General features: G+C 40.3%; 1 protein-coding gene and 1 long non-coding RNA gene across 2 annotated transcripts; both read left to right on the top strand.

Moving 5' to 3' along the window:
* On the top strand, nucleotides 24,686-29,289 carry LOC109826169 (cytochrome b561 and DOMON domain-containing protein At3g25290-like). Its single transcript, XM_020393161.1, has 3 exons — nucleotides 24,686-24,974; nucleotides 27,503-27,757; nucleotides 28,729-29,289. The coding sequence occupies exons 1-3, from the start codon at nucleotides 24,771-24,773 to the stop codon at nucleotides 29,008-29,010; spliced, it is 741 nt and encodes a 246-aa protein (XP_020248750.1). The 5' UTR covers nucleotides 24,686-24,770; the 3' UTR covers nucleotides 29,011-29,289.
* LOC109825914 lies at nucleotides 29,823-35,276 on the top strand. Its single transcript, XR_002243124.1, has 2 exons — nucleotides 29,823-30,239; nucleotides 34,840-35,276. It is a non-coding gene; the product is annotated as an uncharacterized LOC109825914 (long non-coding RNA).

Below are 72,089 nucleotides of genomic sequence, written 5' to 3'. Positions count from 1 at the left end.
ATCCAACGGCTGGGATTCATCACCCCAAGCGATCGAGCGGTCCGAACGCCCTGCGACGCTTCGAACTCGACGCCATTAAAGGCTACTCTCGAGACCCCAAACCGACAGATCGGATTGGGCACGAGAGGCGAAGCGACCGGTCGCTTCACCATAAATAAGCATTAATGCGCCTGCAGAAACAAATTCGTCAATCAATTGAGTTTCACCAGCAATTCGAATTTGTCAGGAACCGAGTTTCACCATTTTAGCGAACTCACCATCGCCCTGGTTTCGCCGATTGCATAAACTCATCGGAGCTGAGTTTGGCTTCGAAAGTAGACTCGTTGTCGCACAAAGGACTTCGCCCGCGGGACGAGATCGTCTGCAATTACAGAGCAAAACACTGGAAAGCGACGTATCCAAAGGATATACGCACAATGAGCGGGCACAAACCTCATTGATACTTTAAGACAGTACATTTGAACAAAGTTATGGTTTTTTGCAACTGCAAAAGTCATAATGTTACGTTCAAAGAAGCCAAACATGCACCCAGTGTTTAAGACAATACATTTGAACAAAGTTATGACTTCATAAACAAACAAGTCATAAGCAAAATGTCTTAACACAAATCATAAAACAAAGGTCTCAGTCGAATACGCTAAAAGTAGAGATCTGTTCTTTGATTGCCTCCACCCGGCTCGCGTGGTCTTCCCGAGCTTTACCTTCGGCAGCCTTCCGAATTCGGTCTTCGCGGCTCGACCTGGTGGCAGCATCCGCCTGGCGCAAGGCTTGCAGGCGTTGAGTTTCCGCCTCAGCATTCTTACTGACCTTAACGACGTCGGACTGGAGTCCCTTCCACTTCGTCTCCGCTTGTCCCAATTCGGCCCTCAGGCGAGCCATGGTACGGTTGAGGTCAATAATTTGCTCCTCTAGTGAATGTTGTTGACCCGCCCAAAAGTTAGCGACAGACTCCAAATCAGCTATTTCTTTAGAGCGGATCTCCTGCTCCAGGGCGTCCTGATGCCTGACATAAGCCAGGCAAGACTCCATGTTGGCTTCCGGACCTTCCCGTAACAAGGTCTCTAACTCTATCATGCGGGGCTCCAAGAGACGGAGTTCACGCACCCAACGGGTAGCAAGCCAATTTTCAACCGATCGCCGCAAATCAGCCACGCGACTATCATGCGGGGCTCCAAGAGACGGAGTTCACGCACCCAACGGGTAGCAAGCCAATTTTCAACCGATCGCCGCAAATCAGCCACGCGATCATAGAGGGACTGCCTAAAGCTGTCGAAACTGCCCATGCCAAGTTCGACAAGGGAAATCACCTGCCTCACAGCGCTCTCGAACTCTTCGATGCGAGCCTGCCAGGACAAGGACTCGATCGGAACAGGCCGTTGGCCCGGAGCAAGCGCCGTAATGGGCAGAATTTCGAGGCAAGGTTCGGCTCCCGGTTGAGGAGCGGGATCTGAGGCAGCGGGGGTCGCAGGACCCTCAGACTCGTCGTCCGAAATTAAGATAGGCTCGGCCGCATATTCCTCAGCGACCGGCTCTTCCCCTCGATCTGTAAAACGCGACAATAACACAGAAAGGAGTCAATGGAAGAATACCTACTAAGTTCACGCAAAAATAGAACGTCGTCCGAAATCAGAATGGGATCGGCCGCATGCTCCTCGGCAGCCGGCGCCTCCTCTCGACCTGTAAGACGCAACAAGCGATACAGGGAACAGTTGGGGGAGGAACACCTACTAAACTTACACAAGTTGAAGCAAGGAGATACCTTCAGCAGCACCCGAAGAACCAGATTCTTTCCTTTTCTTGGAAACAACCCTCTTCACCTTCGGCGCCATTGGGGGTATGAGGAAGAAGAAAGTCGGGTCCACTCCGGGGAGACCTGTAGATCCTCTTAACAGAGGATAGGGGCATTAAATACCTAAGAGTCCTAGGCGGTTACTCGAGACTCGATTAGACCGTTCAAGGCTGGAACAGTTGAAGGGTAAGGCCGAACAGATCGGATCTTATCTGGACGGACGAGATCTAACGGTTCGTGACCACGATCTGCAACGACGGCCCGAATCGGGCGCGAGAGACGAAGAGGCCCACTACTTCGCATTAAATGCGAAACGGCTAGCCCACGTCCCCTTAACTGACGTACACGTGGATTAACACGCGGCCCACTGAAATCGGAACCCGATCAGAGCCAGGCTTCGCCGTTAGCTCCTGCGAATCCGCCCGCGAACAAAATTCGCCCGCAGTTGAAGTAGACTTGCAGCCGAAATTCGCCAACAAGAATTCCTCTATAGTTGAGGTTCTCTTACGACCAAATTCTGACCAATGCATGATTACGAAAATGGAGCACACACGTAAATGACAATAAGCCAAGAAACAAAAGGGACAATTTCATTCATGAGAAAGAAGTCCTATTACAAGCAGAAAACTAAAGGCGAACTACAGGGATTTCAACTTCAGTTCCGCCTCACGAATTTCTTCAGCATGGCGAAGCTCAAGCCTCCTCAGGACCTCTCGACGAATATCTTCCTCCGTGCAGGAGATCAAGTCCTGAATAACCTCCCTGACATCCTTGAGAGCTCGATCCTTCTCTGCAACGGAGCCAGCAGTCAATCGCCGGCGAGACTTTACGCCCTCCAACTCCTTTGCCACGTGATCGCGAGCCTTCTCTTGAACGGCCAGGGCGGCCTGTGCTTCGGCTACAACCTGTTTCAGCCTCTCTACTTCGAAGGAAAGTCGGGAGAACTGATTATCGACCGTTTCTTCCTCGCGGGCCACTTGTGCATCCTCGGCTCTGACCTGCTCCGACTCTGCCGACAGTTTTAACTCTAGCGTCATGTTCTCGTTCAGGCGGCGATCACGATCTGCCATAGCTACTCGAACTTCGCGGGAGGTGAGATCAACAAGAGTGGAACTCTCCGCACGAAGAGCGAGCAGCTGCCGAACAGCCCCCTCCACTTCATTCAGACGCTGAAAATAGGGCCTCGCCGCGGTAGCGCCGAGCCTCTTACGCAAGAAGGACGCATCGTGTTCTAGAACTTCCTTAAATTCCTCGAAGGGGCAGTTCTCCTCCAAGACCAGCCGGGTGCAGTGGGCCAAAGTATCTTCGAAATTGGCCAGAGCTCGCTCCACCTGTGTCTTTCGCCATCGTTCTAAAGGAGAGAGGGCGGCCTCCTCCGCCGTGGATGAAATCACGGTCGAAGTACCTATAGCCATAACTGTGGGGGTGGTAATGGGCACCACCTGAGCCGGTGCGACCAATGACGCCCTCGGTGCGGTGGTCACAACGTCAACGGCCGCCGCCGACGAAGAAATGGTCACCTGCAGAGTAGGAGCCTCCCGTTGAAGCGGAGACTCTCGCGCCGATGAACGACCCCCAGCCGACGCTTCCGCAGGAGCAGGAGATCCCCCTATTTGGCCAGGCGCGTCCTCAAGAGCCAAATCCTCTTCCTCGCTGGACAATGCCTCGTGAACCGAGACATTGTCATCCTCCTCAGATTCGCCCGTCTCCCCAGGTGAGCGATTCGCCCAAAAGTGAGGATCCTCCTCACCTGCGACTTCACGGGTAGAATCAACTACAAATACACGAAAGGAGGTTAATAGAGACCCCTCGAAAGGGACCCTACTAACGGTCGGGTACGGAAGGAAAAGTAATGCTAGAACACACGCTTACCTGAGCCGGTAGGCCCCTCCTCGTCTCCAGCCTCCCCTTCTTCGTCGGAAGGAATGGAGATCACCTTCTCCATCGCGCCTGCATAGGTCCAATACCAATGTCAAAGGGTATGAGATCATCGTTGTGATCAAAGACGCTGTTGCAAAAATTACCTCCTGAAGCGGACGCAGAAGCCGCTGGAACTCCCGTCGGTGGCCTCACGCCAGATTGCGGAGGAGCGTCTTTCGAAGTCGCCAGGACCGCCCCCGATGCAGCAGAAGAGGCGGGCAGCGCGGCTCCAGACGTCGCCGCTCCGACCTTCCGCCGCTCGGATGGTCTCTGCTGTCTCATCACCACGGGCCTTCTTAGCCACCCCCGCTCGGGAACTCTCGGCCATTGCCTCCCGCTGACGCTTCGAGAGAAGCGAGCTACTCGGAGACAGAAGCGGCGTCCCCATTCGGACTCTGGACCGGACTTGGGCGCCCGGATTCTCTTGGTTCACCAGGGGCATCCGGCGAAGGGCCGGGGGAAGGAACTCGAACCTCGGGAACCTCGGATTCGTCTAAGCCAGCGTCAAAACCCTCAGTATCCTCAACTGGATCCTCCGAGAACAACTCCCTAGCAGTTTGATGGCCCCTTCGCCTCGAAGAACGGAGAGAGCCCCTGACAGGACGATTGCGTTCCACCAGACATGAGTTCTGGAACCAGAAATTGGCAGGATTAGCACTAGCGCCCCGATACCAGCGGCAGTATAAGAGCGTGTGGTGTAAATCGCGGTCCTTCGCGGGCAACTCAAAGCGAGCCTGGGTACCTCCAGCATGGGTCCAGAACCATCCCCGAGCTCCGTCAACCAGTCCTCCTTCGAAGTGTAGGCGGGGGTTGGCATTGCCCACATACAATTGATCATACCCAAACTGGCGGGCAAACCTGCAGGGGATGTATGGCTCGAGATAGTATGTAGGGCCCGTTCTCAGAATGTGATACCCCGGTCGGATGTTCACCAACCAGCGAAAGGCACCACGAGTAAGGACCGTGTAGTGATCCGCCGTCGGCGCATCCCTGAGAGATTCTCCATATCCACCCCCGCTGAAATAAGGAAAAAAGCGGTGAAAGTTGTAATGCCCAAAGTAAGAAAGCGTCTTCCTTGCATCAGGGATGTCCTTGCATTTCCAGGAGCACCGCTCCAAGCGCTGGACGAAGGGGACAAATCTATCGCCCTGAAGCATCGCCGGGACGCTCATCAAACATTCGCAGTGGTATACGAACCACGCCATCAAGTAGGTGTACGATAGCCCCACCCTAGGATTGGGAGTTTTGATAACTGCTCCTTCCCCCTCGTCGAGAACCGACACACGGCAGAATTGGGCCGTCAGAGTGCGGAGCCCCCGGTGAATGCACGCTATCGTCGCCGATACCAGGGAATAAGACTTCCCGTGAGCTAGGCAAACCGCCGGATACACGACCTCCACAGGAAGAGCCTCAAAGGAGTGAGTGGGGATTACGCACCTCTTCAGCCATAACATGAGGTACCCCGCGAGCAGCGCTTTCCCCGAAATGAGAAATTTCGCCTGATGATGGAATGAGTGAAGGACCGTACCAGACTTAAATCCGCCCTCGTCGCGGTCAAGAGTCATGGTGCTTCCTTCTTTAGCTGTCCTCGCCTCCACTTCGGGCTGGTCGCACGCGCCTAACGGGAGAGCGGGAATCCCCTTGACATCGTTCCCTGGGAACAGATAATCAGCCCAATTCTTGTGGCTGATCCCCGGGGTCTTCTTCTTCTTCCCCTTATGATCCGAGGCCCCTAAGGTACTGAGGCATATGTGGTAGTGGCAGAGTAACTCCCACAGAGTTTCAACCGCCAAAGGGGAATGGCCCGACAGCTGATTGATCTCATCTTGATCGGGGACGTACTCCTCGTAAGGAAAGTCTCCCAGAGGCAACCCCGACACGTCGTACATCTCGTGAGGGGTGATGCCAAGCTCACCATTGGGGGTGAAGAATGTGCCGCTTTCCGCGCAATACAGTTCCAGGATGCTATGGAACTGAGAAGCGTTAATCCGCAGACCATGTCGAGTGGCCTCGATGGCCACGTACAGCTCTGTACCCTTGAGGTCAGCGTTTTCGGCCAGAACATAGTCGGTGATCTTGGACCACCACGTGTCGCTGCCAGGTGCAGAATAGACCCACCCCGGGGCTCGAAAATCCTTCGGGGGAAAGCTCCCACCAACTCGGAAGAAGCGGTGACGGAAGGTCTCCGCCACCGCTGTCGACTCCCCCACGGGCGGTTCAGCGGACATTAAGCCAGGGCGCAGGCCCGTCACGCGCTTGCATGAACTCTCCACTCCATACCCAGCCCTAGAGCCCGTAAAGATGCCACAAGTGACCCCGTCCTGAGTGGGGGTCAAATCCCAGTTGATCGTCCGAGGAATCACGAGGGATCGCAGCTCAACAATCGAAAACCCTCTCGACATACTGGGGAGGTAGTAATGAGTCCCCTCTACCGTGCGGAACCACCGGCTCTCTTTGAGCAACAGGGCGGAAGGGTCGGTCATGGAGTCGCCGAACAGAAATTGAGGTTTCGGCAGCTCTGCCCTGGCCTCATCTGTCAGCGCCGCATTGGTCGTCAGCTCGCGCAGGGTCAAGTGATGACCATCCGTGACCCTCTGTACCAGACCATGCAGCTTATCAGCAGTGAACAAGGGTACTGGAGCCAACGAGGGAAAACGAGAAGGGGCCGTGTAGCTCTTAGCCCCGACGTGGCCAACGGCCACACCCTCCGGGAAAGCCTCATCAGGGAAGGTCGCTGCAACAAGAAATAGAAAGTCAATTGAGACAAAATCCGCTGTAGAGGTGAAATCGCCCATCGAACATAGGAAGGCGAAATCGCCTATCGAAAGGGGGAACCCACTTCGAACGAGGTCTGTCCCTACGGACTACACTCCCCTCTAATGGAAAGGGCCGAACTCGCCTTACGAAAAGGGGGTTCGTCTCCTCCCCACTGGAGGATTCGCCTGCGGGGACAGTACTCATCCTCTAAAGGCAAAATAGGGCAAACTTTGCCCCAAATCGGGGAAATAAGCAACACTCATCTCCCTAAATCCGACGCCTAAGGCCTGCAAGGGATCGCCCAACGAATCCATCAACGTACCTGGGCACGACTCCAGAGCACCAGCAGGCATGCCGGCAGAGAGACGGTCGGAGTAACGTCCGGGACCTGCACCCCTCACTTTGCACCTCTTAGATTTCGGAGCCATTGTAAGAGGAAGCGGGAATTCTTTCCTTGGATGTTCCCTTTCGAGATTTGAAAGCACGGTAAATCCCAATGGAGGAAAACGGCTGATTTAGAAGGGCGGAGTTGCCCACGTGACCACGACTGCCCTCGAAAGGCGAAAACCCTAACGAACACACCCTCCGGAAAAGCCTCATTGGAAAAGATCGCTGCAAGAAAAGAATAAAAAAAAAAGAGTCAATTGAGACAAAATTCGCTGTAGAGGCAAAATCGCCCATCTAACAGGAAAGGGCCGAACTCGCCTTACGAAAAGAGAGTTCGCCTCCTTCCCGCTAAAGGATTCGCCCGCGGAGACAATAATCATCCTCTAAAGGCAAATAGGGCAAGCTTTGCCCCAAATCGGGGAAGCTACCAAGCATAATGGGTAACACTCATCTCCCTAAAATCTGACGCCTAGGACCTACAAGAGATCGTTCAACGAACCCATCAACATACCTGGGCGCGACTCCAGAGCACCGGCAGGCATGCCGGCGGAGAGACAGTCGGAGTAACGTCCGGGGCCTGCGCCCCTCACTTTGCACCTCTTAGATTTCGGAGCCATTGTAGGATGAAGCGGGAATTCTTTCCTTGGAGGTTCCTTTCAAGATTTGAGGGCACGGTAACTCCCGATGGAGGAAAACGGCTGATTTAAAGGGGGAGAGTTGTCCACGTGGCCACGACTGCCCTCGAAAGGCGAAAACCCTAACGGACAGGAGACGTGGCCACGATCAAATTCGACGGCCCAGATCACCCTCGGTATATCGAAGGAAACGAGGTTGGCGGTTACATCCGACGGTTGAATTCGAAAACCACGGCCACGATGCGTCGCGGGGCGAAACACACGAAAATCGTGTTGTCAAGTCACGATGGCCACTACCCGATGAGACCGCGCCGTCTTAGCTGGGAAGCACAAAGCCCTATCGGCAGACACGTGGCTCATCTCCCGTCAGATCTAGGCAGCGTTTCGCCTGCAAATACTTGGCATGACCCCGCGACTTACACGAAACTTGGCTCCCCAAAGACTAATTTCGCCTTGACGATTCACTCGCCACTAAAGGTAAAATTACGAACGAAGCCAGTGGAGCGACCTCGCCTAAACGGTTAAAACCCACGCCTCAGACGGCTAAGGGTTAGAGCAGAAATCTTAGCACTAAGCCTAAGAGAAACTGTTCAACAACTCATCATACTGAGGGGAATAGTATGGCTAGCCCGATTCAAACGGTAATCGGTAAAGGCACATCAAACCCGTTGATAGCTGAGGATTTGCTAAAAATCCTAAAAGAAATCAAGTGCGCTTACTTCGCCGGAAATTTCTTCATTCAAAGTATTCCAGACCACACGCGAGCCGGTTTAGGTCTGAAAACTTTGAAGGGGGTCTTGTAGGCGGTAAAAGATACCTCTATAGGCTTACAGGAAATTCGCCTACGAGAGGAGCTCGCACGCTCAGTTCTCTGGCATGGGCCTAAGTCACGTAGACGTCAGATAGGCTCGATGCTAGGTTCGCCTAACGGTCGGCTCGCTAGCATGAGTTAAGATCGATCAGGATGGCGGAAGTTCGCCTTTCACCCAACTCGCCTGCCCGAGTTCAGGGTCGAATCCACCAGCAAACCCCAAGATCATCAGTACAGCTGGGTATCCGCTACCCCACGTGCTGAGATGGGCCTTCCTATCCCTCTCGACCCGAAGGGAGAGGGCACAGTACCCCAAGACCGTCAAACGGCCGCTTGCAGTACGTACAGCATGAAGGACTGGACAGGTGTCGAGTCAACCTGAGCATTCATAAATGCGACTCGCCTCAGTTGTCTGAGTCAAGAGCTAGATCCGCCGGCACTCAGCAAGTTGGCTAGACCCACTCGAGCACTGTGCACCTACTTCACCGCCTCTGCTGACCGGAAAGGAGAAAACGCTGTGCCCAAAGCACGCCGAGCGGTCACGCACAGTACGAGTGATCCGACAGACACCTCATCAACCTGCGAACTCATAAATGCAGTTCATTAATGCTGGTCAAGTCCACTCGGATAGCAGACGGTTGTTGCCTCATATACAAGGATGTGCCTTCCCATTTTAGGTGACAGGACATAAAGCATAATCCCTCGAATGACCATTCATGGTATCGAGGAACAGCTGAACGTCTCTGAAGAAGATGTGGTCACATCCCATAATTCAAGGAGGAGTCAAGCTGTCCCTCTTTCATTTAAAAGCCCCTTCCAGCACACTGGAGGAGAGGTCGCAAACTTAGAGAAAAGAGTTGAGACCAAGCTGTTTGCAGATCCTTGCATTACAGCACCACCGCCTAGTTCCGAGCTCCGATCGCCGAAGAACTAAGCAGACCCGAACTCTAATAACCCGAGCTTCTACTGCGTACTGAAGCTCCCCAGCAACCTCATTCGAACGGTCCAAGGGAAGCAGACTCGACACGAGCATCGAGCGAAGCATCCTGTAGCCACCTAAAGTCCCCACACAAAACAAAGAAGGCTTTCCCTCTGCTTCTGTTGTAAACATTTAATTTGTTAGTTTGTAATAAGCCTTCTTATTAATACAAACAAACACTCCCTGTTTTCGGGAAATCAAGTTTTCACCCTACAGCCGTTCTGTTGCGGCGTCCCTGGAGTAGTCCTCTCCAAATGAATCCCGTTCAAATTACAAAACTTCTTGAACTCCTCCAGCTCATATTCTCCCCCATTGTCTGATCTTGGACACTTTACTTTCAGATTTGTTTCATTTTCCATCATGGCTTTTCACTTTTTGAATATGTTGAACACCTCTGACTTGTGCTTCATGAAGTATACCCACACATTCCTCGGGTGATCATCGATAAAGGTGACGTAGTATGTCAAACCGCCAAGAGAAGACATGCTAGATGGATCCCATACATCTGTATAAACAAGCTCTAGCTTGTGAGATTTAGGTGATCTTCCACCATTCAGAAAACTAACTCTCTTCTGCTTCCCGAAGATGCAGTCTTCACAAACACCAACTTCCACCGAATCAATGCTGGTTAGCTTTCCTTCTGAATGTAGAATCTTTATACCATTCTCACTCATGTGTCCTAGCCTATTGTGCCACAGATCTGCACTCTCTTTGCTTGCTATAATTGCGAGGGTGCCACTCGCATGTGAAGTTAGGTAGAGGGTACCAGTCTTGTTGCCACAAGCAACCACCATTCTACCGTTGGAGATTTTCCAAGAATCTCTGGTGAATTTGTAACATAGCCTTCTGCTCTAAGTTAGCCAACCGAAATAAGATTCCTCTTTAGCTTCAGTACGTGTCTGACATTTTCCAGAGACCACTTGGAGCCCTTCAACTGTATTTGTACATTGTTAATCACATTTTTATTATAATTTTATACCCTCATTATATATTTTATATGAATAAATATGCTACTAATAATTATTTTTATCTTTTAATTACAGGTTAATGAAGAATAAATCTCAAACTCCCATCTCTCAATAAAAACTCATTGATTAAATGAAGAAATGAAGCAAAGAATCCCATTGAAAAATCAATTTCCAAATTATCCAAAAGCCAAGCTAAGAAGAAGAATTAAAGCCCAAGAAATGCCAAAGCCCAAAGCCAAAACCAAAACAAATGCATGCTAAGAAGAAGAATTAAAGCCCAAGAAATGCCAAAGCCCAAAGCCAAAACCAAAACAAATGCATGAAGAAATCAAGAATTATCCAAAAGCCCAAGTTGCCAAAAGCCCAACACACAAGGAGGAAGCTCGGACAGAAATTGGAGAGGGCTTGACATCGATGCCAGCATCGATGCCCGTATCAATGCCAGCATCGATACGCCTATCGATGCTGGCATCGATACCATTGTAGGAAATTGGAGAGGGTTTGACATCGATGCCAACATCGATGGGGGCATCGATGCTAGCATCGATGCCCGTATCGATGCCAGCATCGATACGCCTATCGATGCCGGTATCAATATCATCGTACAGTCAGTTACGAATTAAGGCCTGTAATTTGTTTTTTTAGATAAGATTTTAATCCAATGGCTCTCATTCACTGATGTTTACTATAAATAGGGGTAGAAAGTGAGGGGTTAGGGAGTAAAAAATTTTGTAACTCTATTTGGAGAGGAGGGCTACTCTTAATTGAGAAGGCCTTCTAAATTTGTAACTTTTGTTACAGTTAATAAAAATAATTTTTTCTCCACTTTAAATCTTCTTCTCTTTGTTGGATGATGATGATAGAGATGAAGAAAAGTTTGAAGGTTTACTTTTTTTTTATTTCTCTATTTTATTTATTTTTAGTAATTTCTTTATTATTGCTTATTAGTTAGATTTACATTCATGCTTGTAGTGTAGATTTATTTTTTTATCTTTTTATTTATTTTTACACTTTAATTTGTAGAGTAGATTTATTTTCATGCATTTAATTTTTGCAATTTATTTTGTAGTTTAGATTTTAATTCTTTGTAGTTAGATTTATTTTTTTGTTCATAGTTTAGATTTTTCTTTTCTTTTTTATTTTTGTAATTAGTTCTTTTTCTTCTTGCTTTTATTTCTTAAGATGTAAAATTAATTCTTATAGGAATCTTAGAATTGTATGAAACTAGTCTAATTTCCTTTATATTATATGAATTATTCTCTTACACTTAAAATAATCATGTTTAGGATAATCAACTAGAGAACTAATTGGTAGAAGAAGAATTTGATAATTTATGCTTATCTTAAATGGTTTGATAGGTTATGCTTATGAATTCTAGGATTACTATCTTGTTGTTGTTCTTATCATGATTTTTATTTTGATTTAGATGATAATTTGATAGGTTATACTTTCTTTAAATAGTTTGATAGTCTATGCTTAATAAATCTAAGTTAAAATATGATAAAAAGAGAATAGTTTGTATTTTATAATTGAGATTAGCTAGTGGATTTAATTCTAGATCTCCCATATCTTTAATTGAATTCTCCATCGTTTGTTTTCTTGATTTTTTCTCTTGTTATTCTTGCTTTTTATTCTATTCTTTGATTCTTACTTCTCTTCGCTCAAATTCAATTTATTGTTACTTGCATATATTCAAAACAATCACTCATCATATCTCTCTCCATAATCACACTTATTTTTTAATCCTATTTTTGTCACGCACAAAACATAAGAACCAATTCTAATAATCTCTTAAAATCACCTTCCACGTGAGATCGATAACTTTTTATACTATAACTTGATCAATTGTGCACTTACAATTTTGGTATATAATTATGCCGCATCACACATCACCTCTTCCAATAACACTACAGGGTTTATTATCCCTAAATATACTTTCCCAAATCCCCCATTACATAGTTCTGAAAGAGCTTATTAGCAGTGACGTGGAAAGAGGCTCTCGAATCAATGACCCATGAATCAGAATCGCTATCCATAACGAGAATCAATGCATCTTGCACAATATGAGCCTTCTGCTCATTTTTGTCCTTCTTCGGTGCTTTACAGGTAGAAGACATGTGGCCCTCTTGGCCGCAATTCCAACATTTCCCTTTGATAGGTCTTACCTTCGAGTTTGACCTCTTCTTCTTTGACTTCGATCGATTCCTGTTTTGGTTCCCCCTATTATGGCTTCTGCCTCCCTGCTCGAGACTTAAGGCTAAACCTGAACCTTCTGATTCATTTAATTTTTTTCTAACCTCCTCGGATAGAATCATAGCTACCACCTCGTTCAACTTTAACTTTTCCTTCCTCACCGAGTTGCTGATTACGGTCACGCAACCTTCCTAACGATCTGGCAACTGTGATAATATCAATAGGGCCTGCACTTCGTCATCAAACGTGATGTTGACTGAGATGACTTGATCAACAATCGTGTTAAACTCGCTGAGATGCATCGTGAATGAACATCCTTCTGCCAACTTGAGGTTGAATAGCGTTTTGACGAGATGCACCTTATTTGTAGCTGACAGTTGCTCGTACATCATTGCGAGCGCTTCCATAAGCCCCACCATAGTCTTCTCCTTTAATATAATATGTGCTATAGATTTTGCGAGGGCCAATCGGACCTTCCCCAGGGCTTTTCGATCCAATATTTCTCAGTCCTCGTCGGATTCCTCTTTCTTTTGTCCTTTTGCTTTACCCATCAGCGGACGATAAAGATCCATCTGGTACAGATAGTCCTCCATCTGTGACTTTCATTAGGTAAAGTCTGACCCGTCAAACTTCTTAATTTTAGATTTGCATTCTTCTGCCATTTCTTACACACACAAATCTGAACAAGTGCTCTGATACCAGTTGTTGGGGAATTCAAACTACTTGACCACCTGTCAAATATGAACCCTCGTGCGGAATTTACCCTACCGGATCTTGTGTTAAGGAATAGAAAGAAGAAGTCACATCAAATTAAAAAATATTGTAAGAAAAGAGAACACCAAGTTTTTAACGAGGTTCGACAACTTGCCTATGTCCTCGGGAGCCACACAAATAATTTCTTTTATATTAAAGAAGGTTATAAAACTTGCAAAGAGAATATCTCAACTTGAGATCTCTCAAAAAGAGCAAACAGAAAAACTATCTGTTGTTCTCTCAAGGCGTGAGTTTTTCCAATAGGAAAAACTCACTCTCTCCTCAATAGATCGCTACAAGAAGAAACCCTTAAATGATCAAGATTTTTCTTCTCAAAAATCTCGTGCTCAAAAGTCGGGGAGGAGAAGACACTCACAAAATGCTGCCGCTTCTCTCAAAAAATCCTCTCTGAGATTCTCCTCAATCATCTCGTGCACAATGTTTCCCTTAAATAGGAAACCCTAGCCAACAGCTGGATCCAGTTGTTTCCCACAACGTAGGCGAAGAGGGGGACTCCAAGCTAGCCTGATCAGCGCCACGAGCTCGCCTGCACGTCGCCCCACTTGAGCTCGCCTGAAGAGCTTCGATCTCGCCTGGAGAAAACCCGCCTGCAGCTCATCGACAACCTTGCCTGTAGCAATCCTCAAGCTCGCCTGCATCTCACTGTCAACCTTGTCTGATCCTTCAATCTCGAGCTCGTATGCAACCATCACAACCTCGCTTGAAGTCGCCGATCTCGCCTGAGTCTTTAACCTCGCCTGTATGGCCTTCGCTCGAGCTCACCATGAGCTCGCCTGCCCTAGTCGTCGACTTCGCCTGCAGAGTCTCGCCGTCATCTGTGTCGACTCACCAGAAGCTCGTCACCAGAAGCTCGCCGCCTCACCTGCACCGTTGACTGGACCTCGCCTGAAGTCGCTCAAGCTCGCCAAGGTTTGGATCTACACCCTGTTTCCAACAAAAGACTCAGCTCCCTGATGTCATAGTTAATACTTCTATTAGAGAAACAAATATTCTTTTGTTAGCAACTATCTCACAAGTATTCTTTTGTTAGCAACTATCTCATCTCTGACCGAACTGCCTCGCAAAATCATAGCCCTAGCTGAAGTGCCTCACAAGACAATCTGTAGCCATGAATCTTTCACTAATAAAAGCTTGCTAACTAAACAAACCTAATGAAAGAGTGGAGGAGGACAAAAACCAATAGAGATGAAGAAGCAGAGGAGGACGAAGGGGAGCTTTGAGAACTTCTTCACTTTCTCTTCTAGGATTGAGGTAATTATTATATTAAGTTAATAACTAATGAGTTTTGTGGGTTGCAGGCAACACGTGCCTTCCCTGGCTTGACGAGTATTGTGAAGTCATGGTGTGATAATGAGGCGAATTGACTCAAATGCCTAGGGGCAAAATTGTCTAAGAAAATTACTCAAACCTTTCTAGATCCTAGGGCTTTTCTATAGACTAGTTGAGATGCACGTGTAATGCACGTGGTAATATCATGATTACTTAAATTGATAAAAATAGAATAAAAAGAAAATAAAGTTTTTTATGGGATTGATCGTTAACTCAATAGTCTCTCTCTCAAATGAAATATTGTTACTATTTCCTTTTACCCAGATTATGGTCACGTGGTCTACTATTTGCGAGTTATAAATACATTAATCTAGTACAACATCTATGTTTATTAGTATCGTAAAGTCTTCAAAAGATGGATGATCATTAAATTCGTAAATAAATTTTGCATATGAATTTACTTGCAATATATCCATTAAACTTTTAGTTGTGGTTTGACTCATATTCACATTAACTTATAGTTGTGATTTTACTCATATTTACATTATCTAATGTTCTCATTCAATTTTATAGCTCTTTTCCCGTACTATTTTCCATACCATAGAAGTAAAATTAAAAGTATATATAAGGTTTTTCTATAGTATATATATGGAATAATCAATGTTTACATTATCTAATATATAAGATTATCATAACCCTTTTTACATATATTTATATTATCTAATATTCTCATTTAATTTTATAGCTCATTCAATTTTAATATTTATATAAGATTACATAACCCTTTTTAATAAATTATAAAATATATATATGGAAGCCTCAATGCTTATAGCTAGTAGTTGAGTTCCATAAAGTAGGTTAACTTTACATTGTAGTTTGCTAATGGTAGTACTATTGGCAATGCCATTACCTTTCCTCTTTATCTTACTACTCATGCTTTTCTGATGTAAGTTCTCTTTTGCTAATCACTCAATTGGCTATATTTAGTTTTTATAATATTAGAATTTAGAATATTCTCTTCTGTTAAAAAAGTGTTGACATGATTTTCTTAAAAAATATATACACATAGTAGCAATAGTATATATACTTCAGTTCAACCCAAACATTGACTTGAAGCCATTTAGAGTGAGATCCTTTCTACGCTAGAATAATGATATAGTTATTACACAATCCAAAAGTCAAAGAAAAAATTTTTACAAAGAAAAAGTACTTAAAATGTCAAATTAACAACTAATTTATAAAATATACATGAACAATGCATATAGCTATAGAAAGTAAGACATATATCTTCATGAATATTCCATAATGAGTGACCAATTATAATCATCCTAATTTAAGCATAAATAATTATTATTTTAGTTACTAATTTGATACTTGTAACCATAGAATAAATCTCAAGCAAAAAATAGGAACTGAGATTTTATTATTCTGTAGGTAAATAAATAAATGTTATTAGAGCTCCTCTTTATATTAAACTTAAAAGTAATAATTTAAATTACTAAGCATCAAATATTAGTTCTGTTAGACCCTAGAGGGGGGGGGGGTGATTAGGGTGTTATGCTAATCTAATCCCGATTAATTGCCAATTAAAAATTATATTGATTAATTTGTTCTTGCAAGAGATAGATATGAATAAGAAAAATAAGAATATGCACAAATAAAATATAAGCCAAGCAAAACACAAACACACGATATGTTTACGAGGTTCGGTCATCATGACCTACGTCCACGCTCCTCATCTCGAGGAGATCTCTACTATCACAATCCGGTTTGGAAGCCGGAACTTCTACACACTCGGTTTACAAGATTACCGAAAAGTCTCACACTACACAATCACTAATCAATCACACTTTACACACTAAGTGTAGGAACCTAGCCCATGTCCTCCTCCTCAAGTGCTCGGTTATAACCTCTCCCTAGGTTCGTCAACCGACACCACTCCTATTGGATTCGACCCCGTCTCTCACCTCACACTTCTCTCGGTGTACAAGTGTATTATAAGTGATTCTCACAAAAGAGGATTAAATACAATGGTTTGTTCTCAAATAACAAGTGAGAACACAATGAAGCTCACACTCACTAAATCACACCCCACATCCCACACTATATGGTATGAAGATATTAAGCTAAATATGTGTATGTGATAACAGTGAATGAAACTCGATAAATATAGCTAATTGAAATAAAAATGAAATAGCAAGCTATATAAGAGTTTAGAAAACTTCTCAAACAAGAAAAACAGTAGATGATGATCCCAATAGGATTTGAAAGCCACTTCTTGTTGTAGGAAAAAACTTCTTTTGAAACAAACTGATGAAATCAGCTTAAACAGCTCTTAAACACTTTGTAAACTTAAGTGATCAATTCTCTTGGATAGTTCAAGTGTTGAATGCAGTAGGGTATTTATAACAACCCAATACATCAGTAAAAACTCACTTAGATTGACCAAAAAACCCACAAAGAACACCTGTAAAAAACTAGCCGTTAGAGAGATCTGACAGTTCGGCGGTCGACCGGGGCGGCCGCCCGCGAAGCTCAAAAATACAGACTTTGAAAATATAAAGCTGACGGTCGATCGTGGCGGTCGACCATGAAAGTTTCTGGATGTTTTCACGGTCAACCGTCATGGTCGACCGCAAGCACACAAGAGAAGTGCTAAGAAAAAAAATACCACTGGCGGTCGACCGCAATCTGATACATGCTGAAAAACCTGTTTTAGCTGATTTTTAAAATTCTTTAAAAATAGAAAATCAATTCCAAAAATAATAAAACTTTTGGGGAAGGTTCTAGACATGTAGATGAACATGTTAGAGAAATAATTTCTGAAAAATATTTTCTCAGTTGAGAGAAATAAATGTTTGAACACAGACATACAGTTTCTGAAAATCTGCAGACATACACAATTTTGTAAAATCAATTGGGCATAGTAAAACAACTCCAAAAATGGTAAATATTTGAGGGAAGTTTCTAAACATGTAGATAAACATGTTAGAGAAAGAATTTTTTAAATATCACTTCCCATTTGTGAAAACCATCTATTTTGTAAGAACATGCACGAATATGCACGAACATAAACTTGTTAAAACTTGATTTTTACAAAATGAGTTCAAATAACTTTGAAATATTTTCAAACGTTCTTATAGACTTAATAAGAGATGTATATAATTGTTGTTAAGTCCATAAACCAAGAAAATAATATTTTCATATAATTGCATATTCTATGTAATAAATATAAAACACAATAATAAATATGAAATATACAATCTCATATTTATAAACATGAAAACTCAAAACTATGTATGTATATATATATATATATATATATATATATATATATATAATGTGTGTGAATATAAGATTGAGCTTAAAGTACCAACACACATAATATAAACTTAAACTAATGTTACCCAAGCTTGATCTTGATCTTCATTGTAGCTCAACTTGGTAAACTTGGATGAAGCTTGTAATTGGATCTTTAACTTGATAGCAAGACTTCACTCCACTATTCCGCCAACCTCCATTTTATATGATCGTTATGGCGCTATCCATCCAACCTCCAACATGTTGTTTGCCTAGAATAAATACGAAAACACAAACACTAGACAAACAACATATAAATACGAAAACACAAACACTAGACAAACAACATTAGAAGTAAATTATTTGTTAAACATCATTAAAACAAGAAGGCCCAAACACTAGACAAACAACATTAGAAGTAAATTATTTGTTAAACATCATTAAAACAAGAAGGCCAACAAGTTCATGTGAGAAAGTAAAGTAATCTATGGTCTATATACCTATACAATTAATCAATCGAATGTATTAAAATTATAATGACCACAGTCAAAATTATATGGTCCACATTAACTATAATTTATAAAATATAGTACATTAAAGACAAAATCATTTTAACCACTATATAGATTGTCTCAAATTTTTTGCATATATAAACTACACTGTCTAGGATTAATGATGTGTGTACTTAACTATGGCCTAAAATCTTAAGAATAACTTGTACTTCAATATCATTATTAATTGACATATCTATGCATGACACTAAAAATACAATAAAATTTTAGAAAACTACAAGAGAAACAACCTCAAAAGTTTTAAAATTTGTAAAAAACACTCTAAATTTTTGTATTTTACAAATATACAAAACTATTAACCATTACATTGAAATCAATGAATTACAAAAAATCATTGAAAAATTCAAACTTTGGAGGGGTAATTTGTAATATACTAAATTTTAATGGTGTTTTTTTTATAAATTTTATAACTCAATAGATTTTCAATTAGTTATGTCCATTTTAAAAAAGTTATGGGTAATATGGACCATGAAAAGTTTTTCCTAAATCTACACTTTTAAAAGGAGTATGTTATTTTTTATAAAATTTTAATTTTTTAGGGGTTGTTAGTAATTTTTTATATTTATTTTAGTGTCTATATGTTAGAAATCCTCATGGTGTTTTTTTGTAAATTATGAATTTTAGGGTCTTTTTGTAATTTTTTAAACTTATGCGTCTTTTGTACATATTGTAAATTATTTATAGACTATTTATAATTCATGTTTTCAATTTACTAACGAGTTTGAAATTCTCAGGGTGTTTTTTATAAAATTTGAATTTTGAGGGTTTGTTTGTAATTTTTGAAACTTTAAGGGTGTTTTCTTAAATTATAAATTATATAGGGGATATTTATAATTCCTATATTTTCAATGTACTGTTAAGTTGAAAATTATCAGGATTTTTATAAATTTTATAATTTTGAGAGTTTTATTTTACAATTTGTAAAAAGTTCAGAGTGTTTATTGTAAATTCCATAAATTTTGGGTTTTTTGTGTTATTTGTCGGATTTTAATGTGTTTATATGTTTGAAATATAAGGGGGTTTTTACAAATTTTGAATTTTTAGGGTGTTTCTATAATTTTTAAAACTTACAAGATATTTTCTCCAAAGTCAAAAAACGTTCAGTTGCTAGCTAGCATATGTTTTTTAGATTTCTTATTGAATTGAAATAAGTAAAATTTATAGTTTAAAATGTTTTAATAAAATTTTAAATTTGTAGGGGTGTTTATGCAATTTAAAAAACTTAGAGGATATTTTTTTACAAAGTTCAAAAACTTTTAGGTGCTGGTTAGCACATGTTTTTTAGATTTATCTGCGAACTGAAATAAGTAAAGGATTTGAATTATATCAAACATATCTCTTTTATCCAATAACATGTTAAATCTCATTATGAATAGGATAAATCATTTAATTACCAATTCAAAGAATATAGGATAATTAGAATAGATTAGGATAACAATGTAATATTCAAAAAAGTTAAGGGTAATATTGACTATAGAAAGATTTTCCCAAACTCGTACTTTTAAAGGGAGTATGATAGTGATATAATATCACTATGTACATATCTTAGACACATTGTAGAGTTTCCAGTAAATTACCTCTTTAATGCTCCTTCAGTGGCGGATCTACAACATTTTTTGTGGTGGTTCAAAATATACACTAAATTTTTTTCTCAAATAATAGCAGGTGGAAAAAAAAATGAAGGAAGGGTTATTAAAGAGAAAAACAATCATTTTTAAACAATGATTTGACTTATATATATAAGAAACAAAAATATTTATAGAAGGCCTTAAAGAGGTAGACAGAACAAAGGGATAAAATGAAAGGAAAAGAAGAAGAAGAAGAAGAAGAAGAAGAAGAATAGAGGGGAGGTAAAAGGAAAGAAGCCTAAAAGAGAAATTTTCGAAGGCTGGATGGTTTGAACTCCAGACCTCTTACAAAATGTTACCAACTGCAATACCACTAGGCTATAGAGAACTTTTGTATGAGGTGGTTCAAGTGAACCACTTTGAACAAGGGTGGGTCCGCCACTGTGCTCCTTTATATTACTGGGAAAGATATGCGCTCCCCTTTTAGTACTAAAATATTTCATGCATTTGATGCATATATATTTCATTCACAAAAGATATTACTTTCGTTAATTTCCTTTTTCACAAAAAGCATTCCACTGCAAGAATCTTAGAAAATGTGTGAATACAACTTTTGGACCACTTCCCTTTTCCTTTACCCTAAACCTTAGTCTTGGTTTGGTGTGAGGAGGGTTGAGGTGATGGACAAACGAAAGAGAACTTTTGAGGGGGGAAGTGATGTGGTGTGAGATTGGGGTGTAATGGGAGAAAATGTGAAATGAACGAAAAGTGTAGAGGGACAAATATTCTTTCAATTTGGAGGAATACATGAAAAGAGAATATAATTATTCTGTAATGACTCTATAATTTACTAATTTTTTGTGATTACCCAATTGTCCGTTGTATTAAAATATTATGTTTCTTTCTCAAAAGTATATTATTGTATTTTAACTAACTTATCACATCACCTCTATTTTCGTACCCCTCAATCAAACAAGAAAAATTATGTATCTCCTTTCACTTCCCCTCCAACCAAATAAGAATCACAAAAAGGTATGTTTTTCTCTTGCACTTGGGGCTGTTTGGTTCCCTGTTTTTGAGGGAAAGCTCTCTTGAAAATCTGTCAAAGGTGTCCCTTTTTGGTAGGCTTTCAGGCAAAATCTTCTTTTTTTAAAGACGATTTTGACTGAAAACCTGCCAAAAAGTAACATTTTTGTCACTTTTGACAGGCTTTCAAAAAAGTCTTTCCCTCAAAAACAGGTAACCAAACAGCCACTGAATGCATCTTAGCCCACATCACTTTCCCTCCTAGTACTCCCACCAAACCAAGCTTTAGTAGCTATTTGTTTTTGTGGATTCTCGCGAAAAATATGGACTTCACTGTACTTTTGTCACTTCAACTTTCACAAGCTTAGGTAGCTGTTTGTTTTGTGGATTCTCGCGAAAAATGTGCGGTTCACTATCCTTTTGTCACTTCATTTTTCACTCAACTGGTTTCTCTATTTGGCTAATGGGCTTGACAATTGGATTTCATGGGAAAATCTTCTAAAAGTTTCACGAAACCTCTAAGAAGTTCGGCCTATTGTATGATAGCTATCAAGGCTTTTGAAATGCCATTTTAACTCTCAAATGAGTTTGACCGACTTCTTCAATAAAGCCTCATGTTTATGTTCCACCAACTTAAAACTATAATATTTGTCTCCACAAGCTCATCTGGGTTATGCTGCTTGGGCACATAAGACCCTCTAGTTAAATGAGAATTGTCTCAAATTTCTCATGGAAACAATTAAATAAAGGAAATAATTTCGTGTGGCTCAATTATGTAATTTAAGGAATTTTCTGAACAACTAGTAGATACAACAAATTTTTTTCATTTTAAAATTTTACTAATTAGGTTAAGAGTCTTTTCTAAATTCACTCCTTTTTAGAAAACTTTGTTAGGTTTATTTCTTTAGTATAACTTGGTTGTAACAGTGTTTCTTTTAAATCTCCACTTGATGATGTATATTATCTATGAACTTTCTTAATACTTACATTTATGTACCTTCAGCTTTTATTTTATGTGTCATTGTGACCATAAGCAATGTAAGCTACAAATTATTGGAAAAGATTATTCACTTATAAACCATGAGCAATGTAAGCTACACATTATTCGAAAAGATTATTCGCTCATATAACAATCAATTTCTTCAATGCCTCAAATCTAATAATAACAGATGACACAAAATTCTTATATATGAAGTAAAAATGAAAAGGGAAAAAAAATCTTCTGTTTTAATCCCTAAAGACTATAGAATAAGAAAACCTCTCCATAAGTTTGCGAAGATAACCACATTGAGCTATTAGGTTGCTCAATTCTTATTATTTTAAAATTAATTCATCAAATCATTGAAATAGCTATTACATCCGCAATTCTTAAGTTATTATTTACACGTGCAATGCATATTATGTTTATAATGCTAATGTGCTCTAAGCTTTTTTCTACTCTTTAGTTGTTTACCAATGCTAATTAGATCATTTTTTATTAATTGGTATTGAATGGAGAGAGCTTTAATTTTGGAGTTTAAGCTTCTTTTTACTCTTTAGTTGTCAACCAATTCTAATTAGATCAATTTTTTTTATTAATTAGTTTTGAATAGAGAGAGCTTTAATTCCAGGAGTTTAATTTTAATTTAATGGCTTTAGTTGATAACCAATTATATTTAGGATAACAATGTTAATATTGAAAAGAATTAGGGGTAAAATTGACCAATGAAAGTTTTTGAAGAACTCCCATTTTTAAAAGGGAGTAATATATATACAGTATATATATATATATATATATATATATATATATATATATATATAATATTATATATATATATATATATATATAGAGAGAGAGAGAGAGAGAGAGAGAGATTTAATGGGTATCCTCGTCATAGGAGAGGATTTCCTCCTTGACGCCTCTAAAATCACATGATTGAGCGACATTATGGATGATCCGCTCCGTTGAACTGGATTTACATATTCTAAAAACCCTAACACATCTAAGTTTGGGTGAATCCGTCGTCGTTTGACCCTCCATCGAGCGATGTGAAAAGTTCTATTCATTCAAAACCGTTAAAATTAATACAGTGCATGAATGGTCAAATGATGACAGATTCACCCAAAACTTGGTGTGTTGGGTTTTTAGAAATGTGATCAAGTTGAACGGGGCGGGATCATACCACAATGTCGCTTAATCATGTGATTTTAGAGACGTCAGGAGAAAATCCTCTCTCTATGACAAGGAGTACCCATTAATCTCATATATATATTATATATATATATAAATATATATATATATATATATATATATATATATATATTATATATATATATATATATAATATATATATATATATATATTAATGGGTATCCTTGTCATAGGAGGGGATTTCCTCCTATGACGCCTCAAAATCCACATGATTGAGCGACATATGGATGATGCCCTCCCGGTGAACTTGATCTACATATTCTAAAACCCCAAACACGCAAGTTTTGGGGTGAATCCGTCGTCGTTTGATCCTCTATCGAGCCATGTGAAAAGTTTTATTCATTCAAAACCGTTAAAAATTGATACGAGTGGATGAAGGGTCAAACGACGACGGGTTCACCCAAACTTGGTGTGTTAGGGTTTTAGAATATATAGATCAAGTTCAACGGAGGGCGATCATCCACAATATCGGCTCAATCATGTGATTTTAGAGACGTCATAGGTAGGAAATCCCCTCCTATGACAAGGATACGCCATTAATCTCATATATATATATATTTATATATATATATATATATATATTATATATATATATATATATATATATATATATATATATATAATATATATATATATATATATATGAAGAAAACGGGAGCCGTGGAGTCTGGCAGCGGAAATTTCTACGCTGGCAACGTGTATGACATGTGAGTCCCACACGCATGCTGCTAGTAGCGGGCGTCACATGTCATACACTTGCCAGCGTAGGAAATTTCCTACGCTGCCAGCTTCACCTCGCCCGTTTTCTTGCATATATATAGATATATATATATATAAATATAGTATATATAATATATAACCTAATATATACTAATATATAATATATATATATAGGTAATATGACAAATGAATACAAATGGAAAGACACATTACAAACCGCGAAAATCCTGATGCTATAATTAGATTTTTCTCTTCAAACCCTCCTCTACAATTAGAAACAAATTTAAATTACATTCAGCCCTCCAAAATAAACCAAATCTATATCCATAATGGCATAGTCCCCCAGATCTCGTGCCCATCTGTACCCGAAACCCCCGGATCCGAACCGCTCCCCCTTTCCACCTCCATAAATATCCGACACCCAATTGCGTGCTCACCCCAAACTCCACCCGGAAAAAAAAAAGAAGAAAAAGAAAAAGAGAAAGAATCCATGGCGCCTTTCTCTCTCCTCTTAGCTCTAACTTTCTCCTCCTCCCCCTTTCCTCCTCTCCCCAAATCCAATGCCTCGTCCAAAACCCTAAACAACCCGCCTGCTACTCAGCCCTGCCCAATGAGCTTCCCCACCTCAGCGCCCCGCCCTCCACTACACCTTCAACCCCTCCGCCCCTTCCTCCCTACACTGGCCTTCTCGGCCCCACCGGCGGGGACCCCAGCGGCTGGATCGCGTGGGGCCCTCAACCGCAGCGGGCACCCGGCCATGGCGGTTCCAAACCCTAGTCGCCTCAAGCAGCCCGACGGCAGAAATGGGGCGTCAAAGCACCCTACAACATCCACGCCGCTACGCCCCGCTTCAGGAGGGCCCGATTTCGTATCGGGTTTCGGGTCTTGAAGCGGAGTACGATGGTGGGGTCATGAGGATCTTTGCCACGTTGCAGCTTGGGAAGGGGGAGGGGGTTGTTAATGAGGTGTGGCAAGTGGGGTCCAGTGTTGTGAATGGGGTGCCTGCTAAGCACGCGTTTGCCCCGGAGAATTTGGCGGCGAGCGGTACGTTGGATCTGATCAGAGGAGAGAGCAGTGCTGGAGGTGGAGTTGATTCCACGTTGAAGAAGAAGAATGTGAGTTATTATTATTATTATTATTATCATCATCTTGCTGATTATGGGAATTTGACTGTTTTAACGTAATTTTACTGTGTTTTAGTAGAATTTGGGAGAGGAGGGTATTTAAGATATCTAGAGTTTTTTGTGGGTCTGATTTTTCTTGACTTTTAAATTGTTATTTTGGTAATCTCTGAAGATGACCGTGAGTAAATTTTATTTTTACTCGAAATAAGCTGATTCGAGAAAAAATTTCCGTGTTTTTAATTATTCTTTATAGAGTTAGGCAGATGGGTATTTAATAATTTTACCATTTTTTTCCAAATTAAAAAAAAAATATTTGGTTGTTAATTTTACCATTTTGTTTACCGTGGTGTTTAGCAAATTTAATTGTTTTTTAGTTTTTTATTTCTATTTTATATTTTCAAGTGGGTATTTAGAAAATGTTAAAAACTTAGGATTTTTATGCATGTCGGTGGATCTATGAGTTTTATCCAAAATTATCCGGATGTTTATTGCTTTTTTTTTAAACTGGATTTTGACCGACGGCCGGTAAGTACGCGTATTTTAAGTTCATTTCTTTGATTCTTGGAAGTGGATTATTTTGGGGAAAGTTTCTTCTCTATGTGGGATTTTTTTTTTCTATTTATTTAAACAGGGGAATTACTAGTTTATACGATTTATTTATTTGTTGAAATCTTTCCTTGGAAAAGAGAATTTTACTCCAAATAACTTATGATCATGATCTAGGGTGAGTCGGACAAAATCCAAGTTGACATATAATTTTTTGAATTTTCTTTTCTACTATTTGGTTAAGGGCAAAGATTGCTAGTTTGGCTTGTGCTGTTTGAAGTTTATATGCTTACATGTCGATATGAAATTATAAATTAAGCTAAACTAAAATTTTCAAGGTTACTATATTATTACAATTAAGTAGAAATAGTTAATATTATAATATAGTCTTCTGTTATGCAGGTTTTTAATTGGATCAAGGGATTTCTTTGTGATGTCATTTGATTTTCTTAAATTATTACATAAAAATCCTTGTGTTGGAATTGTTCTCGTGGCTACACTGTGCTTGGAGTTTTCCTCTTAACCTCATATAGTATTTAGCTGTACGCGATGGTGATTCTTTTGTTATCTTACATTGATTCTTTTCATCTCTCTTATTTTGGCTTTGCTTTGTACAGTTGGAAGTGTCCATCATTTGCTCTATCTTGCTTTATTCTGTTTCCACAAACTGAAAGATGATCTCGTGGGCTTCCACCGCTTTGTTTTCATCATATATGCATCATGGTGACATCAATAAACTACTTTATATTCATTCTTGGTAGGAGTCTTAGTTCTAATGTCATTATGCAGTAATCTGATAGCTATCAATATCAGTATCAGGAATCACTCTCATTAGCCCAGCTTGGGATAGTGGTCACCGTTCTTATATCAAAATGTCAATATAATTACCTGGTAGAATGAAGTCAATGATGATTGGTTGAGGTCTTTGGTTGAGGTCTTTGCTACACTGAAAGCATCCAGTGGTCCTACCCCCTATATAATTTGGGCTAATTGCAGATGGACCCCTGTATTATTGTCAAATTGCGGTTAGATCCCTCGTAATTTTATTGTTGGACAGTCCCGAGTGTTTTTTTTACTCTTTTACCCTCATAACGTCTATTTGTCAAAAAGCAATTTTCTCTTTCTGTTAGGGTAAAGAAGTGAAAACTTCCCCTCAAGGGGTCTATCTCAAGGTTTTAAATATCGGTTATCGGCAATTTATCGGACGACCAAAATTCTTATCGGATAGCGGAAATCGGGGATATATCGGGGATAAGTAGTATTTATCGGAGTGATATACTAGATGGTGTATATATATAATATAATAACTAAAAAATGTAATCTAACCATGCTTAATGAAATATAAACATACCAAAATGTAAATCATCATGTTTAGAATCACTAACCAATTGTAGAAAGCAAAACTTACATCTTGACCGCACCATGAAACCATTCGATTGCATAGCCTTACTTATCGGCCGATAATCCCGATAAAAAAACCTTACTTATCGGCCGATAAGTACCGATAACGCCGATAACTCCCCGATAACTTGCCAAAAACGATAACCGATTAAAAATCCAAGTTATCCTATCGGAGAGCTCCCAAATCCGATAACTCGGCCGATAATATCGGTTATCGGCCGATATTTAAAACACTGGTCTATCTGCATTCTACAACACTAGGGGGATCTATCCACAACTAACCTACTAACATCTACCAATTGCACGATGACCCTTAAAACAATGCATCAGTCCCTAGCTCCCCTTTGACACTGATCCAAAGACGGCCAGTCTTTTCATGCACAGCTAATGCAGTGAATATGGACATTTGGTACTCTCTTGTGCTGCATATATTTGGAGTAAATTGTTTGATCAGCTTACCTTGACATACCAAACTTCCTGACACTTTGAACAAATGTGCTACTTTTATGTATGTTACTCCTCTGTTTGTTATGGCCTTGATGCATAAATTTGTGTTCTCCTTCTTAATCTAGATACATGGAGTTCTGAATGCTGTAAGCTGGGGGATTTTGCTTCCAATTGGAGCCATCATTGCTCGGTATCTAAAGACGTTCAAGTCAGCAGACCCAGCTTGGTTTTATCTTCATGTCTCATGCCAGATTATCGGTTATGGCGTTGGAGTTGCTGGGTGGGCAACTGGGCTTAATCTTGGAAGCAAGTCGAAGGGAATAGTATATAGCACTCATAGAAACATTGGGATTACTCTCTTCAGCCTTGGTACCTTGCAAGTAAGAAAACTAGACATCACTGCTTATCTAATATCATACTTGTTAGCTAATTACTAAAAGATAAAAAAAATGCTTCGACTTAATAAGTAATTCATAGTCAAAGCCTTTAGCGGAGACATTAGCAGTTGGATTTAGATCCTTCAGAGGGTGTTCAATCACCCCAATTCTCACTGTCCATTCCAATTTAAAGAGATAATACAAGACCACACAGAATTTCCACTATCGTAGTAGTGGTTTTTAAGAAAATAGTAGGAATTTGACCCTTGAAATTGGAATGAACGTTAAGGATTAGGGTAATTCGGCTCTTTCCACTCAGCCCTTAATTGAAGAGGATATGGAGCCTCAGCAGTGTAACATTAATAATGGCTGCTATGATTATACTACGTTAATAATTGCTGCTATGATGAAAGTACTAATGCACCAGCTCCTATAAGCACAACATAATTGTTGGGCAATCATTGTAATAGAATATGTGGATCCTTTGAAGTCCCATGTATTTTACCTTTATATTTGATTTGGACTAATGCTAAATTTATTATTAATTTCATACTACTTTGGTACTAAAAAGATACAAACAAGTGGGTTCTTTCGTCATGAATTGTAGTTTGGAGTCACGTGTTCCTTTTTTTAATGATGTTTGAGTACTCTAGTTCTAGGTTAGTATGACATTACCATTGCAATTATCATTGCTCCTTGATTTAATAGGGGAAATAAACCTTGACAGAGTAGTAAGTTGGAAAAGGGATTTCAGGTTGCTTCATCCAAGGATTTAACGCTTTCTTCTTATTGTTTCTCGTGGACTGATCTCTTAGTTATTAAAAAAAAACACTATACTCTATCTCTTGCTATATTCTTCTTCAACATCTCCAATTGATTTTCTCGCAAGCAATCATGTGGTCCTAAGAGTTGCGGCTTTGGCATGAGCAAATCATCATAATACTGAACAAGGATTTGACTTTTGACAATTGCAGCTATTTGCATTGCTTCTGCGGCCAAAAAAGGATCACAAGTATCGCCTCTACTGGAATATATACCACCACGCCGTAGGATACACTGTAATAATTCTCGGCATAGTCAATGTCTTCGAAGGCCTACAGATCTTGAGCCCTGAAAACAAGTGGAAAGAAGCTTACATTATTGTTATAGCTATCTTGGGCGGCATTGCTCTTTTGCTCGAGGCAGTAACATGGATTGTGAGAAAGTCTGATAAATCCTCAAAGCTCTATGATGCCTCGAATGGCGTAAGTGGATGAGGAGTTCAGCAGCCATTATCGGTGTGACCCTAGTTGTTGATTTGTTATTCTTTTTTAACCTTTTTTTTTTCCTTATAGATTTGTAGGAGATACTGTGGTGGTTGTTTGCATTGAGATTTGCCCCACTATGTACTCTTATTCCATTACATATAGTGTGATATCTACACTGGTTGTGTTCTTTTTTTGTTATTGTTATCTATAGGGGAGGTGTGTAAGCATTAAGCTTTAGACTTGCATGAAAGATTTGAATTCAAAGAAATTTGTGTAGAGGTTCCACTAGCTTCTGCAGTAGCTTAACTTGTACTTCAATGTTTCAGATGCTATAAATAATAATGCTATCGAGGCTAATTTGCTCTTTTGTACACATGGCTTTGTAATGGTGGGGAATGGGGATAATGAACTTTAAACTAGTTCAAATGGAAATCATTTTTGAGTTCTTTATGTGCTGTTATTGGTCCTTTTCTACACAGATTTTATGAATTATAATGATGCCACTTGTTCCCATTACCCTACAAGTGCAGACCTAGAACTTCTCTAAGATGCTCTCTTTCTAATCCAAGGTACCCTTTTTCTCCAAAAAAACTGCAAAGATTTAGAGTAACTAAAATTTTCCAAGGTACCCTTAGGGGGTGTTTGGTTAGGATGTGTAGTTTCGTAACTAAAATTTTCCCCACAATTTCTATAAACTGTGTTTGGCTCAAAATAATTTTACAAAATTTTTTTACATAAAGTACAGAAAAGAGTCCAATTTTACAGAAATCAATTTCCACTCAAATAGAGCGGAAATTGGGTAGAAATTTGACAAAACCTATTAAAAAACACTGAAATCCAGCATGTACCCCATTTCCCACTCTGAACTTCATTTTTGGTGTTTGATTTTTAGCGGAAAATCTAGGGTTCCCTCTGCTCAACTCCCTCTCTCGCTCCCGCCCCCAAATCCCTCACTCCTTCTCCTCTTCCTCCCGCTCTCATCCTCATCTATTGAGTTCCAGCGAGCTCGAACTTCATTTCTCTTGTGCGATTTTCGCGGAAAATCTAGGGTTCCCTCTCCTCAACTCCCTCTCTCGCTTCTGTCCCTAAATCCCTCGTGCCTTTTCCTCTTCCTCCTGCTCTCATCCTCATCTGGAGTTCCAGCGAGCTCGAACCTTGGGTTTGTGTTGATTTTGCAGTTGATTTAGAATTTGAGAACAGATCTCGTGTTCTTGTGGGTGATTTTCCAAGCTATTGAGGTAATTAAAAAACACTAAACCCTTATGATTTTGCGGTTGATCTTCCAAGCTATTTAGCTATTCGAATTAATTAGATTTATATGAACTTCATCAGTTTGGGTTGATTTGTTTGGAGTTCTTCAAATAAGCTCTGATTTGTGTGAACTTCGGCGGTTTGGGTTATTTGATTGAAGTTCATCATTTTGGGTTGATATGCCGAGTTGTTGGGGTTGATTACCGGTTGATTTTACTACTTATTATGGCTTGATATTAACCTATAGTTTTATGTCACATGTTTGATATCTCATTATGGCTGAGTTGTATAGTCTTGTGCAATCATGATTATTATTCAAAAAGGTGAGTATATAAAACACTTTAGTGGATAAGTTTATTGTTCAAAATTTTGTCATTCATCATTGTGGCATAAACGCCTTAAACTATATTTTCTTTGTGTTTAATGTAGATGGATGATATAGATGAAGAACAAATAAAGAAGATGTGTGGTAATACGTCTATATCTTCTATGGTTACAATAATAGCTTGCTTATTGAGAATATGTGCTAGGCGCAAATCAATCTGTAATGCATCAAGAGAGGATAAGATGAGGAATTTTTTTGTAGAAATACCCACTTCAAGTGTGCCTTTTAAGGATATAGTGATAGTTGTAGGTCTTACATTAGAATGAGGCCTAAAGTATTTTTCAAACTTACAGATATATTGTGAAATAATGGATTTTTAAAGGACACAAGACACCTCCAAGTTGAAGAACAACTCACTATGTTCATGACAATAGTGGGTCATAAAACAAAAAATAGAGTAATAAAGATTGAAATCATAAGATCGGGTGAAACGGTTAGTAGGTACTTTAATAAAGTCCTACATTTTATGGATGATCTTCACAATCGATACATGAAGCAAGCACCTAATGAGATTCCACCGGAAATTGCCAACAATCAAAACTATTTCCTTACTTCAAGGTAAGAGTGAAATAAATTATTGCCGTTATTGATTTGTTAATTTAATAATATGAGAAACTAATATCTTAAACAATATACTATTTTGATAGGATTGCATTGGTATGATAAATGGAACACATATTGACGCAATGTTACCCTCTAACCTAGTTGCACGCTTTAGAGAGCGTAAAAGTGTAACACAAAATGTTTTAGCTGCGTACACTCCAAATAAACTTTTCACATATGTCCTAGCTAGGTGGGAAGGTGCGGTAAATGACTATAGGATTTTACAAGATGCGTTGTTTAGACCATAACCTCACGGATTGAGAGTATATGATGGTATTCTTCCACCTTATTTAATAAATAGACAACTAAATAATATGATCGAATTGATCACAAATTTTTTTATAATGTGGGCAAATATTACCTTTGTGATGCTGGATACACTACCATGGCCGGTCATCTCTCCATACAGTGGTGTACGTTATCATTTAAATGAACAAATTGGCAGGACACCCAGAAATAGTAGGGAGTTATTCAATTTAAGACACTTTTCTTTACGATCTAAAATTGAATCAACCTTTGGTACTTTGAAAAATCGGTTCAAAATTCTTTCAGCGAAGCCTAATTATCCATTCCCTAGCGTGCACTATATTGCATAATTTAATTGCAATTGAAGATCCACAAGATGACATTTTGAATGAGAATGTTGAAATTGATGACGAGATGAAGGAGGTGACAAATGGAGATGACACAAATGTAGTTGACTACACTCAATCTAGGACACAAAGAGAGGAACGTGATGCAAGAAATGAATGGAAGGACCTTTGGGACCAACTTGCTTGGGCAATGTGAGTTGATTATTGCGCAGAGTATAAAGATGGTGATACCACCGAAATTGGCTTGTAGTTTTATTATTTTCGAATATTTCATTATGTATTTTACTATTTCATAATTGTGCTTGTATGGACAATGTAATTTATCATCCATTCTTGCAACTATGTAATTCTTAATTAACTATCTTTGATTATAGGTTCTTTCTTATTATTGCATATAGGTATTTTACTATTTTACTATTTTTTTACATATTTATAATTCTTTCTTATTATTGCATATCGGTATGTCTAACAATGAGGGAGGAAAGAAAAACTTGCCCTCTTCACCACATGCACCGCCAAATTCCTCAGGCGGTATTAATATGAACTTTATGCCATACTCACATCAACCGTTCATTCTGCCACATACAATGGCAAATTTTTTCTCACAATTCCCACCATTTGATGGGAACTATAGTGGAATGACCCTAAAACATGTATCATACACTAACTTGATGAATAGTCCCCAAGACTTAAATATCCCATCTTTGAGCTCTTAAGGCAGCGGTCCACAACAAATGTCACCAACCACTGATGAATCTGGTAGACCTCAAATCAATATCATTGATGTGAGTCAAGAGGTATCACCCTCCAAAAAACCAAAAAATTGACTCACAAGAGGAAAGTTCCTGCAACAAGAGGAGCTACTAGCCTCAATTTGAAGGGCGTTTATAATATGTGGTGACGCCCCGAGCATGATGCAGAGTTTATACCAAGTCTTGTTGAACTCGCGGATACCGGAATGAAGGTTGATAAAAACTTCAAAGCTGAAGCTTACAAAATAACAGTTCTGAAGATGAACATGAAATTCAAAACCAACTACACCCACCTTCATGTGATTAACTACATGAAAACTTGGAGATCCAAATTTGAGCTTATGAAGGCTTGCACCAACATAAGTGGTGCAGATTGGGATGAGGAAAATTGTATGGTAATCCTAGATGAGGAGACACTTAAAACATGGGCTCATGTATTAATTCATATCGTAACAATAAATTTAATTTGATTAGACTTGAGAATATTATAATTAATTTCACACCACATTTTTCACATGTTGCAGGAAAATAGCAACTCTACGCTAAGAGAATATATAAATAAGTCTCTCCTTTTCTACAAACATTTACAGAAGATCATGGGTGATGATCATGTTAGGGGTAATTTTGTTAAGCCAGTTTATGATACGATTGGCGCCAACAACGCCATTCCTCTTGATGATGATGATGGAGGCATTTCACATGAGAGTGAGACTGAGCCTCAATCTGATGCTAACACTAGCCCAAGCTCCACTTGTAGAAAATCCTAGTATGAGTCTAACACAAGGCCTTCCTCAAGCAAAAAAACCTCAAAAATCCAATAATGATAAGTTGATACGTAGCTTTGTTGAGTCAATGTCGGACTCAATTAGAAATCAACACATCATACATTGGACTGAGCAATTAGCTGTAGCCTTGAAGTCTCATAGTGACACATACAGTGATGAATTCCTCGACATGTTATTATATCACTTGTATGAAAGTGAGAAAGAGTGAAGGAGGTTTTTTTATCAAAACGAAGGAGGTGCATGTAGGCGTCAAAAAATGCTGAAAGATATCCAAATACAGCTCAAGAGGAAATCATCCAAAAAGGCAGAAGAACACAAGTCTTTACTGTCTCGCACGCGAGACAGACTTGACTGTCTCGCCGTGCGAGACAGTCTTTACTGTCTCGCACGTGAGACAGCTTTCAGATGGTCAAAACTACCTTTGCAACTGTCCTACACGTGGCCACTAACTGTTCAAGAACGTGGGAAACGTCGTGGGCGAGAATCACGTGGATAACTGCCAAAATAACGGAGTTTGAAACGTGGAAAGGCAGTTAAAACGAAAACTGCCTGCGGTTACTGTTTCCGAGACAGTATTTACTGTCTCGCGGGTCGAGACAGCAAACACTGTCTCGCCCAGCGAGACAGCAAACACGTCTCACGGGTCGAGACAGCAAACACTGTCTCGCCCAGCGAGACAGCAAACACTGTCTCGCCCGCCGAGACAGCAAATGCTGTCTCGCGAGCCTGTTTTCTGTCAACTGTTCTCGGAGGTTATAAATACTCTCCTAAGGCCATTTTTCCAAGGGGCTGATCATTTTGAGCACTTCAGAGCAAGCCAGAGCAGAGAGAGAGAGCTAAGTTCTTGGAGCAACCCCTTGACATTCAGGCTTTGACTTGATTTCAAGAAGAACGACTATCTTACTTCGATAAGATATCGTTTCAATTTCTAACTTCAATAACGAAGGAAGAATCATTAAACCTCTCACGGTTCAATCAGAATCTGTGATTTGGTGGTCCACGAGCTAACGCGCTCCCGGCACAGGCAAAGAACCCACGAAAGCAGTGATCCAACCAACGATCCTGCGTTTATTTTCTCAAGAGTTGTAATTTTCTTTTTGTTGTGTAAAAGAGTCTTATAAAAAGGCTGTTTTCTTTGAATTTATTGTAATCGACCGAAGATATAATGAATTCGACAACAAATTCGACTTTTGGCGAAAACAGTGCAGAAGAGGTTTATTGTAAATCTTGAGATGGACCAAGGATGGGATACATCCTTCCTTTGATGGATTAATGTAAATCCCCACACAAACTTATATTTTGCTAATTGCAAACTTTAGATGTTGAAATTCATGTTTCTAATTCCTACATGTCTACATGTACATATATTTTGTTAATTGCAAACTTTACATTTTGCACTTCATATAGCTAATCTTTGTGTTTGGCCATATTTATGTTGCTAATTGTTATTGTTGGCTATTTGTGCTTAGATTGAGGTAATGGTTGTTGGCTTCTTGTGGTATATAATGCTCGGTTTGAGCTTAATGACAGATGGCTTTCTTTGGTACTTAATTCTGGTATGGGTTCTTTTTGTTCATGTTTATTTAGATGGACAATGATGATGATAACGAACTGAGAATACAGGTTATATTTATTATGTAATGTTTAGGCGAGGCAATTTTGTGTGGAATGCAACCTACATTGATATTATAATGTTTGGGTGAGGCAATCCCTCAGAAGAGTAGCCTACATTACATCATAGTTTTATAGGTGAGACAATCTTTTGTGACCAATCTATTTATATCCTGAGCCCTAGTAAGTATTCATGGATTATGGTGTTGATTTTGAGCTTGTTTAGCTCTATATTGTGTGAGAATTGGTGCTATTTTGAGCACTATTTGAGTTTATGGTACTGTTTTTGATGTTATCACGCTGATTTCGAGCTTGTTTAGCTCTGTATTTTGTGTAAATAGGTTCAGTTCTGAGCTCTGTTTGAGCTGCTGGTGTTAATATTGATATTTTCATGCTGATTTCAAGCTTGTTTAGCTCTCTATTATAATATTTTTGGTTCAGTTCTGAGCTTGTTTAGCTCTATATTATGATTTTTTTGGTTTAGTTTATTACTCTGCTTGAGCTATTGGTGCTGATTTGTTTTTATCATGCTGATTTCGAGCTTGATTGGACTCAATTTGAGCTTTTGGCAATGATGATGGTCAATTAAATAAGATTACAAACTAATTTACAATATTCATAATAAGATAAGACGTTCTTTAGGACGTTATTAGAACGCAATCTACGTGAACTTGTACGTTTCAGTTGAGGCAATCAATTTTGATAAAAGACTAATAGCTGAGCTAATTTACTACATGAAAAAAAATCAAATTACGACATGAAATTGCTAATGTGGTACATGATTTTTTTAGATCATTGATTTCGATCTAACCAAAGTAAATAAACTTCTAGTCTACGATGCTGGTCAATCCCCTCTTTACCCATGTTGGGCATAGACCCATTGTTACCAACATCGTGCATGTGAGTTAAGAGATCATTCATGTTCCAATTTGTGTTGGGGATATTGTTGCAATAGGGATACTTCTACCACCCATTTTGGTCTCTAACTTTTAAAACATTGGCTCTTAGCATTATTTCTTCTTTTTCCATTATATCCCACATCTCATCATGCTCTCGATCTTCATCTGTATATGAAAATAATTCTTCATATGTTGGTTTCTATGATAGTTTCTGAGCACGTTGATTACAAAAAAGAAAAAAAAAACCCAAGTCTCTGGTCCTTGGGAAAATAGTTTTTTTAACCAAAATACATACATTTGGATTTGGTGAACCTGACGAGTCACCACGATCTCTAATACTCTTACTCATGTTTTTCAACTGTGAAAATTTTGTATTCATGGATAGTTGAGGATAGAAGGATTTTATAAGATTTGTGCATGCCAAACTAGCCATTAAAATAGCTGTTGTAAAGTGATGAATATGGTTGTTGATACTTTTCTATAAATTTGGCATATGTAACCAAACAAAAAGAAAGAAAAAAAAGAAAAACTTGCTATTTCTATAAAATAATGGGCCCGTTTTCTTGTTTTGAACCAAACAAACAAAGTACAATAAATAAGAAAATTTATACTTTTTGATTTCTCAAGACTCTTCCTACAATTTGTTTTAAGAAATACAAGGAAATCTATATCTTGGTTGTATTCCTTTTCTTATAATTTATAGAAATTGAACCAAACTCCCCTAAGAAAAAGAGGAGAGGCCCAATAATTGTGTTCACACATTGTCAAAATTCTTGCAGAGTGGAATACTTTAAAGAAGGACGTTCTGTCATTTATGAAGTTATATTTTTTCGTCAATAAAATGTGCATCCATGAAATATCTAATCTTGGTATCAAAAGAGGATCTTACATCTTTTCTATTTTAAGGAGCATTAAGAGGATAATTTTGTGTGGAGTTTCCAATATGTCGTCTAATGTATCCCTCCAAATGATACTATCTATTATAGGGGTATACTCTAAAAAGAAGAACCAAAAGACCTTAACTTGTCCTGAATGTGACACGTCAGCTTTTCCTTTGTTAAATTTTTTTGCCCTGTTTACACTCCACGTTCGATCAACTTCTAAATTTAAAAAGAAAATCAGTTTTCAATTTACACCATCCATTTCAAATAACCAACAACACTTTCTCTCCTATCATCCTCATCTATTCCATCTTGCTCGAAATATCTCCACTAATCTATGCCAAGTTGAATTTCGTCGTATATTTAACCAAATTTAAAAAAAAAAACGAAATATTTGAATTCCGTACCAAATAAGATTTCTGCCGGATTTTGATGTCATATTTCCGAAAAAAACAAAAATATTTAAAATCCATATGCAACTAGTTTGATATATTAATTTTATAGACAATTTAAAAAGCAGCCTATTGTATAGTTGACATGAAAATTAGGGCACTGAGTAATATGTCTTTGTTTTTTCCTATACATATGATCATGTGATATGTAGATCAAGATGAGCAGCAACAATCATCATATTGAATAACGTATTAACTCAGGTCACAATGATAATCTCATATCACTATTTTATTATATCATTATCATTTAAGTTCTTGAATATCATACACCTCTTTGCAACACGTAGGAACTAGGACTAATAAAAACTTAATTGAAAAGGAAAAAAAAGATTTGTGCATCTTATCTACACTAGTTTACGTACCAGTGGCAATTGATTTCTGAATTTCAAAGACTTTAAAATGATGTATCGAAATAAAATTAAGATTTTTTTAAAAATTTTTTTATTATACTTTTTATGTTTTGAACCGCTACGCGTTCATTAGGGAAGCAGAGTCAACACAAGTTCCTAGATGAAATGGATAGAGTTCTAAAAGAGACGAGGATTCGAGGCTTGAAATTTATGACTCGTGTCGGTTGGTGTTATATATAATGAGAGTAATAAATAGTGCACATTCCCACTGTAAGTATCGTGGAAGAGCGAAGATATATATATGTGATTTTGTTTTCGATACACCCCCTCCAAATTATTCATATTGTTAAATTTTCCCTTAAATCGTTGTAATCACATATTGGCCCCTTGAATTATTTCCTCCCCCAAAACATAATCGCCGGTGAATCTTGCCGGTACCCGATGACTCTTCTAATACGAAGTCGACCGATCGATTGACTGCTTTCTAACCGCCGTCACCTTGCAATTAATTTGGACAAATACCTGATCGAACCTGAGCGCTCGATATATCATCATACCATCTACGGTTCCTCATGAAGCAGATCGGTTTATAAATTGCTATATGGACATCGACGTGATATACGACTCTTGCCCCTCGATGGAGGATGCAGGGAGTTGAGAGCAAGTCCATGCGGACAAACTTCAAGATTTCCGATGCCAAGATGCATGGATTTCCGATAGTACTCCAAGTTTCTAAGAAGTTAGACAACGTATTGATTGTGTTCCCTCTAGTCACACGGAACGAGCAAGAATTCTTCAAGGCAGCGGTCAAGGGTAGGTTTGGTGTCTTTCAGCTAGAATTCTTAATTAATCCCCCAGAATATTCTAAATAGATTATGTTGGAGGGTAAACACGAGGGAAAGAAACAATTTTAGGGACCAATTCAAAATTACGATGATTCGAAGGGCAAATATTTAAATTAGGGAAGGCAATTTCTGCCCATGCCCATTTACCCACCCGGCCCGCCTATCACTTAACCCGCCCAAAACCCACCCATTTAATTAAACTAGTTTTTACACACGTGCAATGCATGTGATTTAACACCATGATTAAGTATTTTTGGCAGTTTGTGCTCATTTTTTTCTTTAAACTCTTACATCCCGATTATTTTTTTATGTTTGTTTAAATGAGATACACCCAATTTAAATTTTCATGTTGATATTTGAATTGACAAAAAACAAATATAATTTAAAAATAATTTGAATATTCATATTATTTTTGACAGATATGAAACTAAGCTTTATTTGAGAAAGTATAGCATTGCAAAGTGAAAAATATTAAAATAGTGTTATACAAGGAAGGTGAATGTTTAAAACCAATATGGCAAAATGATTGATTTAAAGTATGTTAAAATGATCTAAAAGAGAATATGAAGTTTATTCCTAATCATTGATAGACTTCATAAAAAAATATAAATTAAAGATTAATGCTAACTCTAGTATACTTTTATATGATAAAAACATCCACATAAGAATATAAAAGTACTGAAAAAAATTCATGAAACTCCCTTCTAAAGATTCCTAATTTCACTCAAAATAATTAAACTATTCTATAAAATATTCATAAAATATTATTTTTATTTCTTCTATTTTGTTTTTTATTGAGTTAAGATCAATCCTTCTTCAGGTTTATCATTTATCATTTCTCGGACAACTCTAGAGTATTGTCTTCATCATCTACATCAATTGTGACATCAGCCTAATTTTGTATTTTTTATGCTATTATCTTTTCTGGGCTCGTTAATTTTTTATCATCTCATTTAACTTTACAAAGAAGTCAAATGTACTTATGATGTTCAACACAAACTGCTCAAAATATAGACTTTGATTTTTTTTCTATTTCAATGAGAATAAATATTAATTTCATATATATAAAATTCTTTGTGTTCCTAATTTATTACTTAAATAAATTAGAAGCTATCTCTTTATTTTCCTCTAAAATGAATTCTTCTGATGTGCATCCAATAAGAATTTCTGTTATTTCAATAATATTACCTTTGCTCTATCCCTGTCATTTTCCATAAAGATCTAAACTAAATACCTGCATTATTCATTACCAATTTCTCTTAGATTATAATATTAATATTTAATTTGAAGAACACAGTATGGAATTTATGAATACTTACTAATTTTTCTTATGTCTTCCATGGAGATTTTTTCTTTGATTAGGATAAAGTTATTAAATTATTTTTTAATGTAACTCATTCAGTGCTTCATTAATAGATATGTCTTATGTTAATGCCAATTCAAGTGATTCATTGACGTTTTCTGAATTTTAGATTTATTTCCATCACTTTCCCATTTGCAATGGAAATAACTCAATTCTTTTAAAGTTATCTCTAAATATTCTAATAGTTTCTCCATATGTAATTCCTTGTATTCTTTTACCCTATAAATATTATTAACGTCAAAGATTAAAGTTTCTAAATTAAAATCAATTAATGCTAAGGTATAATATTATAGTGTTTTATCATTTCTATGGATTTAAACATCTATCAATTAATGTTACGAATGTATTTTGGCTACCCCAACTTATTACTAAAATTATATGAAATTACTTTAATTTATATAGTGCCGATAATTTTTAATCTATAATATTTTTAATACCAAACAATTATACTTTTCTTTGCCAAGTTTTAAAATTTTAGCCCATTTTTGTGGTTTTGAACTTTGAGGGTGTGATTTATAAGTTTTAAAATTTTAAAAGAGTTTAAAAAAAATTTACTTTTAAGTTTGGTAGTTGTAAATTCTATGTTTCATGTGTTGGTGGTAATTTTTTAAATGTTAGTATATTTCTTGTAACTCTAAAATTTTGAGGGTGTCTTTTATAATTATTAAAACTATAGATTAATTTTGAAAAATGTTAAATTTCAGCGGTCTACCAATCGACGAATTTGATGTGTGTTAGTTAAAAATTTTGAAAATTTAGAGTTTTTTTTTAGGATTTTTAAATTTTGAAGGAGTTTTTTAAAAACTTTGATGTTAATTTTGGCAAATTTTAATTTTTAGGTGTCTAAGGGTAATATCTTAAATTCATCTTATTTTATTTACAAATTTTAGAATTTTAGGGTGGCTTTTTATAATTTGAACTTTTGAAGGTGTTTCTATAATTTTTGAGATATTGAGGGTGTTAATTAAAAATTTTAAATTTAAATGTCAAAAATTTTAGGTGTATCATGGTAATCTCTTGAATTCATCTGTGTTGTTTGTAAGTTTTAAAATTTTAGAATTTTAATGTGCTTATCTGTAATTTAAACTTTTGAGGGTGTTTCTATAATTTTTGAGACATTGAAGTGTTAACTGTAAATTTTAAATTCTTTGCAAACTGGTGTTAATTTATTAATTTCATGTTTTTTATTTTAATATTTGAGACATTTGGATGAGTTTTATAATTTTGAACTTTTAAGGGGCTTTTCTGTAATTTTAAAAATTTTTATGGTTTTTTTGCAATGCTTCATGTATTATAATATGTTATCTACTTGTAATTTCTTTATCTTAACAAACTAATATCATTTTTATGTTTTATATATTTTATTAATATTAGTTTTTTTAAATTGTTAAGCTAAACATGGTTCACATAAGATTAGGATAAGATATAATTATGATTAAGATAGATTAAGATATAAATAAAATATTTAAAATAGTGAAGGGTAATATTGAACATTGAAAATTAAAATTTGATTATAGATAAGGTAGTTCAAACTATAAAGGGGTATATTTGTCTAAAAAAGATTTTCCGAACTCGTGCTTTTAAAAGGAGTATGATGGGTCTAATTGGGCGGGTTCATTTTAATCCACATTAAACGTGTACTAAATGGGCGGTGTATATTTGCCCATTTGCCCGCCCGCGTTCCCAAAAGAAAAACCTAGAACCCCGTCAATCTCTTCCTCTTTCTCTCTGGCGGCTGAGTTCCTCATTGATCCCTCCTCCGCCTCCGACGCCGCCTCCGCCCCGGCATCACTCTCTCCCTCATCATTTCCCTCTGCGATTGCAGAGTCAATCCCGAAGCCCTAGCCGCCCTCGTCCGCGAGCTCTCTTGGTCATCTTCAACTGCAATCTTGGTCATCAAAGGGTAAGCTAGAATCTTCTTTTCCCCTCCTTTTGATTTCTAGTTTAATTTTCATGAAATAAGACTTATCAATAGACAAGGAGACCAATCGTGCTAACAATTTGTCTGTGAGGAAAAACTTGTTAAATCATCAAAGGGTCTGTGAGGAATATCTCGATGTCTGTGAGGAATAGGGTCTGTGCTAACAATTTGTCTAACATTGGCTGTAAATGGAGTAATGTATAATCTATGCTAACAATAACTAAGACTAAGAGTATTAATTATTGCGAGGAGTTATTAAATTATTAAATTACATGATAAAAGATGAAAAATTGCATCTTGGTGCATAATCTTCGTGATTTTGATGATTTTAGGATGAATAAGCTCTAGTTTCTGTTTTAATTTTATGCTGGTTTTGTTGGTTTTGTTCATTTATATGAAGTTGTTCATCAAATTTAGCACACGAAGAAAAACTTGTTAAATCATCAAAAGGGTATCTTTCCTTCAAAGTTTTGATTTTTTTTAATATCATCATGGCTCGTCACAATTGCCACTATCAGTTTATGTTGTTGCTCATAGATGTCTGCAAAAACCATGTTAGTGTCTCATAGGTATGGTTCACTGTTATTTTGTGTTGACTCAGTTAGATTAGCCTGGATATTTCCATAGTTATATGTAACATCTTAAGAGATAAAAGAGAACTAGAGATTATTTCAGTTTGATGGCATCGTATCTGTAGACATATGATTTTATAGCATGTTAATTGATGTCTGCGTAATAATGCATACATGTATTTGAAGTCAATGTCAGTTATCAGTATGACATGCTACATTCTAGACTACTGAAATTTTACCTGAAACAGGCAATTCTTTGTTAGCGATCATCGATGACTCATGTAGAAATAAGTCAGGCTTTTGAGCGTTGCAATTAATTGTAAATGACAGATCATTTAGGCCAGAGTTCATTTGACCACTGACATTAGCAGGATCGGAGTCGTTCACCTCATTAATTCATACAAAATTTCATTAATTCTATCAAAGCTGAATCGCAGATAGACCCCCCGCACTATCGTCTAATGGTAGATATAACCGTTGCAGTTCTGTTGTTGCGTATGGACCCCCTAAGTGATATCATATGCTACATTCCAACATGAAATCATAGATAAGGAACTATATGCTCTGGAGCCAACATCAAATTTTAAATATACCTGTAGTTTGAAGGACATAGTTCCACATGTCTAATAACTATTGCCCATTGGATTGATTATGTAATCCGACGTCCCACAAGGAGATGATGGCCAAGGGATATACTCGTTTGCTCCAGAGACCAGCAGGATAAGGAACTAGGAAGGAAAAAAAAAATCATGTTATCAAATCATAAATCTTATCCTCTTTGTTAAAGTAAGAGAGAGAGAGAGAGTATTGGGTGGATTTTTCTTGAGTTGAATATTGAACGTGCGCATATATTTATACAAGTAGAGGAGGGTGATGTGTGTTCTCACAACCAATATGAGATTAAAACCCACTACAATACACTATTATCAACAGCCCCCCTCCCCCCCCCACAATTCATGTTGAACCAAACAAAGTGAGTTTGCGTACAAAAAACTGGAACTGATGAACATGTAAGGCCTTTGTGAAGGAATCTGCAAGCTCGTCAGCGGATGAGACATGAAGAAGTAGAATTGTATTGTCCCTGATAACTTGTTGACGGACAAAATAAGCGTCGATCTTAATAGTTTGGTCCTCTCATGAAATACTGGATTATTAGCAATATGGATGACACTTTTATTATCACAATAGAGAGGAGTAGGAGTCATAATAGAAATACCGAAATCACTAAGAAGGCGACGAAAATGAATAATCTATTTAGCTGTTATGGACATTGCACGATACTCTGCCTCGGTACTAGAAAGAGCAATAACATCTTTTTCTTACTCCTACAAGAAATAAGGGAATCACCAAGAAATATACAATAACATGTGATAGACTTCCTGGTAGTGGGATCACCAGCCCAATCAGCATCAGAATATGCACAAAGCTCTAACTTCGATGTAGCAGGAAACAGAAGAGAGCGGGTACTAGTACCCCGGAGATACCGAAGAATCCGTAATAAGGCAACATCATGAACAGAACGTGGGTCACTAACAAACTAACTGACAATACTAATAACATGATAGATATCTGGTCGAGAGATGCACAGATAGACCAATTGGTCAACAAGATGTCGATATCGGGTAGGATCAGATAAAGGCTCACTATCAATAGAGTGAAGTTTGACATTCTGTTAGAGTGGAGTATCGACAGTTGCATCGTCAGCTAGTTCAGCTTGATCTAGAATATCCGAGAGATAATTTTGTTGAGACAGTAGTACACCCCGCGGGTCTTGAGAAATTTCTAGACTAAGAAAATACCGAAGAGATCCAAGATCCTTCATGTGGAACTATTGTTGCAACTGAGATTTTGCGTACTGTATACCAGCCACATCATCACCTGTAATGATCATATCATCTACATAGATGAGTAATAAAACTCTACTACGTGATGTAGTGCGAACAAACAAAGAAGCATCTTGATGACTTTCCTTAAAGTCCGCCTTGAACACGATATCACGAAAACACTAAAACCAAGCACGGGGTGCCTGCTTGAGACCATAAACAACACATCGAAGGGGACATACATGTCCTGGAGAAATATTGAACCCTAGTAGCGGTTGCATATATACTGTCTCAGATAAAGAGCCATAAAAAAAATATTTTTGACATCCATCTGGTATAATGGCCAACGAGGAGCAGCAACAACCGCAAGTAGAGTACGAATGGTGGGCATTTGTGCAACATGAACAAATGTCTCCTCATAATCAATACATTATTGCTGAATAAAACCTCGAGCTGCTAAACGAGCTTTTCGACGTTCAATGGTGGACAAAACTTGACCTTATAAACACATTTACTGTCAACAAGAGAGATCCCAGGAGGACAGGAAACAACATCCCAGGTATGAGTTTGTTGAAAGGCTTGAAATTCCTCAGCCATAGTCTGTCGCCACTCTGGAATTTGAACTATCTCTTGAAAGGAATTTGGCTCAACGGTAGTATGAATAGAAGCAAGAAAGTCATGAAAGATAAGTGAATAAGAAGTAACAAAAGCATACCGGGCAGGCATGACATATGGGCGTTTGCCTCGATAAAGAGCAAGACGAACCTCAGTCGGAGGAGATGTTGGGGCAGATGCATGGAGATCAACAGTATGTTCTTGAGTGAGAGTTGTGTCCACGGGATATGGATCAGTTGGTGTAAGAGAAGGGTCGGGTGAGGAAGAGTCAACAAAAGGAGATGGAGAGATGTCAAGGAGATCTCAAAAGAAAAACTGAGGTGAAGAAATGGGTGATGCAACTGACAGGGAAGCATGATCAGTAGAGTGAAGGAAATTAAAGTCATAAGAAGTAGAATGATATGGAGAATCCTCTTCGAACTGAACATGACAACATATATGAACTAGACAAATTGCAGGATCATAACAACGATAATCTCGATGTTCCGAACTAATTCCTAAATAGACACAAGAAATAGCTCTGGGAGATAATTTATCATGTTCATGAGATGATAGAAGAACAAAACATCGATAACCAAAAATACAGACTAGATCATAACAGGGAGGATGAGTATAAACACGACTATAAGGAGTAGCATCGGAAAGAAAGCTAGATGGAGTGATATTAATAGCATGAGTCACGGTGAGAGTTGCCTCAGTCTAGAAACGACGAGGAACAGAGTAAGAAATGAGCATGGATCGAGCGGTATCGAGGATATGACGATGTTTGTGTTCAGCAACACCATTTTGCTCATTAGTGTGGGGACACGAGTGTTGAAATATATTCCCATGAGAGGACATGATAGAGCACATGGTAGAGGATATGTACTCTTTGGCATAATTAGAACGGAAAACTTTAGTACGAGATTGCCATTGAGTGAAAATCATAGCAGTGAAGGATTAATAAGCATTAAGTACGTCAGAGTGATTCTTAAGTAGGTAAATCCATGTAAAACGAGAGAAATCATCGATAAAACTAACATAATATAAGTAGCTAAATGAAGAAGACAAATGAGCTGGCCCCCAAATATTAGAATGTACTAAATCAAACAAGGTGGATACGGATGTACTCATTTTAAATGGTAAAACAGTGAATTTAGCCAATTTGCAACTAGTACATTGAAAGCACCCTGGGGGGGGGATGCATAGGGTTTATGCTAATCTAATATAGTTTAATTCTAATTAAAACTAATTAATAAATATCCTAGAAAATTAGATATGCAACAAGATATATATGCAAAGATATGCAAACAATGGTAAGTAAACTATAGACAACTACAAACAATATAGTGGATAAATTAGACAATGAGAGAATAGCGATATAGATAAACAAAATATAAATGCACAAGCCAAACTCAAACACACAAAAAATTGATCATGGAGTTCGGACCTTCCGTCCTACGTCTCCGCTCCCTACTCCCGGGAAGAAATCCACTATCATACCGGGTTTTTAACGCTCACCCGATAACGTTTACACCACACTGTAAAACCCTGAAAATTTATGTTAATATAATTAATATGAGATTAATTATGATTTATGGATATTTATTTTGATAAATATAGTTAAATGGGGTATGAGTATGATATCATGTGTTTTGAGTATAAACAAGTTCATTCATGAGAAATAGAAGAGTCGAAATATGCACAATAACCAAATATGTGTAACTGGAAAATTTCAGTCCGGTCGACCGCCGCGGTCGACTGTAGTCCGGCCAGTTGGTTTTGGTTTTCTAAAGCCCATATTCGTTTTCCCTGGTTTATATATCAAACTTTCACGAATTTTCTCAGTTTTCTAAGAACCCTAACAACCACCAAACCACCAAAAATCCTAATTTGATTCTTGGAGAATATTGGAGGCTTTCAAGTGGATTTTTCGGGTGATTTTGGCTTTTGGATTGGAGATTTGCTTTGGCTTGGCATCTTAAAACATTTTTCTACAAGTTTCAGGCGAGTTCATCTCTGCTAATCCCCCTCCTAGTTTTAAAAATATTTTTTGAAGAATTTTTAACATGTTTCATAGAGCCAAATTGATTAGTTTATGAATAAAAGTTATTTTTTTTGTATTATATGTATAAATATAGGTCTTTCTATGTTAAAAAGTTTGAGAACAAATTTACAAAAGTATGTAAGATCTGAAAATGATTTAAAATGTGGTTTAATCTGAAGAAAGATGATTTGTTATTCGTTTTGAGTTTTTATGCATGACTTAGGGTTTTGAATATAAATTTTATGCAAATAATCATGCTATATATGTTGAGTTTGTTTCCAAAAGTTTTTATCTACTGTAGGCATGCTCTCATGTAAGTTTTATATTGTTTCAATCATGTTTGAATCACCTAAACACGGCGTGAACACGACACACACAACCATATTAAGAATCTGGAATATCAGCCCACGGTCGACCGCGCCATAGCGGCGGTCGACCACGTGCAGGACAGAGGCATGAGTAGGCTCTGAAACCCATCGCGGTCGATCGCCGTTCTTGTGCGGTCGACCGCCACACAGTCTGTGGCCCTGTGCATGTTTTGTTCGACTGTTGAGTTTTCGAGCTAGTCTCTCGACCTTGTACTATTATGATAAAATATTTATGAGCTGTTTAACATCTAAAATGTTTGTAAACACCAGATATGAACACGTACACCAAGATATGTACACGTATGTTTAAAATATGATGTGTTAACATGATAAATAAGAAAAATACATAAATATTATGTTTCCAAAATAGGGAGATAAAACCTATTTCCGCAAGGCGATTGAGTAAGAGTATTATAAAAGTATCGTCATATTATGGTTCGGGAATAGGGAGATGAAACCTATTTTCACAGGACGATTGAGTAAGAGTATTACAAAAGTATCGTCATATTATGTTTTCGTAATAGGAAGAAGAAACCTATTTTCACAGGGCGATTGAGTATGAGTATTATAAAAGTATCGTCATATTATGTTTCTGGGATAGGGAGATAAAACCTATTGCCACAGAGCGATTGAGTAAGAATATTACAAGAGTATCACTAATGTATAAGAGATGCACATTTGTAAGCAATATAATTTATAAATTGGTTTCCATTTTTTTTGAATAACTGCGAGTAGGGTAATTTCTCTGAGACTGTGACTTACACAACATGGTATTTGATTGGCTTTGGTTTGATGAGTTCCTTTTATGTTAGATCCATCTACCTGAGTGTAGATCAGGATGAGATATTTGTTCTACATGTTTGAGGTTTGGAGTGCTTTCCTTTTGGTTTATTGCTTTCATTCATAGGGTTTGGAGTTAGTATTTATCGAGTCATAATTTGAGGCATGGTATATACATGAGGGTTTCCTTGTTTGGATTATTTCGCTCAACGTACTAACTCTCGTGTTGTGATTTCCTAAATATTAACTTATAGTTAGAATTTTATGAATGATTTCATATGTATTTGTACTAACTCTATTTTCTATACACTCCTACCCCTTCCCCTAGGGAGAGGTGGAGATGTTCTCGCTATAGCGCTTTGACGCTCGTTGTTTTGCCCCTTTCAGGCAGCGAGTCAGGTGTACGGAGATTCGCAGGTTGATGAAATTTCCTCATAGATTTTATCTAGCTATTTACTATTTAGTAGTTATTTCAGAACTCCACAGTTAATTATTTATGTTCAGACTCTAGACTTGTATTTTATTTGTAGAGGCTGAGAGTCATAGTGATATTTTATTTGACTCATTGTACTTAAAGTTTATTTCAGACTCAGAGGTATTTCTACTCGATTTTTTTGGGCTCACTGATGATTATTCTCATGCTTCCTCTGTGTATATCTGGTTTTACTCTATTTCTTTTATTTACCTGTCTGTACCTTTACCTATTTATTGTTTCCACTAGAGAGATAGTAACTATGATGGTGAAACATGTCGTAGCATGATGTTTGGTGCTTGGCAGGTTTGACATTCTGGGTTTCGCCTTAGACTGTAGCCTCGCGCGAAACCTGAGGTGTCATAGTTGGTATCAGAGCTCTAGTTCCAATATCCTTAGAATCATCCCTGTGTCATATTGTGGAGTTAGGATAGAGTTCCCTAGGAATCGTGTATACATTCCGCTGGGAATTCCGAGTATGAGTGAGGACGTATTATATATATATATGCGAAAAACAAATACAAATATTTTTTTTATGATGAACTATTTGCTTTGAATAATAAGGTATGCTATGAGTAATATGTGATACGATTTACTTATTGGTATACGTTATATCTTTTTCTGCTTGAGATTTATTTACTGTGTAATAAGCTCTACTTCTATACTATAGATGTTAGGAAGAGGACGTGGACGTCGAGGTACTCATGCTCAAGGAGCTGATCAAGTTGATAGAGAGCCCGAGCTACAGTAGGCTCTGTAGTACTTAGTGGATCTCATAGCAACATTAGCAGCTCGTCTGGCAACTATCGAGGAGCATTTAGTAGATCAGGGTCGGCAGGGAACACCCATTCAGGAGGAAATACCAGAGGGGACACCGGTAGTCACGCCGCCACCTTTAGTTGATGATGGAGTGGCTGAACAGGAGGCTTGACTTCGTTTGGTAGAGAGGTACCAGAAGTTAAAGGCTCCAGAGTTTCATGGTTCAACGGACTCCATTGCGGCACACAAATGGAAGGAAGATGTAAGCAATATTCTGGACATGCTTAATGTGAATACTATGCAGAAGCAAAGGCTAGCAACTTTTAGCCTCAAGGGTGATGCAGGAGGATGATATTGGCTTTGTTTCACCCCAGAGCATAGGATGACGACCTAGTGGGAGACTTTTGTATATTTCTTCAAGGAGCAGTATGTTTTGGCTGCAGCGAAAGCCGGAAAAGAGTTAGAGTTGGCTCGATTACAGCAGCGGGACATGTCAGTGATGGATTTTGAGAGTAAGTTCATGTCACTATTTAGATTCACTGGCATGTGGCACACCGAGGAGAGATAGGCTCAGATGTTCATGATGGGACTTCGTCCAGATTTGTGCCGATATCTAGTATCTCGGAGATTCTATTCACTGCGGGAGATGGCAGATGCTATCATAGCCCAAGAGACAAACACAACTATGTTTATCAAGGGTAAAGATGGAAATGCTAAGTCAGGACAGTCAAGAGATAAGGGTAAGGGTAAGAGACATTTTACAAGCTAAGGATGACCCCCAGCATCAGAACAAGCTTCCACAGTAGCATGGTCCTCATAGGAAGGGCAATCATCATGATCAGAGGGCATACCAGCAGCGCCGGTTTCATGGAGCTTGTTTTAATTACAACAAGCCAGGTCACAGAGCAGTAGAGTGCCGCAGCGCACCCGCAGCAGGCCAGCAAGGCATGAATCCACAGCAGCAGTAGAACTAAACTCAGGGTCGCGGTCAGGGTCAGTAGTTAAGGATTGAGGCACCTCCAGCAGTCCCGAGGATTGAGGGACAGGTACGAGCGATTCAGGAGATCCAGCAAGAACAGATAGTCCCATATATTCCAGGTGATGCAGCACAGCCGACTAGTAGGGTGTATGCAGTTGTTCCTCGCGATCATGGCGCGAGTGGGACGGTAGTGGAAGATACTTTCCTTGTGAATTCATTTCCAGCACGTATTCTTTTTTACTCTGGCGCTTCACATTCTTTTATCTCCTACGATTTCTCGGTCAGTCTCCAGCTTGTGACGTAGCCATTAGATTTTTCTTTATCTGTATCTACTCCTTTAGGGGAGATGTCTTTTTTAGAGAGTGTTTGTAGGAGATGTATCGTCAGCTTGGACGATTCCGAGTTTGTGATAGACTTGATCGTATTGCGTATGTCTGAGTTCGATGTTATCCTTGGTATGGATTGGCTATCTTCCTACCATGTGAGTATCGACTGTTTTGCAAAGGCAGTCAATTTGTAAGCTTTTGATAGATCTGAGTTACTGGTAGCGACCTCCAGAGGCAATCAGTTTGTGAAGTCATATCTAGCATACATCGAGGAGGTGATGTTACGGAATCAGAGTGCAGAGTTGAGTAAGATGCGAGTAGTCTCAGAGTTCCAGGATGTCTTTCAGGACATACCAGGTTTACCTCCAGTGAGAGAGGTCGATGTAGGGGTTAAAAATTGCCTATAAGTCCTTAAACACAGTTCAAGACAAGGAAAAGACGATAAACGTTATTATCCAAGTCAAGGGAATTTATCCAACATCAGTAAGTGTATGAAATGGATCAGTAGAATGCACAAGCTATCAAAACGATGAAGTGTACGTAAAACAAGGGAACTGGAAGAGTCACAAAGCGCCAAAGTATCAAAAAAGCGAACAAAACACCACTTGGAGGCCCGTGTAGGCGCGAGTCACCAAATGGTGGCTCGCACCTATGCGAGCCACCAAATGGTGGCTCGCACCTATGCGAGTCATGCGAGTAACCAAATGGTGACTCGCATAGTTCCGAGCTACCAAATGGTGACTCGCACAGTTCTGAGCCACCAGGACCCTTATTGAGTACAAAACCTCCCCAAACACGGATTTCGATGTTTTTAAGGATTCTTTCATCCCAGGACCTCCCCAACTATTTTGAGGTTATCCCTAAACGCATTTAGACAGTTATAAACTACAGATGACGTTTAAACACAAATTCTTATTCAAAAAGACATCTCCAAAGGCCTATAAATAGAAGCCTAGGGTCTTCTTTAAAGAGGATCTAAGATTGAGAAGGCGAGGTGCTGTCAAATTGTCCAGTTAACCACGAATTTCAGAGGAGAATCATCAGAGCTTGGCGAATACTTTCATAAAGAAAGCCCTTTCGAAAGGTTTGTGATTCTTTCCCCTTCTTTCCTCCGGATTAAACTTGGTTTTAATCTCGAGAAGAGCCACAATCTCGCTTGGTCGTGATTGTCGCTTCCGCAATTGTTTCCTTCGTGAAACAATAGCGTAATTATATTGTCTATCGGGTTGATCTGCGATGGTCCACGGACTAACGCGTCCCCGGCACAGGCAAAGATCCCACACAAAGCAGCGGGAGATAAACTACTGCTGCGTTTTGTTTGATAAAGTTGTAATATTTATTTCTCGTTGTAAGAAGATCTTATAAAAAGATTAACTTTTCTTTCAGTTTGAACTTGTAATCGATAAACGGTGTAACAGGTTTGAAAACAAGGAAAAAGCACCTTTTGACACAAACAAACTGGCGACCACAGTGGGAGCCGATAGCTTTTCTGCCGAAGCTGTAGTGTCGCAACCGAAGATCATCATCCCGATCAACGAAGAGGTCGAATGCGAGTTCGACCAGGCAAAGTATGAGGAATACTTATCCTCCTCTTCCTGCTCATCTTCCCCTCGCAGGAACAGGAGAAACTCCACAAGGAAAAGTCGAGGACACCTGGATTTGAAGGTTCAAAACACGGGACCTCATCCCGCAGCGGCTCAAAACACTCATCGCGAAGCTGAAGTTGCTACCGAGAACGAGCCGACCTTATCCAAGTGGGCGCGTCAAAGACGGCGTCAACGCCTTGCACGCCAATTAGCCAAAGCCTCCGAGCAAGTGGATGGAATTCGCTATGAAGCGGATCTGAAGTCTAGAAGACGACAACTGCCATGGCAGCAAGCTGGTAACTAGTCCAAACCGACGACGAATGAATGGGTCCCCGTTAAGAGGACACGTTCGACTCTTGAAGAACGGATCAAGAAGCGCCACGCTTTACTCGTGCACGCAAGAATCCTGGTGCAAGAGGCTAAGAAACTATAAGCAAATGGTGCAGACAATAAACTGACGAAACCACGTCAAATCTGGAGGCCAAAATCCAAAACAAGGCCCGAAAGAAACAAGTCACTGGCTGCTGGCTCGGCCAGGGCCGAGTCATCAACTACTGGCTCGGCCAAGGCCGAGCCACCTTTTGCTGGCCCGCATCACCGCCAAGTCGGTTCATCTCCGTCTGCAGAAATTTCGCTTCCCGCGGCCAGTTTCAAGTCTCCGACAGCTCCTATTTCTGTTCCGGTGACTTCCTCACCTTCTGTAGAACCCCATGGCAGCGTGGACTTGTCCCGATTTAAAATGAGCATTACAGATCGTCTCGGTCCTTTGCATAAAGATGAACCCCGTATAGTTCGTCAGACTGGGGGTCGTACGCGATTCTCCAATAAGTCAAAGACCCCTCTTACGGAGAAAGTACCAGCAGCTACTCGCCTTGGACTGCGGGTAGAAGTCCAAGAGCCTGTTGAGTCCTCACGCACACGAAGGCGTGTTTTCAAACGAGCGACTCTTGAAAATAACGACAGAGCATTATATCCTCAAAGAGAGCCTTATTCGTTAGAAGACGACGACGTTAGAATGAGAGGATTATGCCAACACAAGACAGGTTGCTCCGATAGTCATATCGATGAGTTGTACTATCAGACTGGGGGTAAGAATAGATCTCGGAAGAGAAATACCAGGGAAATGGATTCTCGTTGTCCATGTACCAAACTTAATAGGCGGTATTGTCAGAATGTAACTGTTCCAAGACTGCCTCGCAAAGGACTTCGGTGTTTGACAGACTTTCTACAGAAACGCCAAGACCCAAACCAAGACGTTTCCGTAAAAGAAAACCGGCCGTTCAGGAACGTGAATTCTCAGAATTCACGGTTAACATGGCAGAAAAAGGAAAATCTACGCGGCGCTACAGTCCTGAACCTTTTCTGCAAATATCCCAACGATTGACTCGACTGCGAACCGGGGCTATTAGGCCTAGAGATTACAACAGAATTCAGAGAGGACAGTCCTCAGACAATGAGGCGTCGGATGCCAACTCTGCAATCACTTCGGATGCCACTGTGTCCAGTACGAGGCAGACCCGAGAGTCGTTCATGATTACCACTGAACAGATGGCTCAACTTCTTCAAGAAGCTTTGGCAAAGCAGAAAGAGGATTTTAAAATCGAAATGGAGATGGATGTGCAACGTGTTAAAGATTTACATGCACAATAACTCCAGCAGTTGACAAATCAACGTGGTGAATCTAGTCGTCGCCCAACTACTAATCAGATAGATAGCGACTCAGAAGTGGAGGAAAATATCAATGCTGATGACCCTCCCGTTGACCAGAACGCTGGGGGTGGTCCTATTAGAAATAACGACATTGGGGGTGGCGCCAATATCCATCCTCAAAATCGCCAAAAGAGAGAGGTAGGCGAAGACCTTAAAATGAAAGACTTGGAAAGCAAAATCAATGCTTTGATGTCTGCCCAAGAAGTAAAAAAGACTGGCATTCCGTGTCCCTATCCGAGAGAGTGGGACTCCATTCCATACCCGCCAAAGTTCAGTTTGATTAACTTCACGCCGTTCGATTGGAGGGGCTCCCCTACCCAACACTTGATTTACTTCAAGTCCCACATGGGGATCATTTCGAGCAATGAACCTCTTATGGTGCGATCGTTCGTAGGAACCCTTCGCGCAGCTGCGTTTGATTGGTACCGTCGGCTTAAACCAGGAAGTATCAATACATGGGACGATATGGAAGGCATGTTTCTCGCTAATTTCTTCGACGATGACACGGAGGTATCGATCGGAATGCTCTTTGAAGAGAAGTAGAAAGATGGAGAGCTCGTGGAGAACTTTGTTAAGCGCTTTCGAAACAAGGCAATGAACTGCCGAGACCCGGTCACGGAGGATTTCATCCTCCAAACGTGCCACAATAACCTTTCCATAGATGTACTGGAAGCTATGGGCACTGCACCATCTAAGACATGGAAGGAATTGAAGGTGCGAGGAGAGCAGGCTGAACGCTTCCTCAAAAGGAAGAAAGCTGAAAGGGGACAACCGGCAAATAATACCCAAAAGCAGAACTTTACCCCCTGTGGTAAAGGGAAAGGACCGGCGAACACGGTGGACGCAAATCGGACATTTGAATTACAACCCCAACAGCAGTTGCAGCAACAGCAGCCGCAGCAACAAGCGCCAAAGCAACAAATGCCTCAATGGCAACAACGACCTCCAAGGCAACAAAAAACTTCTGAGCCAAAATTCCCGAAGGAATACTCCTTCAAGGAAGATGAGGTCCCTGGTATCTTCAAGTATTTGATGGAAAATAACAAAATTAAGCTGCCTCCGATCACTGATCATGAAGGAGCTAAGAAAATCACGGATCCGCGATATTGCGCATTTCACAGAACAGTCCATCATCCTACAAAGTCGTGCTACGCTCTCAAGGACAAGATTCAGGCCTTGATCAATGTCGGAATCATCACTCCAAAGCAGCCTAAAGAAAAGAAGGTGGGCGTAAACGCCTTTTCTGTTAGCTTTGGCTCGGTCCCTATGGCATGGTTTCAGCCAGAGCCTGCATATAAAGTACAAATGAAGACTGTCAACGATGATCCTTATGGACAACGTCAAAAAGGACTCATACAACACGTAACTTCTAGCGGCGAAATTCTTTGGGTCCACCCGGACTTGTTAGGAGATGAGCAGTGGGTAGGATCCTCATCTAAGAAAAAACACAAGGGTAAAGGCAAAACCTGCTGTCCCACCACAGCAATTCCCGAAAAAGATGATGAGGGTATCCCCACCTTATCACTCTTCGAAGACGAACAAGAGGTTCTTGCCACTAGGGGTGGGAATGAATATCATTACAAATACCCCGAGACTTCTGACGCAAATGCCAAGACATTAGCCGAACTGGGGGTGGTTACGACTCCCCCTGCACCGGTTGAAAAAGCTCAACAGAAGTCAGCTAATAAGAAAAAAGAGAAAGAGCCTCGACCCCAGGAAGCTCAGAACCCGAAGCAGTCTCGATTCAATCATCCGATTGGGAGAGATAAACCGGGAAGTTCAAACACTCCTTACCGCTTTGATGTCATGGCTCAGCTAGCTAACATCCCAGTAAGAATAACTTTGTATGAGTTGTTGCGCCTCTCTAAGGATACTAGAGAGGCATTGCGAGAAGCTTTAGCTGATTCTGACACGTTCCTTACTCAAGTCAAGCCGGCCTGCGAAGAAACGGAATCATCAGTTCAGCTTTGTAATTTATCGGCCAAACAATTTCCTCATATCACGTTCACTAAGGATGACATGCAAGTGAAGAATTCAAAGCATGATGGGCCTTTATACTTCACTGGATACATTGGCTCCAGCGTAGTTAACCGGGTCCAAGTCGACCCGGGTTCTGTTGTTAGCATCATGCCACTCCGATTGATGCACAATCTCGGAATCCCGGCAAGCAAGCTGGCTTCCACAGGTACCGTCATATACGAGTTTAATACCAGTGGATCCAGACCTTTGGGTAAAATCCGGATAAAATGTCAACTTGGGGATCTAAAATCCGAAGTTACGTGCTACGTAATCAACGCAGAGACCTCCTATAACTTACTATTGGGTCGACCATGGATCCATGGTAATCTTATAGTTCCCTCTACTCTTCATCAGTGTCTAAAATACGTAGATGCCAATAACGAAGTCAAGACAGTGGTCGCAGATAAGCAACCGTTTAAGGGATTGGAAAATTACTTTACCGATTCCCTCCTTTACGGTGCTGAATCTGATACTGAATCATCGGCTCAAGGCACGGATAGTGGGGAAGAAGCTGACACAGAAGCAGGATTTGATTACAATGGTGGTTTTGTACTAAATGACATTGTACCCTTTGTAATCGGGCATGACGATGGCGAATCGTCAGACGGTAGTTGTAATTGGCAGCTTGCCGAAGAAGTAATAAATAACGATTTAGAGTACTTACCATGTTTGGCTAATGTAATGCAGGGGTTGTACAATAATCCCGATGTGCATATGCCACTTCAGTCATCTTGCTTCACGAAAAAACGCTTCCAAGACTCGTTAGGAACAACCTTATTCCTGCAAAGGCATGGGGTGAAAAAGAGTTAGTGTTCGGCAAAGGGGAAATATCCCTGCCATCGTATTTCTCTCCAAGTGAAGATAAAAATGAAGAGAGATCTGGCCTTCACTCATTCCGATATAGTCATCAAGCGCGTGATTACATGGAAAAATAGGGATATAATTTTGCGCTTGAAGAATGACTTTGTTTTGGTCGGGGCCCACGAGTTCCACCTCGTATGGCCTATGTACCAGAAGGAAAGTCTTATAACTATTATAGTTATAAAAGGGGTCTGGGTTATGCTTCTGATGACGAGTGTTGTTGGCAAATCGTAGACCATTTAACGAATCAAGATGGATACTCATCTGACTCTTCCAGTTGGGATTCAGATGTTAGTCTGGGAGAGGTATTCAAAGGTTTGATGTCGAATATGACCACAGTCGATCCTTTCACGATCCAAGAAGATGATCAACTACCGACTTGGGAGAATCCCTGGATTCACCATCTAAACATACAGTATGAGGATCGATTCGAGCAAAGAGAACCTCCTACCGAAGATAAAGTGGTTCAGATAAATATGGGTAATGAGACGAATCCAAAACCAATATTTATAAGTGATAGTCTCCCACCAGATAAAAGAGAGGAGTTAATTTCTCTCATCAGAGAATTCATAGATGTTTTCGCCTGGAATTACGAAGATATGCCAGGACTTGATCCGAACGTAGCAGCCCATCGTCTTAACATCAAACCGGACGCAAAACCTGTCAAACAACAGCAAAGATGATTTCGCCCACAAATCATGGAAGCGATTGAAGAAGAGGCCAAAAAACTAATCGATTCCGGTTTTATTTGGGAAGAACAACATCCGGATTGGCTCGCGAATATTGTTCCGGTCCTCAAGAAGAATGGAAAAATAAGGATATGCATTGACTTCAGAGACTTGAATAATGCGTGTTCGAAAGACGATTTCCCTCTCCCTATCACCGATGTTATTATCGATAACACATGTGGGTTTGAGAGAATGTCCTTTATGCGATGTTATTATCGATAACACATGTGGGTTTGAGAGAATGTCCTTTATGGACGGGTTCTCGGGTTACAACCAAATCAAGATGTACCCAGATGATGAAAAACATACTGCATTCAGGACGCCTCTCGGAGTGTTCTGCTATACAGTGATGCCTTTTGGGTTAAAGAACGCGGGCGCCACATATCAACGGGCTATGTCTAAGATTTTTCAAGAACATCTCCGTAAAACTGTCGAATGCTATGTCGACGATTTGGTAGTGAAGAACCATAATAAAAACGATCATATCAAAGATCTAAGGACCATGTTCGAGCTCATGCGAACTCACCAGTTAAAGATGAACCCCACCAAGTCTTTCCTTGGAATGTCCAGTGGTAAGTTTCTGGGATTTGTCGTCACTACAACGGGTATCCGCATTGACCCTGATAAAGTAAAGGCAATTAATGAGTTACAACCTCCGAGAAATCTTAAGGAGCTCAGAGGATTACAAGGACGGTTAGCTTATATCCGTCGGTTCATCTCGAACCTTTCAGGAAAATGTCAACCATTCTCCAAACTCACAAAGAAGGGCGTGTCGTTTGTGTGGGACGACGCTTGTCAAAAGGTGTTCGAGAGTATTAAAGAATATCTTTCAAAGTCGCCTGTACTCGTTGCACCGAAATCAGGCAAACCGTTTTTGATTTATATCAAGGCGACGAGCCACTCATTAAGTGCATTACTTGCACAAGATGACGATAACGGTCATGAACATGCAGTATATTATCTAAGTCAGACCTTAGTAGGTGCAGAATCCCGATATCCCATGATCGAAAGGGAATGTCTTGCCTTGGTATTCGCAATTCAAAAGATGCGGCATTACCTGGTAGGACAGACTATTTATGTTATCTCCAAAGTTAACCCAGTTCGAGTATTCATGACACAACCAGCTTTTATGAATTGGCGTTTAGCAAAATAGACCTTGCTCTTGTCCCAATATGACTTACACTTTAAACAACAGAAGTCAGTAAAAGAGCAGGCCATCTGTGACCTCTTGGCAGCTAATCCAACTACGGATACCGCTGAGATATATGACGATCTACCCGATGAAACCCACGAAGTCAACGCAACTTCACACCAACAAGTATGACATTTGTACTTCGATGGTGCTTCTCGAGCAACCAATGTAGCAAGCGCTTCTGGACCTTCTAAGGTTTCCTCCGGAGTTGGAGTCATCTTAGTTTCCCTAGGAAAACATGTGATGCCTCGAGCTTACTCGCTAACCAAGCCGTGTTCAAACAACGTAGCTGAGTATAATGCACTGCTCATTGGACTCAGCTTTGCTAAAGAGCCGGGGGTTGAGTATCTCGAAGCCTTCGGTGATTCTCAACTAATAGTTAAACAAGTTCAGGGAGAGTATGAGGTCAGAAATCAAGATTTAATACCATACCACAAGATGGCCATCGAGATGGCAGAATCGTTTGAGGGATTCTTCATCGAATACATTCCACGCTTACAAAACACGTACGCAGATGCGTTGGCAGCATTAGCCGTGTCCCTGGCGCAGCAGCCCGAAACGGAACAATCCGTTACAGTGAGAACTCACCAACTCTTCGTGCTAATTCACGACGAAGATGACAAGGAAGATGATGTTCAAGAAGTACATTCCACTCAACTCGAGCTCGAACCCCGAGATTAGCTTTTCCCTATCATCGATTACGTCTTGCATGGAATTTTACCAGAAGATGTGAAAGAAAGGGATTCAATCCGACGAAGAGCAGCGGGGGTACGATGGTTTGGTACTACGCTGTTTATCCATTAAAGAGGCAAAGGAAGTCCTCAAGGAAGCACACGAAGGGGTTTGTGGCGCACACCAACCTGGCCCCAAACTTTATGACTGCATAAGAAGAATGGGATACTTCTGGCCCTCTATAATGAGCGACGCAATCGCGTATGCCCGAAGATGTCACGAGTGTCAAATACACGTGAACTATATGCACCAACCGCCGGAGTATTTACATCCTTCGGTCACATCATGGCCATTCGAAACCTAGGGAATGGACATTGTCGATCCTATAAATCCCCCGTTAATCAAAGGTGACCGATTCATCTTAGCAATTATTGACTACTTCTCCAAATGGGCTGAAGCGGTCCCACTCAGAGAAGTTAAGACAAGCAACGTCATCGCATTCATCAAACACCATATTATCTACCAGCATGGTGTCCCAAGACGAATCATACATGACAACAGTCCTCAATTTGTCAGCAACGCCTTCATCAGGTTTTGCGAGAAGTTCAAAATTCAGGACGTCTCCTCAACAGCTCACAATCCCACAACGAATGGATTGGCTGAAGATTTCAATAAGACTATTATAAAACTGTTGTCAAAACTCGTAAAGATCAATAAACGAGATTGGGATGACAAGCTCGGCGCGGCCCTATGGGCCTATCGTACCACGGTGCGTACACCTACGGGAGCAACCCCGTATTCTTTAGTGTACGGATGCGAAGCCGTCCTTCCGCTGGAGATACAAATTCCGTCTCTTCGAATTGCTCTCGCAACACAGATGACGACCGAAGAACAACGTCAGAAACGTCTCGAATAACTCGAGATGCTTGACGAAAAACGCTTAGAAGCTCAACAGCATATTGAGTTCTACCAAGCTAGAATCTCTCGAGCTTTCGACAAGAAGGTTCGACACCGGAGTTTTAAAGAAGGAGATTTGGTCTTAACTAAAAGACGGCCTATGATCCTTAACTCCAAGAAGAAGGGTAAATTTGAACCCAAATGGGAGGGACCATTCGTAGTAGAGACAGTCTACTCGAGTGGCGCATATCGCCTGGTTACCAAGGACGGCGACCGGCTTATGATGCCAATAAATGGCAAGTTTCTGAAGAAGTACTACCCTTAGTACCCTCAGAACAAATTATTAAACGGGAAGTTCCTGGAGAATACCATGTACGATATTCTTAAGGATAACCCAACCAGCTGTTCTCTAAACAATTCAAGTTTGGTTATAGAGAACCCCTGCTGTAATCTTCTAAATACTCTCTTGTTGAGATGAGATTTGATTACTCTTTAGAATCAATCTTTCCTCACGAAAGAATTATCAGTGCCCCCTCACTGTCAGATCAGTTCACGACAAGCCTAACAAAGTTCCTTGGGCCAGCTCTGACTTCCACTATGATTTGTATTCACATTCCCACTTTCAAGTTGCCTTCTCCTTCTTTTTTAAACGAAGGCCTTCACTCTGCCTGAACGACCAAACCTATAAAAGTTAGGATCGTCTCAATATCCCCTTTTGGTCCAACCGACAAGTCACTCTGACCAGAATCGGATTTCTCTTCGATAAACGAAAACATTTCATGTCTCCCTCCAGCAAAACCTATAAAAGTTAGGGTTGGAGTTTGAATTTCATCTTGATAAACAAGAAAGATTATTTCCAGATCAGATAACCTAGACTATAAAAGTTGGGGTTAACTGAATCCTCTCGATTCTCAGGATGGAGATTCCATTTTTAGTTTCATCTTACTGATTCTTGAAGTGGAGATCCCACTTTTAGTTTCTTCTGTATACCAAGGATAGAATATAAAATTCTGCTTCTTTGGTATCGGGTTCACTTCTCCCTTAAAAGAAGGACTGAAGAAAGAATATAAAATTCATCCTTTTCAGTATCCGGTTCGTTCTTGTCCTATAAAAGGATGCTACATTTTAATAACTCCATAATCCATTCCTACGGGTCTAGGGAATTTTATCCCGAATCCTAAGCAGGGATAAGTCAACGCCTAACACGCGTTGCCGGTTTAGTCTTTCACCGATTGAAAATGATACCATATTCAAACTCTGGGGAATTTTATCCCGAATCCTAAGTAGGGATAAGTCAACGCCTAACACGCGTTGCCGGTTTAGTCTTTCACCGATTGAAAAAGATACCAGATTCAAACTCTGGGGAATTTTATCCCGAATCCTAAGCAGGGATAAGTCAACGCCTAACACGCGTTGCCGGTTTAGTCTTTTACCGATTGAAAAAGATACCAGATTCAAAGTCTGGGAAATTTTATCCTGAATCCTAAACCTAACACGCGTTGCCGGTTTGTCCTTTACCGTAAAAAGTGACCAAGTCTACGTATTCAAATTCGTAGCATCAAGTCTAAAGGGATTCATCCCTTTAGCACAACGTTAATTGTGAAACGGACTCAGATAATTCACAGGCTAGCTCGATTCAAACGGTGGTCGGTAAAGGCATATCAAATCCGTTGACGGCTGAGGATTTGCCAAAAATCCTATAAGTGTTATGGTTGATTGTTCTAAACAAAATGAGAAATCATAATGAGAATCAAAAAGCCACGAAACAAAACATGCGTATCATTAACAAAAAAAAATGTTCAGATACAAACAACCACAATCACTTTACATTGATTAACTCTTCAACATAAGCACGTTCAAGCTCATGCTGCAGCTCGATTCTGAAGGAGTCCTCAGAAGCAGATAAGAGTTGGGCGGCTTCTTCTTCCATCTTGACTAACCTTTCTCTCGAGAGCATCACCTTGCTGGATATCACAGCCTTGCTATGCTCCTCCCCAGCCTTGGTCACCTCCAAAATAGTTTTTTGCTATTTTGCTTCCACCAGTTTCTGCTCGAGCTCCGCTATTTCAACGTCAATAGAGGCTAACGACGAGTCAATTTCACGCAAATGAGCCAATCTTTCGGAAAGAACTCCCTCCGCTTGGTCGACACGTCTTCTCTGCGCCTGGATCCTAAGTCTGACAGATTCTCGAGATTCACGCCATGACTGCATACGAGCCTCCATTCGTACAGCAACGTAGCCAGAAACACCAACAGATTGAAGCTCTTGTAGTTTCACAAATCTGCACTCAAATTGATTTACGTTGTCGATCAAAGCTTCAGCTATGTCGGGGGAAACAACGTCCTTTATCAAGGCTATTTTACGCTCGAGGACCGGCCAAAAGTGGCTAAAAGGGATCCTCTTCTCCAGAAGCTTGCCAATCAGTGACTCTACAAAATTAAGAAAATTTCTGACTTCCAAGCAGAGGAGGAGTTTATCGGGGTCGTCATCAAACAATAAGGCATCAATGCGCGCGCGCAGGTGAGAGGACGATCCTAGAAAAAGAAAGCGCAAAACGATGAATGTCCAGAAATGATAAGTCAGAAAAAATAAAAGGAAAAAGATAGCACACGGGATTTACCAGTTCCCGAAGAGCTTTCTGTGACCGAATGCACCACACCCGCTTCCCGCCGCTCAACTTCATCATAGGTGTAGTAACCGTTAAAGCATCAACTCCTGCAGTTAGTCCCACGGGCAAACTCTCGCTAATAGTTGCGGCAGGCACGGTAGTCGACATTCCCAAAGAAACCGAGAGTTATTGCGGAAAGCCTGATGACCGATCGTCAATAACAACTCCTGCCAAAAGCAAGAAATCAAGACCCTCAGATTCACCTGATTTTTCGTTAGGAGTAGTTGTATCAGTCTTTATGACTGGTCCTACGATTTGAACCCTCCGATGAGTAAAAAAAAATCATGAATAAATCAGTGAAATATGGGATTAAGAATCTTACTTGCGGGAGAGTCAACAGTGATGATCGGGTCGGCGGCCTCGTGTTGGGCTTGTTCCCGCAACATATCGTCCAGCAGCATATCGTCAGAAGCCGATACCGGATCACGAGAACCTAGATCCTCTCCTTCAAAAGGCGCATCTTGGGAATCCCCATCGTCACCTTGACCCTCTGTTACCGCATCTAAAAGAAAGTGCAAGAGTTAAAAAATCGCCTCAACTCATCAGACTTACGGCAAGAAAAAAAAGGTCAAGTAAAAATTTACCTTCAACGGCAATGCTGGACTCCTGCACCCGCTCGCTTAGATCCACCTCTTGTAGCTTTTCTAACAGAGTAAGAAGCATAGAAATAGTTAGCGGGGATACGAATTCTCCGTCGTTCAGTGCCCACCATCCGAAAGAGGTGCTACTGGTTTTAAGAATACCTGGACTCTTAGTCTGTTCGGTTAAACCTGTCTTAACATCGTGACCCGCTTCGGTCCCGCCAGGAATATTAATCTCAGCGTCTGCGCGATCTTCCGGCCTGATTCCTAGAGTTGGTGCCGAGAAATCAAGATCAGGCGAAGAGGCATCAAAGGCGAAGTCGCTTGTAAAATCCTCCTCTGCAAAGTGCGAAAATTGTTTAAGTCCGAAAACTCAACATATATCGGAAGAAGCTATACAAAGAAATACTCACCCCTTTCAGCTGCAATTCCTTGAGTCGTTGGTTCCGTTTCGAGGCTGCCCCGCCGCTTAGTAGCCAGCTTCTTGCGTTTAGCCGGACGTCCCTCTTCTGGATCAGCAGGCTTCTCCTCAGAAAATTTAGAACGTAATTCGCGCCGTGAAGTAGCCTGAGTTACGGACCGGGATCGCATCCGAGGAATAAGGCTGGGTTCCTCTCTCTCTTCTTTAGAAAATTCACCTGGGATTTCAACCGACATCTTGTTAGGATAGGTGAACAAGACTTGCATCTTTGGCCTCTTTACAGGAGGTGAAGGTTTGCACGGTTGAAAGCGGCGAGTCCTTTCAGCAATTGCTAATTCAAATAATTCTAAAGAGAGGGGATCTAACACACCTGTTTCCGGTGCCTCTTCTCCAGCATCGCCACTAATTCCTACACCACGCCCAAAATGAGGTTCTGTAGTTGGCTCCTTCTGCTTTGAATGACTAGAAGGACCCGTCGATTCCCTACTTCTCCTCTTTCCAAGTTTGGATTCATGCACCATTCGAGTAGCAACCCGAGAAGCTTCTTCGTCGGTTGACTCAGTGATTGTTTGAACTGGCACATGTTCATTGGCCGCCAAAAGCCATCGGCATTGTAGGAAAGTCAGCTCTAACTTGCGCTCGATGCCCGGAAGATTAAATTTGATACCGGTACAACCAGCAATGTTCCAAAGCCACGCTCGAGCCCCATCCACTAAACCTCCACGGGTCCGGAGCTGTTGGTTTGGGTTCCCGATGTAAATTTGATCGTAACCAAATTGGTGAGCGAACCGACATGGCAAGTAGGGTTCTATGTAACAATGATTTCGGACGCGGAAGATCACATAGCCCGGCCGAATGTTAACCAACCAATCGAAGCAGTCAGAATCAAGGAAAGTCCGACCTGTACCCGACTTCTCTACATCTATCAATGAGTCGTCGTACTGACCTGAAAACCGTGGGAAGCAAGTAGGGAAGACCCAGCATTTGTGATTCTGAAGCTGCTTCCTAACATCTGCGAAACCTCGTCCCTTCCACTTACAGTTTTCTATTATTTGAAGAAAGGGAAGGGAGGGATCCACCGAGGTCGGCGCCCACATCATATCGGATCGATGAAGTACTAGCCAAGCCATTAAATAAGTATAAGGGAGCTCCACCTTTGTGAGAGGAATCTGAGTGGGCGGCGAGTTCTCTTGACTAAATCCGCTTACAATCTGACGTAGCCCTCTGTAAATACCCGCGGTCATTGCCGGAAGAAGACATAAGTTTTTCCGGTGAGCAAGTAGAACCGCTGGGAACAACACTTCTGAGGAAAGTACGTCAGAAGATTGGTATGACACTACACACTTTTTCAGCCAAATAGCGAGATACCAGGCAAGTAATGTCGTAGGCCGGATTGGTTTGACTCCATGCCACAAGAAAGTTTGAAATTTCGTTCCGACAGCAAAACCATCCTCAATACCAGCCGTGGTGTAAGATTGAGCATTGGATCTCTTGATTAGCTCATTCACCTCGGAGGTGGTTAGCGGCGACAACTCGCAAATCGGTTCATCCAGAACGCTGTCTATATTCTTAAAAAGATAATCCGCGAACTTCTTTAAACTGATTTGCGGTCGCGATTTTTTCGATAAAGGATCAATACCTGCAAGAGCTATGTGGTAATGACAGGCAAGGTCCCAAAAGGTGTTGTAACGATTGGGAGTCCGCGATTTCAGTTGCTGCAGCTCCTTATTAGAAGGAAAGTACTCCTGATAAATCATGTTCCCCATTGGAAGACCCGAGATTTTATACATCTCGTGCAGCGCTAAACCCAACTCCCCGTGCTTGGTCAGAAACGTGTTGGCGTCAGGGTTGTAAAGTTCCAGCAGCGCCAAGAAATGGGGAACGCTCGTGGTCAGTCCGTAGGTGGTGGTACGAACGGCTGCATATAGACCACCAGCCTTCAAATTCTCGCCAAATCGATCCAAGATGTAGTGACTCAAACGGGTCCACCATAGTTTATCTGACGAGTGTATCCAGCCATAACATCGATGACCGGTCACTGGCATTTCTCGGCCCAAAGCCGCAAGCCGATTCTTCACAGTGTTTGCGACAGTGAAGATCTCGCCTTTGGGTGGGTCATTCAATCCTGTAATCCCCGGATGTAGCCCCGTTATCCTATTCCGATTACTTGAGCCAACCGTGCCACGAGTAATGTAGCCGCAGTGAATGCGCTCATGTTCTTCCGTTAATCTCCATGACATCTCCCGAGGGACAGCTTGACACCGGAGCTCGGCAAGTGAACGGTGGCGAGGAACCGGAGGAAGGTAGAGATGACCACCGTCGTCGTGATGCAGCCACTAGAAAAACAGCGGCGGGATCTTCTATGGAATCCCCAAACAAATAATCTGGCTTTCGTAGCGGGTGCGTAGAACTTGGGTCCTTCACCAACGGTGCATCCGTGATAAGTTGTCGTAAACTAGGGCGCTCTCTTTTCCGTATTAATCGTGGAAGCTCTTCGGGGACACCCGGAGCAAACTGAGGAGCAACCGGAATAGGGATTGGCTCATCAGTAGAGGCATAAGCCTCACTGCAACGGCCCTCTACTGAATGAGCGCTAAACTCCCTCGAAAGAAATTCAACTGAAAAAAATAGGTGATTATCAAGTTTAACCATAAATGCCTATGTTAAAAAAAGTATAGGCATCGAACTCGACTCACAAATTGTGAGATAAAGTCACGGCCTTCGCCCCGCAAAAGAGAGCAAAACGAGGAAGTTATACCAACGACATATTCACGATGGATTATCTAGGCAAGACGATTAAGTGCCGCACTATACACACGAAGTATGAAATATATCGTCACACGAATAATGCAACAATATACCTATCCTTCGGAGTATAGTACGACAAGAAATCGCCCCGAGATAATTCAGTCATGTCTTGACCAAGCAAAACACGACTTGTAAAGCATCCACCCCCACGAAGGAGGGTGGCGGCTCTTCCCAATTGCCTCACCAAGGAGAACAAAGCGGGGATGCAACATGCAGTATGATATCTTGATATTTTAACTTAGGAATAAAAGAGGCGGTTATGATATACCTGTGCAGCTGAACGGTGCTTGCTCGGGCGACTGAGCCGCCGAACGGCCTCGAACTACGCGAGATCTCTTGGGTGACATATCTGCAGAGAATTAACAGGTCAATTACAATGAAAATGGAGAAATATCAGATTAATGCAAGGGAAGATGGTGCTCCGGTCAGATTTAAGTAGTAGGCTCGATACCGATACAGTTTCAACCCACGACACATCATGCAACAAATTAAGCCAGAATTTTAGGAATTTGGCTAAAGTCATCTACGGGGCCAACAATAAACCACGACGTGCCTATAAGTCTGGTATAACAGTTACTGTACACAATTAAAAGTCCAAAGGTGTTAAACCTTAGCTTGACCAAATCCGTGCATGCAAACAGAACAAAATCTACAGCCATGACTACACGTGAAATTATGATTCCGGATTAAAGTTTGGAATCAGTCACAGCTCAGCACTAGGTATTCGGTCATTACCCAAGTTTGAAACCTACATTTTGGGTTTTCATCCACAACCGAATTCAAAGATCAAGATTCAAGAACCTGAAGTCAAGAATTAATGTCGGCCACACATCTGAATTATTAGAGCAGGTAAACCCAAAACTGAACCCCCAAATGGTCGGCCATCACACAAGAACTTGAAATCGGTCTTGGTGTTTCCCCCCAAATCACAAAAGCTAGGGTTTCGGGTATATGCTTAAAACCATAGTTCAATTAAGTACGGGGATTCGAATTAAAGCTCCAAGGGCTGAAACATACCTGAGACCTGATCGAAAACGAAGACGACGAACCCACGTCGCAAATCCTCTTCAAGATTCAAATGAAGAACCCTAAATCCCTAAATTGAAGCTTCAAAGTTCTAGCCTGGCTCCCAAGAACTTGTGAAAAGGGCTTGAAGAGGTCGAGGAAGACTTAAAGAGAAAAAAGGAGGGAAGAGAGGAATTTTCGAACAGAGGAAAATATCGAAACGACTGAAGAAGAAGAACAGTCGGTTTTTTTAAAGTACCGCCCAAAACCCGAGTCACCACCAGCTGACTCACAAAAACCCGAGCCACCATTAGCTGTCTCGCAACACCTCAACCCCCATTTGCTGACTCGCACACATGCGAGCCACCATTTGCTGGCTCGCATGTATAGCGAGCTGTTTGGGCCAAAGTTTGGGTGTTTTGGTCCCTCAGTGATCATTTCCAACATATACGATATCCGTATTCATACTCCAATGGGTATACGAGTTTAAACTGTTTCCCCACCCTTGACGGGAAGTTTCTGGAGAATATTGTGCAAAATATTCTGAAGGATAACCCGGTGAACTCCTAAGAGTATACGAGTATAAACTGGTTCTCTCCGCTTCAATGCGTCGTCGAATATGAATTCCTAACAAAGATAGTCAGCTCAACGTCAAATCAACGACACCATTTGGTTTTAATTCAAGACTTCAACATCGGTCAGACGATAAACGCAGAACCGTTAAAACTTCATATATCTGACAGAACGCTGAATAGATTGAAGGATGAAGGAGTCAAGAGATGAAGCCCATTACAGGTCTTTCTGCAGATAGGGCCTATCACATCCAAAGTATTTCAGGCTCTTCTATAAAAGAAACGAGACTGAAACACTTTGGAGGGGGTATCTGTAGGGGTTAAAAATTGCTTATAAGTCCTTAAACACAGTTCAAGACAAGGAAAATACGATAAACGTTATTATCCAAGTCAAGGGAATTTATCCAACATCAGTAAGTGTATGAATTGGATCAATAGAATGCACAAACTATCGAAGCGATGAAGTGTACGCAAAACAAGGGAACTGGAAGAGTCACAAATCGCCAAAGTATCAAAAAAGCGAACGAAACACCACTTGGAGGCCCGTGTAGGCGCGAGTCACCAAATGGTGGCTCACACTTATGCGAGCCACCAAATGGTGACTCGCATCCATGCGAGCCACCAAATGGTGACTCGCATCCATGCGAGTCACCGAATGGTGACTCACATAGTTCCGAACCACCAAATGGTGACTCGCACAGTTCCGAGCCACCAGGACTCTTATTGAGTACAAAACCTTCCCAAACACGGATTTCGATGTTTTTAAGGATTCTTTCATCCCAGGACCTCCCCAACTGTTTTGAGGTTATCCCTAAACGTATTTAGACAGTTATAAACTGCAGATGACGTTTAAACACAAATTCTTATTCAAAAGGACATCTCCAAAGGCCTATAAATAGAAGCCTAGGGTCTTCTTTAAAGAGGATCTGAGATTGAGAAGGCGATGTGCTGTCAAATTGTCCAGTTAACCACGAATTTCAGAGGAGAATCATAAGAGCTTGGCGAATACTTTCATAAAGAAAGCCCCTTCGAAAGGTTTGTGATTCTTTCCCCTTCTTTCCTCCAGATTAAACTTGGTTTTAATCTCGAGAAGAGCCACAATCTCGCTTGGTCGTGATTGTCGCTTCCATAATTGTCGCTTGGTCGTGATTGTCGCTTGGTCGTGATTGTCGCTTCCGTAATTGTTTCCTTCGTGAAACAAGAGCATAATTATATTGTCTATCGGGTTGATCTGCGGTGGTCCACGGACTAACGCGTCCCCAGCACAGGCAAAGATCCCATGCAAAGCAGCGGGAGATAAACAACTGCTGCGTTTTGTTTGATAAAGTTGTAATCTTATTTCTCGTTGTAAGAAGATCTTATAAAAAGATCAACTTTTCTTTCAGTTTGAACTTGTAATCGATAAACGGTGTAACAGGTTCGAAAGCAATGGAAAAGACAACTTTTGACACAAACAAACTGGCAACCACAGTGGGAGCCGACACTACTGAGATGAGGGAGCTACAGATCCAGCTAGATGAGTTGTTGTTTCAGGGATTCATTCGACAGAGTCATTCTCCGTGGAGAGCGCCGGTCCTCTTTGTGAAGAAGAAGGATGAGAGTATGCGATTATGCATTGATTATCACGAGTTGAACAAGGTCACTATCCGAAACATGTATCCATTACCGAGGATCGATGACTTATTCGACCAATTGTAAGGAGCTTAGTGTTTTTCGAAGATAGATCTTCATTCTGGTTATCATCAGTTGTGGGTTCAGGAGATTGATATTCCAAAGACCGCCTTCTTAACTCGATATGGGTCATTCGAGTTTCTTGTCATGCTATTTGGGCTGACCAATGCACCCGCAGTATTCATGGATTTGATGACTCGGGTTTTCTATCCATACTTGGACCAGTTCGTGATAGTTTTCATCAATGATATTCTTATCTATTCAAGATCAGAGGCAGAGCACGAGCATCATTTGAGGTTGGCATTACAGACTTTGCGGGAACACCCACTGTATGCAAAATTTAGCAAATGTGAATTTTGGTTATGGAGGTCAGATTTTTAGGCCATGTCATCAGCCGAGAGGGCATTGCAGTAGATCTAGCTAAAGTAGAGGCCGTACTTGATTGGGAACCATCAAAGATAGTTACAGAGATTCGTAGCTTCTTGGGTCTGACGGGCTATTACAGAAAATTTATTCAGGACTTCTTAAAGATCATAATGCTACTTACACGTCTTACTAAAAAGGGTGTACAGTTCATTTGGAGCACAGAGTGCCAGAAGGCATTTGAGACATTGAAGACTAAGTTAACTTCAGTACCAGTATTGATTATTCCTAGCAGTGATAAGACTTTTGTTGTCTACACGGATGCATTCTTATCAGGTCTTGGAGGTGTATTGATGTAGACCCAGAGAGTTGTAGCCTATATTTAGAGACAGTTGAGGACTCATGAGCAGAATTATCCCACGTATGATTTGGAGCTAGCAGCAGTGGTCTTTGCATTAAAGGCGTGGAGACATTATTTGTATGGAGTGCAGTTTGAGTTATTCACAGATCACCAGAGTTTGAAGTACCTCTTCTCACATAAAGAACTCAACCAGAGGCAACGGCGATGGATAGAGTTTATTAAGGATTATGAGTTCGCTATACAGTATCATCTGGGAAAGGCGAACGTGGTAGCAGACGCGTTGAGCAGGAAGCGTCGTCGCGGGCTAGCAACTTTGAAGTGTTCACTATATTGGGATCTTTATACCCTCAGTCATTATGATTTCAGGCTAGAGATTGGCGGGAGCAGTGTTTTCTTAGGAGCTTTATCAGTACAACCATCTTAGGGAGATAGAGGAGTCGGAGCCCAGTTAGAGGATTCGTGGATTCAAACCCGCAAGGGGGAGATCTATAAAGAACCCAAGGATGATTGGACTATTAGAGTAGATGGAGGCCTTCGGATAAAGGGCATGATCATCATGCCGAACAATCTACAACTGAAGAGGGAACTTTTGATGAGGCACATCGTAGCAGATATACGGTGAACCCAGGCACAACGAAGATGTACAAGGATCTGAAGAGGCATTTTTGGTGTCCCTAAACGTATTTAGACAGTTATAAACTGCAGATAATGTTTAAACACCAATTCTTATCCAAAAGGATGTCTCCAAAGGCCTATAAATAGAAGCCTAGGGTCTTCTTTAAAGAGGATCTGAGATTGAGAAGGCGATGTGCTGTCAAATTGTCCAGTTAACCACGAATTTCAGAGGAGAATCATAAGAGCTTGGCGAATACTTTCATAAAGAAAGCCCCTTCGAAAGGTTTGTGATTCTTTTCCCTTCTTTCCTCCGGATTAAACTTGGTTTTAATCTCGAGAAGAGCCACAATCTCGCTTGGTCGTGATTGTCGCTTCTGCAATTATTTCCTTCGTGAAACAAGAGCGTAGTAATATTGTCCATCGGGTTTGATTTGTGGTGGTCCACGGACTAACGCGTCCCCGGCACAGGCAAAGATCCCACACAAAGTAGCGGGAGATAAACTACTGCTGCGTTTTGTTTGATAAAGTTGTAATCTTATTTCTCGTTGTAAGAAGATCTTATAAAAAGATCAACTTTTCTTTCAGTTTGAACTTGTAATCGATAAACGGTGTAACAGGTTTGAAAATAATGGAAAAGACAACTTTTGACACAAACAGTCGAGTTCTGCATAGAGTTGCAGCTAGGCACCACGCCGATTTCCCGAGTTCCTTACCATATGGCGCTTGCTTAGATGAGGGAGCTACAGATCCAGCTAGATGAGTTGTTGTTTCAGGGATTCATTCGACAGAGTCATTCTCCGTGGAGAGCGCCGGTCCTCTTTGTGAAGAAGAAGGATGAGAGTATGCGATTATGCATTGATTATCACGAGTTGAACAAGGTCACTATCCGAAACATGTATCCATTACCGAGGATCGATGACTTATTCGACCAATTGTAAGGAGCTTA

Source organism: Asparagus officinalis, chromosome 10, assembly GCF_001876935.1.
Source record: "Asparagus officinalis chromosome 10, Aspof.V1, whole genome shotgun sequence".
Lineage (NCBI taxonomy): Eukaryota > Viridiplantae > Streptophyta > Magnoliopsida > Asparagales > Asparagaceae > Asparagus > Asparagus officinalis.
The sequence above is the reverse complement of the archived record's forward strand: the minus strand, read 5'-3'. Positions and strand labels throughout refer to the sequence as shown.

What these genes read in the sequence shown, in the direction of transcription:
- LOC109826169 (XM_020393161.1), top strand. Translation starts at nt 24,771, where the DNA reads ATGAGGATCTTTGCCACGTTGCAGCTTGGGAAGGGGGAGGGGGTTGTT. An exon ending in CCACGTTGAAGAAGAAGAAT is followed by an intron (nt 24,975 to 27,502) that starts GTGAGTTATTAT and finishes TTCTTAATCTAG; the next exon opens with ATACATGGAGTTCTGAATGC. An exon ending in TCAGCCTTGGTACCTTGCAA is followed by an intron (nt 27,758 to 28,728) that starts GTAAGAAAACTA and finishes TGACAATTGCAG; the next exon opens with CTATTTGCATTGCTTCTGCG.